The sequence below is a fragment of the Tachypleus tridentatus genome, chromosome 7 (assembly GCF_004210375.1).
Source record: "Tachypleus tridentatus isolate NWPU-2018 chromosome 7, ASM421037v1, whole genome shotgun sequence".
NCBI classification, from domain to species: Eukaryota; Metazoa; Arthropoda; class Merostomata; order Xiphosura; family Limulidae; genus Tachypleus; species Tachypleus tridentatus.
In genome coordinates this window covers 61,584,020-61,639,086 of record NC_134831.1, presented here as the reverse complement: position 1 = coordinate 61,639,086, position 55,067 = coordinate 61,584,020, and the positions used below count along the sequence as shown (strand labels likewise).

Here is a 55,067-nt window from a genome sequence, read left to right as displayed (position 1 = left end):
GACTAAAAGGGTTCATTTATCACTTTATGGATATAAAGTGCTGACCTCAGAATAGCCAAAAGTTTCCATATGTTAATTTAATATGTTATTATTTCCTCGACTGTGAGTTCAACCTGAGACCAACTAGGCCAACGCTCTAGTGGTTGCTAGTTATGCACTTTCCAACAGCTTAAACTACCACATGATGATCCACATACACAAAATTCACGTTCAGAATAAACTGTGCACAGAGAGGATAGAAAATTAAGCAAATAAAAAATCATTGTTCACGGAGTTCAGTTACCAAAACTTGTCGATCTTCTTCTGTATTGCTTGGCTGATAGGGTCAAAAGACAAAAACTAAAATAAATCAAGAGAGAGAGAACCCTGGAAATACCCGAAGTAGATATACTGACCAGACAAAGGCAGTCAAGTTTCCCACAAGTCTATCAGATATTTCAATCAAGGGTTCAAATGCAACCTCAAGCCAAACAAGTCTACAGATTTCTTTATTACTTATTTAAATATGCTACATTTCAAAACGTCCACACAAAACACATACATACTAGCATAAAATTGAGAACAAAATGTTGCCATATGTAACCGTTGTCTTGAGACATTCAGTCACTGAGAATATCATAACACAATGCAGAAATCGCATATATTTGTTTGTTTGATTCGAATTTCACGTAAAGCTACTCTAGGGCTATCTGCGCTATTGGTCCGTAATTTAGAAGTATAAGACCAGAGGGAAGGCAGCAAGTCATCACCGTCCACCGCCAACTCTTGGGCTACTATTTTTACCAACGAATAGTGAGATTGACTGTAACATTATAACGCCCCCACGGCTGAAAGGGCGTGCATGTTTGGTGCAACGGGGATTCGAACCCGCGATTCTCTGATTACGAGTTGAACGCCTTAACCACCTGGCCCTGCTGGGCCAAACTGCATGTAAGTTAACAAAAATATTACGTGAATATACTTGAATACAAATTATTCTATTTTAGTAATGGAAGAATAAAATTCGTTAATGCTTTACTCAATATACCATTATTACAACAGCGGCCAAGAACCTATTTTGTATACAAACAATCTTGTTAGAAAAATAGAAATCACATTTGCCTGTATTTTTCAAATTTTAAATTGTATCCTTTTGCCCTATTATTTTCAGAACATCGTAAAAATCAGGGGCATTTTCTTATCAGTATTCTTGGTAATATTTCAAACTTCAATAAGATCACCTCTTACCTTTCTTTTTTCCAAGAGAAATATAAGTTAAGAAATCTTAATTATTCTCATGAGATAAGCCTTCCATCCCCCAAAATCATCCTAATAGCCCGCTTCAGAACCTTTTTCAGTAAATCATAATCCTTTCTTAAATAAAGAGATTACAAACAATATTCTAAGTGAGACCTAAACCACATCAGTTCTTGAAGGAGACAAATATAATATTTCCACGTATCCCAATTTTCGTTCCTAGATGTTGACTTCCTTCTAGGGGATGCAAGATAATTTGTGCGGGAGGACTGCAAAACTACTATACATGATGGTGTGCACATTAGAAAAAACCTGGAAAGAGCCCATGTACGTCTTAGCCTTGATTAGCCTATTCAGCATGTGCCAAATCTCCTCTTTATATATCATAATGGAGATATAGACTTGAAAGTCTCAGCTTACTCCTGGTTGAAGGTTCCTAGACCTTTGTACACTTGGCTGGTATCTCCTTAAAGTGGTAACTGAGAGCCAAAATCTATTCTAATGTGAGTTGATTATAATTACCTCTAGTAGTTTTGATCAAAGGTCCACTTTCCGCCACTTCTGTGTGCCTTTTTTTTATTTCTTTGCTGGTAAAACCTCAGAAACTACACCAGCATAGGATATTCTAGTTCTATTGCTGCCTCTAGTCCCTAAGATTCTTATTTGATAGTGGAAGACATTTGAATGAGCTGTTAGCTCATCTGTGCAATCACTGCTTGAGCCATTAATATCTTTATTGTTATAGAAACCTTGCTAGAACCTGTACTGTATTTGTCTTCTTTGAGCTTGGACTCATCTTGAGGAGCACCTAGAAGCTCTTCTTTAGTTTCAAGACTTAATGATTTCAATGAAGATAAAAATACTTCCTAAACAAATCGCCGAGTCTCTTCTCTTTTCATTCTTCTTCTTTATTAACAGCGTTAATAGTGTTACTGATTTCTGCTGTTGAACAACTTTAAGGTTTGGCTCCCCCAGAGTTGAAAGTATATATACATATAAATATATGAACAATCTGAAGCTTGAACATCCCTGGACGTTTCAGTGGCATCAGAATCTTCTGTGGGTATCACAGATAACTCCTTCTTATAAAATATTAGAACCAAGCAACTATCTAAATCAACAAGTTCTTCCAAGTTATGTGTCAGCCATTAACCAGTAATGCTTCTTCATCAAAGACTCTGACACATTTATTGGCTATGGCAATTTCATATCTCTCACTATAAAGAAACATTCCTAATCAACTGTGAAGCTTCAGAGTTATCGTGGAATTCCACTATTTTACTCTATTTCGCGGAGAAACTGGAAGAGAAGAAGAAAAATTCAGGACCATGGAATACTGGTTCGAGTCTGAAGTCTTAGTAATTCAAAGAAAGACAAGGAGATTGACCATGGCATAATTCTCAGGATAAGTACCAGAATGTCGAGTTCAAGTGCAAAAGTTTGATTAATCAAGTTCTAATTGGTCAAAAGAACAGTGAGTGATTTTGTACTTAAAAATTCTATTTTGTAGTGAAACAACATCATGAAAATATTTGATAAAAATGTTTGCTTATTTAAAATATCTCACTCAACTTAATTGAGGATATTTCTATCACAACCAAATAAAACATTGAGTGCTCCACGTGTACATATTTGTTATGATATCTAGGCCAACATTTGTGAATATTCATGTATTCCTACTACTTTCATCCACTCACAGGTATTTCAACTTGATCAAGTTAAAATATCTTTATAGTACACTTATGGGAAACAGGGGATAGAACTGTGTTCTTGAATTACAAGTCTTTTTACTACTACCGACTTTTCTCCGGAAAATCCACAAACTAGTTCGAGTTTCACTGTGTCGGTATTTGGGTATTGATGTTAAATACCCAGGAGGGTCAGGTACATTAGACCTCTTCCTCCCTCCCGAACGTTGATAGCGTCTGTCTGTAGGGATTTTATTTTTATAGCTTTGGGCCATAGTAAAAGTATAACATCGTACTCAGGCCCACTTCAGGGCTCAGTCCATGCATGGACGAACAAGAAGTTTTTTTTTGTCCTTTTATTATTTCTCTTGTATTTTTTTTCTTCTTTTTGTTTTTTTATTTTTTTGTATTTTCATATATATATATATATATATATTTGTATTTTTCTCCTTTTTCTTCATAGAGAGAATGCCACTACTACTTGTAGTAAAAAAAAGTAATAATAATGTTTATTGTTTTTGGAATTTCGCACAAAGCTACTCGAGAACTATCTGTGCTAGCCATCCCTAATTTAGCAGTGCAAGACTAGAGGGAAGGCAGCTAGTCATCACCACCCACCGCCAACTCTTGGGCTACTCTTTTACCAACGAATAGTGGTATTGATCGTAATATTATACGCCCCCACGGCTGGGAGGGCGAGCATGTTTAGCGCGACGCGGGCGCGAACCCGCGACCCTCGGATTACGAGTCGCACGCCTTACGCGCTTGGCCATGCCAGGCCAAGTATGTGATCAGACTCGCACAGCTAGAAACAGGTTTTCTATAGCTGTGATGGACAGAGCATCGATAGCCCATTGTGTAGCTTTGGACGTAATTCTAAATAAACAACACAAAACTGCCCGCTTAATAAACAAAGATGGTGATATTTCATTTGTGGTTTAGGACAAAATAGACTGCAATACAATTATTGCCCTAACAAGATTACGCTTTTTCACTAAATGTAAATATGTTCAGGCAGAAGTAGCGCATTCTCTTAGTAAATCGTATGTAAATATTCACTTACTCTTTTGTTCATTGCTGAAATGTCAGTTATCTGAATCATTTGAAAACAATAATTAATACACACCGTAGAGTGTCTTTCGGCTAGAAAAACAACTTGCAAAACACACTGTTTGTTTTTGACAATTTAGCGATTTTCCACATTTCGTAGTTCAATTGTTTGTTTGTATTGAATTTCGCGAAAAAGATACACGAGGGTTATTTGTGCCAGCTGTCCTTAATGTAGCAGTGTACGAGTAAAGAGAACATAGTTAGTCCTTACAATCCATCACTAACTCTTTTACCCACAAATAGTGGAACTAACCGTACCATTACATTGTTATCGAAGCTGAAAGAGCGAGTACGTTTTGTGTGACTGGGATTCGAACCCATGACCCTCAGATCAGGAGACGGGTGCCCTAACCACCTGGACGTGTAGTTCAAATTGGTAAGTCAAACTATCACATATTTTCAGTGAACGTGCTCTACCGGATTCTTACTTCACATACCAAATTCCAACGCAATCTATTATGAAGGACCTTAGATATAACATCTCCAATTCTGATTTTCTTTTCTCTTTTCACCAAATGTACAGAAACTTCATTTGATACAAAAACATAGCTTCTGTGGAATTTTTTTAAAAAAACGGTACACTAAGAGACCTCTGGAATCTACAATTAAGTCCCATTTGGTATAAAAGTGAACCCCAAGTGCCAAGTTATTTAACAAAAACGGCTTAAATTTAACGAAAATTTTTGCGCACGCCTACGCAAAAAGTCACGTGAGCTATCGGTCTAACATTTCACCACAGATTCACCCGAGAGTAAAAATGGACCGTTTTTAGTTTTTGACATTCGGATCAAAAACGGCTAATTTGGAGCAGCAAAACTGCAAGGCAAAAGCACGTGCAGATACAACTATTGATTTCACCAAGCAAACTAGACTAGGAATTTCCAGGTTAGTTTTCAAAAATCATACGAGCGGACGATTATTACTGATTATTCACTGCCAACGTTTCAGCACAAACTTATTAAATTTTATGAAATTATCCAAATTAGAGAGCGATTAGCGTCAAGTTGCATTAGCTTTAGCAATAAGCATAAATGATGATGCTTGATACAGCTGTACCATTTGGATGGAATTGACAATAAAACTGTTAATCTAAATTCTATTGTGCTACTATAAAGAAAATTATTAATATTGTTTTAGAGAGGAAAACTACCACCATACATTTTAAAGTAAAGATTTGTTCCGAATAATAAGGGGCCCGGCATCGCTAGGTGGGTTAAGGCGTTCGACTCGTAATCCGAGGGTCGCGAATTCGAATCCTGATCGCATCAAACATGCTCACCCTTTCAGCCGTGGGGGCGTTATAATGTTTTGGTCAATCCCACTATTTGTTGGTAAAAGAGTAGCCCAAGAGTTGGCGGTGGGTGGTGATGACTAGCTGCCTTCCCTCTAGTCTTACACTGCAAAATTAGGGACGGCTAGCGCAGATAGCCCTTGAGTAGCTTTGCGCGAAATTCAAAACAACACTGAATAATAAGATCACGTTCCTAAGGCCAATACTGGTTACTGTCGAGTGTCGCTTTTTTTATTTTTTATTTGGTGTGGTTTGTTGGTGTGTATTGACAAAAAATCCTGATGTGAAAAAGACGTTTGGCCAAAAAAGGATTGAACGTGCAACTTAAAGGAATGAAATCAAAATTGGTGGTCAAACTACTAGCTACACTTACAGCATTTACATTAATTTGACAGCAAATATTCATTCATTAGTTAGCTAGGACGAGTTGTTCTTTTTTAACCAACTGTCAACCCTCAAACTGAACAAAAGACGCGACTTGGCTAACTAATGAATGAATATTTGCTATAATATTCTTATCAAAACTATAAGTGTACCTACAAGTTTGGCCGTTAATTTTTATTTAGTACCTTTAAGTTGCACGTTGAAGTGTTTTCTTTAGTCACACCTTTTCTTTTCACACCTAGGATTTGTTCGTTTAATTTAAGCACGAAGCTACACAACAGACTATCTGTGCTCTGCCCACCATGGGTGTCGAAATTCGGTTTCTAGCGTTGTAACTAACGCAGACATATTGCTATCCCACTAGGGGGTACACATCTACGATGTTTTTGATTATATAGTAATGTAACAGGGTGATGCCAATTTTAACGTTGTAATATACATAGTGTGATTGCTGTATTATAAACGCTTTAAACAGATTCAACTAAGATTATTGGCCTGATGATGGGTTGTACTGCAGGATAACCAATGTGAATTGTTGTTATTAAAAACAGCAATAAACGTGTAATTAATGTTTTATATTGAAAACATGCAACAGATTAATCAGGTATTTTTAAAAATGCAAGTAACGTAATAATTAGATATATCAGAGGAATTAAAAAACGTGAATTGAAACATATATATAATACAGATCTCCAAAATGTCAACGTGAACGTTTATAATATATATATATATATATATAATAAAAACATTTGCAAAACTTATGCTAATACAAACAACATTTGTAGTCCATTTAATAATCAACAATTTCTTTTCTAAATCAGAAAAAAAAAAAATCCAAAAATTTTATTAGGATATTCCAAATCAAGAACAACAGAAAACAAGATACTCTGTTACACTTGGAAGCACATCCTTTGTAATGAAGATATATTGTTTACTTGTCTTTGAATGTTTGTACAAAGCTCTTTAAAAACCATTTGCATCAACTACCTCTAATTTTGAAATTATCAAATAGAGTGGAGTGAGCACTACCAGCTCTTGGACTGTTCTTATCTAACTGATCAGCAGGATTTCACCATCACACTTAACATGCACAGCCTTAAAATGTTTTTTTTTCTCTCTATTTTAACAGTAATAAGACTCATATGATGGATCGGGAGTCATAGGTTTTAAATAACAAGATGTAAAAAGTCAAAGACAAAGAAACTTTTATTATGTATTTCATTGTAGCAAATGTTTTTTTTAATTTGAAATTATACTTATGTTTACATTTCTGCTACTTTTAAGTTTCAATAAGCGTTATTTACTTATTCTTTTATTCTAATGTATTTATGAAGTTTTTTTATGTGCTTATATTCATCTCTTTGTACTATTTTGTTCCTACAATTTAATCTCCAGCTACTTTGCTATTTGTATAATTTTTGTTCATTTATACCTATTACCTAATAACCAATTTGATCAGACTGTTTCACTGTCATTAATAACACTTTTCTTCAGGTATTTTTATGTTTTGTCAAATTTCAATTCTGAACTTTATAAACATTGCTGAAGTAGATCAAAGACTAAATAGAAGTCATGGAAATCTTCCAATAATCTCTCATTATGTAATACAAAGTCCTTATTTTACAACTACTTTGAAAAATTTTACCAAAAATGAGTTAATTATATCAAGTTAAGGTAAAAGGTAATAGCATCGCAGTACATGTATAGAAAAAGTACATTTCTTGACAAACTCTTTATCTGTATAACACACAGATATAAATATGTCAGTTAAAAATACCTTCACTAACTTGGAATTCAAAGGAAAATAAAAAAAAACCATTTATAATGCATCACAGTCCTAATACCTTTGGGTCAACATGTACATAAAGTAAAAGACTGAAAGTATTATACGATAAAATGTGAAGAATTACTTAATCATGGCAGGAAAGTATTAGATTACTAAATTTTGCAATGAATGAAAGGTTACTTTTAATACATTTTACTACTGCCACATTAGTCATTTCAAAGTTTATATTTAATTATCATAAATTTTAATAACTGTAGAGAAAATGTTAATTGAAGCATGACACTTTATTATTAAGGTGCAATAGGAAAAAAATTATAACAAATGTGACAGATAAACCTATTGCATACAATACAATGTTTCTTTTATTTCTAACTTTACAGAATGTACACTCCCATATTGATAAATACTATCTTTATTCTTAAAGTAACTACACTGTTAATGTTTAACACAATCATTATCAATCTGAGGATTCTTATCGTCACTCAGTGCATCATTATTTAACTTCCCCATTCTAAATTCATAGTTCTTGAGTTTAGAGTCCTGTTGACAGATATAGTCATAAGCTTTAGCAATCTGACCAACTTCTTCTACACTCAGGTGAAATGTCCTGGCATCTGGGTCAATATCAGCAAGACGTATAGTTTCTTTAACTAGATCAACCCGATTTCCTGGATAAAGTTTTCTATTGAAATAAAGAAAACCTTTTATAATATTAGTACCTGAAATATTTTTATATTCTAAAAATAACCATGCGTGCCATTTTTCCGCTGAAACGCAGATTTCCGCAGTTTTCAAACGGCCAACGATCACCCATGAGATTCGTGTAAATTCGAGGAGAAAATATGAGCGATTTGGGGGCTGGGTAGGTGGTTTTTGAGGAGAAATCGTATTTTTTCAATGATTGTAGAAAAAAAAATCTGACCGCCATCTTAGAGGCAGTCTCGTTTCGTCTCGTTGCAAGCCTCGTGGTCTGGTATCGTGTGCATACCAGACGATAAAATATTCTCTACGCTCCAAAGAAACAACAGCAATTGAAATGTTTAAAGGAAAGATGTTCATTTTGATCCTGTAGACAAAAGAATGTGTAAGGACATTAGATCAGCAGCTTCAAAGTATACCTCAAAGTTGAGGGAGAATCAGAAGAAAAGGGCAGAAAGGCTTGAGGCCTATGGTTCTGTGAAATCTGGCCCAGCCACCTTGGCTAAAGAAAAAGTCCAGAAAGCTGCAGAGGCACAGAGAGCTGCCCATTCAGAGAAGAAGAGAAAAAAAGCTCGGAAGAGAGCACTGGAAACCCTTGTCTCGAAAAAGAGGAAAGTAGCCAAGATTGATTAAAGGAAATTAAGTGATTTGAAATTTGACTAATTTATGCAGCAGAGCAGAAGTTGATATCAGTGACTGAAAAACATTTTATTTTTATCTGAAGCATACAGTGCCAGTGGTTTATTTTAAAGCATATCATAAATTTTATTTTGAAGCAATGTCAAAGCTTTCCTTGATTTGCTGTTTCAGTTTGTATTGTGAAAGAATGAAAAATATACTGATATTGAGGTACCAGTAATTTACTGACAAGATTGTATAGATGAACAAGTTTTACTGTAGGTAGTCATGTAGAGTAATTTTAAGTAATTTGAAATTTTAATGGAATACATGCAGCAGAGCAGTAGTTGTTGATGTCAGTGACTGTACAAAATTTAATTTCTGAGGCATATCACTGATATCAGTAGTTTAATATTGAACCATATCAGTAGTTGAATTTTTAAGCAATGTCATAGCTTTCCTTCATATGCTGTTTTAGTTTGTATTGTCAATTTGTGAAAGAATGGAAAATTCACTGACATTAAGGTACCAGTAGTATAATGACAAGATTGCATAGATGAACAATTTGAACTGTAGGTAGTCATGATTAGTCAGAGTAATTTTATGTGATTTGAAAATTGTATGGAATATATGCAGCAGAGAAGTAGTTATTGGAAATGACAGTAAAACATTTAATTGGCAGCATACCAGTAGTTGATGATGATGCTCATCTCATGAATCATTACAGTGTAATATATTATCTGTCATTACCATTGTGGTTTAAACAGCATTTAGGAACAACTAACTGTTGAACAGAACTTCAACAAATCATGCACAATGAGCAACTGTAACTTGTAGTAGTAATTCTGCTTGTCTTGCAAGCTTCTACACATTTCAACACACTAAAAAATCAATTTATAAAAATACTAACAAAATCTCTAAAAACACACACAGTTAATAAATTCTTGAATTTAAATTAAGTTATCCAATGTTTTTGTTAGTCCAGACAGCAGGTGGTGTTCTGTCAACATGGAATGTGGTGAACAAGAATACAGGTTGAGAGTTCCAAGACTGTTAGACCCAACATGGCCAGGTGGATAAGGCACTTGACTCGTAATTCGAGGGTTGGGGGTTCAAATACCCATCATGCTCCCCCTTTCAGCTGTGGGGGCATTATAAAGTGATGGTGAGTGGCGATGATTAGCTGCCTTCCCTCTAGTCTTACATTGCTACATTAGGGACAAGTAGCACAGATAGCACTTGTGTGGCGTTGTGCAAAACTCAAACCAAACCAAGATTGTTTTTCTTTATAAAAATGTTACAAAAAAGGAAACCTGAGGAAAAATGAAAATGTGCTTTACTGAGTATTAATAAATGAATTATATTTACAGTTACATTTACACTAGCTGAAGTAGTTACATTGTTTAAAGAAATACCTCTTTCATATTTTTACAAATTTATAAGGTATAGTTCCTGAGGTAATTAGGATCAATGGTGGAGAAAACCAATTTACATCAATAAAAAAAATACTAGAGCCAGAAAAAGAGTATTTATGTCTGTCTTTACAACTAAATTTATAAGTTTATTTTTGAATAAATCACTTTACTTATCCCAAAAGCAGAGTTTTTCATAAAATTGTGAAGAAATTATGTTTCATATAACAAGATCTTCATAAAGCAAGAATAACCATGGAAACATAAAGATAAACATATTCACTTACTGAATGCCTCGCTTGCAATATTTTTGCCGACTGTGGAAAAGACATCTTGCTACTTTCTCCATCACTTCAAATGGCAGGTTAACCAGAGGTTGTTTGAGAGGTGTAAGAACTACAACACCAACATTTACTTTGGGCTTAGGCAGGAAGGCTTGACCTAAAAAAACGAATTACATTAACTATTACCTAATACAGTGCAACTCAAGCATTTTTGCTCATTTAAAATGGTTCACAGATGCAAACATACATTCTTTCTCTACACATATTGAGAGAGCATACTACAGTTGGCATCAACCTCATGTATACTGTTTTTATTAGACTTTAGTTGTACATTATTTTATCCAAATAAATATTTAACCCTATTTCAAATTTCCTACATTTGTATTTTACTACATTAGGGTCTCTCTCTTTATTGCACATACATATATGAAATAAATGGCTCTGGCACTACTGATTACATTAACTGTTAACAAGCAATTAAAACAACAATGAATTTAATATAATGTAAGCATCAGAGATTTTGATACAGATTCCACCATCGTTAGCCCTAGTTGTCATCTTAATGTTAACACACACACACACACACAAATGTAAGATTTTTAGGATAAACCATTAATCTTTAAACACTTTTTATTTCAAACCATATTTTAATTCTTTGTAACTGGTCCATTTTGTTAATTTGTAAATCTGTATAATATATTGATATTCAAGTTTGAAAGAAATCTGTTGTTTGTGAACAGGAATTAACATCCATCTGTATGTCTTGCATCTGTTTAAACGAAGTGTGAATTGAATCTTATGAGTGTGTTGTTAAGTAATAAAAATCAAGGCCTGTATGGTTTCATCCAGTGTTAAAACAGTATTACTGAAGAAACATTTAGTATAAACTATGTGAATCATTAGCTTACTGAACTGTTAAAAAAAATCTATTAATTGCAGACTCAAGTTTTTCATTGATTTTGTGTAAAGTTAGACTGGCACAAAAGTTGCTGAAATCAAACATTTTCATGGATTTTAGCTGTGAAAGATTTTAAGGTTTTTTTGTATTCCCTGGAAGTTTTGATAATAATATATACATTAATATCTGTTTGCTTTGTATAATTTTAAAATATTTCTTCAAAATGTTCTTTAATGTACTTAAGACGTTTACCTAAGAAAATGAATAACTTCTGTTTGCTTTTCAGCCCCAGCTATGAATTTGTATTTACAGGTTGATTTTTGTAGCTTAGAAATCCAAACTGACTTAGGAATTATATTATTTTTAATATTTTTTATCAACTGTAAATTATGTTAAAATTGTATTTTATTTATTGATTATGTCACTTATACTGGTTTTATTATAAATATAAACAAAAGTATGTAAACATTGCAATGTTTGAATATTGTATCCAAGATTCTTCAAAAAAACACAAGCATTGGGAAATCCAGTAAACATGGATTTCATATAATTTCATATGTCTGGCCACAGCTGTGAAGTCACTAGCCCAAAACTCTGTCTCATAAAAGTTGCAATGCCAAACATCAAGAAAGTGGAAATTAAGTCAGTTTCAAATACATTTTGTTGAAAGTAAAGTACGTGAGCATCTTATGTCTTAAAAACAAAACAATAACAAACAAACAAGCAAAACATGTTGTTATTACATCCATTCAAAGAAAGTGATGTGGTTATCTACCATTATAAATATTCTCTATTATAGCTTTAATCAGATGTGGATAGGATGGCAAAAAAGTGAAAGTTTTATTAGCTTAAATTTGTAAATGATACAATTACTCAGTGTTGACTTATTCAGTTATTTATAAGTTAATAAAAGTAATCTATATTAAAGTATTTATTACACACTGATTTTAAGTTGCATTTTTCTTCTAGTGAATATCATAGCCATAATTCAAGTGTTTTTGTGTCAGGTATATTTAAATATTTAGGTGTAGGAAACCTAATATCATAATTCTTGGCTAATTCATATACACTGATAACTAGTTCTAACCTTCTGTATTCTCTAATTATAAAAGTGCTGATAGATCTCTAACAAACCTGGTATAGTAAATTTGTGTTCAACTTTACACAAATTCTGACACATGACTGATAAACGACATCTCTGATCTGAAAACTCTGGAGCTATCATTCTTTCTGCAACTTCCTCCTGAAATGTAAGAGTCATTTTCGTTCTTCCATAGGTGAATGGACCTTCTCTGTTTGATATCTGTCGCAATAACTTAATAATTAGAGGTGTAGAAACATTGAATGGGAGATTTCCTATGATGTGAAGTGGGGGTGGTTCATCATTCCAATCTCTTGCAAGTTCCCTTGGGGGAAAATTTTTTTTCATTAAATAATACATGATAACCTTTTAAATATAAATTTCACTTATATTTATATGTGTCAATAAAACCATAACAAAAGTTCCATAAGTGATTTGCTTGTGAACACCCTTAAATATCATTCATCATAATAAAACCTACATTATAGAGGTGTCTATCAATAACACACAACTATACAAAAGTTACCATGACATAAAAAGTTTACAGAATAAGCTTTGTGTGTAATTTGAAACTTTATAGAATAGGACAAACATTTATTAATCCACTAAACTTAGAAAAAAATCAATAATAGTTTTCTCATTAGCTTTTTATTCTTCCTGGTAACTAATTTTTTATTTCTTTTTTAACTAAAATGTATCATTTTTAATTTCAATATTACAGTGATCATAGAAAATGTAGCACATAAACTGGATAAATGTTCTTTCCTTAACATATTTTTTATGAAGCTTTAATAATAATATAATCAAATTTCAAATATGTGAAGTATTTTGTGACAAAAGTGATAAATTTAGATAAACAAATACATATTAGATACCAGCAAAATGAGAACAATTTAAAAGACTCACTCTTGGGTTTTAAAACAAACAAGGGGTATTTAGATTTATGGCTTCAACATGCTCCTGTGGTTCACATTTAGCAAGTTCATTTTTCTTGAATTTATATGTTAAATAATTATGCAAAACTTTCATTTGAATTGATACAGATATTGAAACTTAACTTTTGGAAAATGATTGCTTGCTACAAGTACACTAAATGGAAAATTGATGATATGATAAACAGTACGACAAACAGCTAGAATCCTGTATAATTAACATGGTACAAACAGACAAGTTTTAAAAAATGACCTTCTTGAAACTATAGTACCAAAAAGAGAATACCCATGTAACATGTCATCAAATGAGAGGGTTGGCCTAGTTGGGTATCACTCAGTAAAATACTCTTTACTCAATAAAGGTGTTAAAATAAAGGATACTGAGAAAAGAGCCCTCTGGAAGGTGCTAAAGTCAAGCATAGGTGGAGAGCTATTGCCGTTAGTATTATATACACACCTAGTACATTGCTGATTTTTACACTCAAGACTCTTCTACAAATTTCAAGAAAAGGCAGGACTTGCACAATATACAGTACAGAATATGTCACATGCAAAAAGAAAACAATACAGAAAGAAGCACAGCCACTAAAATAAATGTACAATGGTAAATCCATCACAATCTTAACACTTTGTTATCCACCATTTGATCTGGATTTTGGGAGAGAGAGAGAGAGAAGTATTCCCTATGAGCCAACAACAGATATATTGTTTCTATAATAAATATACATAGAAATAATAGTGATTACAAGATCTGAAAGTGAAATAAATAAGTAATAACAACTCATCTACAAAGATCCTCTAGGAGGATTGGAGAAGGGAAACTGAATGGAAGTGAAAACAACAACAGGTAAATAAAACTGTAATTTCACGTAAGTAATGCGATAATAGTGTAGGGAGTAATTCCCAACATCAGCTACAAGATCCCACTCAAGTGATGTCAATGGTTAGAGGCAGGTGAAGTTGTAATCACCAACTGAAGAATAAACTAGTCAAATGAGAGTATAATTCAACTGGTGAAAGACGATGATGATAAGTTACCAGAGAAAGAGGATGCTATGACTAGAAAAGGCAATGATGACTCTCTTGAAAGGGGCAGAATGAACAAGGTAACAATGAACAATGTGTACAAAACAAAGGAGATAACTGAGCTCAGAATAACCATACAGGGAAGGAAGGTTCATCAGAGACAAAACCAATCACCCTCACAAAATGCTAAATTTATGGGGAGCAAAATAGGTGTCAGAGAATAATATGAACCTGTCCTTGTGGTAATGAAGGTGAGAGGCATGCCAAGTAAAAATATCATAGTAATGGTTTCGACATGTGAGAAAGAGAAGGTAAAATGTTTCAAAAAAAGATGGTATTGAGAAAATATGACAATGGTTTTCAAGAGGAAAAGGACAACCAATAAAAAATCTTGAAAATGTCTATATGAATCAGAGAAATAAACAGATAATAACTAGATGGTCAGGTAAAAAAAAAACATTCTGTAAATAGAAGAAATGGGAAGAAGTCAAAGAAATGAACAGACATAAAAATTATTGAAACAATCCAGACTCAACAGCATCTATGCCATAGTTGGAGAGTAAGGGATTGTGGATCAAAAGAATGGAAGCTAATTGTTGAGAAAAGTAAAAAAGGCAGAAATGAAATGAATGACTCTCAAAGATGAAGCAAATTCATAGAAAGAACCAAATTGCTTAAGGAAAATATAATTTACCACCAGGATTGAAGTTCTTGAGACATGATAGATATTCATTAGTCAGAACCCAGTAAAAGAATTGTATACTTACAAAAAGAAAAATGAACTCAAGAGAAGAAAGAGACCTCAAAAAGAGACCAATCCTCACACACAGGAAAATAAGGAAATACAAAAGCCTTGAAATCAGAAACTCCATGTCTCCAAAACATAAAGAATGCAAAACCCATCTCACATACAAATTGAAAAAAATCCCAAAGGAAGGAAATTAAAGACTGAATTGAAGATTGGTTGGTTGGTTGATTTAGTGTTTTATAGCACAAAGCAGCTAGGCTATCTGTGTCAAACATCCGGTAAAATGTCAAAAGTAAATGTAGTAAAATTCATAATAGGAAATTAAGTTAAAACATCACAAAGTTTAAAAAAATCATAATTAGCTTAAAACCAATGTTTACATCTAGTCCACAATGCTAAGAGAAAAACTACAGTAATTCAAGTTGTAAAGGGCTTTCTGTAGTGTAACTGTAATTATCATAACTTGCCAGGAAGGCTAACAGGTAAGTACAAAAACCACTGTCAGTCTCCTGAAGTGGGCCTTTCCAGTCCTGGTTTTGAGTTATTTAATGTTATGACCTTGAATAAAGGATTGTAGTCCATGTATGGGACAGGCACAGCAGTGATAGTGCCAAAGCAGATAGACTTAGCTGCAGTGTTGGCGAGCTCGTTCCTGCAAATACCAACGTGGCTCGGTATCCAGAAAAACTGGATAGAAGTAGATGTTAAAGAGAAATGGGCCAGTCGGATTTGAATATCGGCAAGAACAGGGTGTGAAACAATGTGAAGCGATTCCAGGACCAGTAGAGAACTAAGCAAGACAGTACAAATAGTGCAGTTTGAGTACTGCTTAGCTTCAATGTGATCCAGGACAAGAGAAATGGCGTACAGTACAGCAGTAAACACAGAAGCTGTAGAGGGGATTCTGTGTGCAACCACCGAAACACAACAAATCATGGCAGAGCTCACACAGTCACCTGATTTCGAACCATCTGTATAAATGGGAATAGAAGGATGGTTCAAAAGATGTTCAGCAAATAACAGACAGTATTTCCAATCAAGAGAGTCTGCTTTTCTCAAATGACTTAAAGATAGGTCACAATTGGGAACTGTAACAAGCCATGGTGGGATGGGCTGACCAGTGGATACAGCAATGTTATCCAAGGACAGACCCAATTCATCCAACTACACCTGGATACCAAGCTGCTGCTCAATATACTTCATGTTCGACGACTGACATGAGATGTGAAAGTCGTCAACATAGAGCCCGTTTTCAATGGTGAGAGGGTGTTGTTCAGTGATGGCATTAATTTTTATACTGAAAAGTGTGACACTCAGAATACAGCCCTGAGGGACTCCAAGTTCCTGTACAAAAGAATGGGAAAGTGTCAAACCCACACAAACAGTCCTGCCTGTTAAAAATTTTTTAATAAAAATGGGCAAATGGCCACATAACCCATATATTTGGAGGTCTTGCAAAATGCCATACCTCCATGTTGTATCATAAGCCTTCTCAATGTCAAAGAATATTGATACAAGATGTTATCATTTGAGAAAGGCTTCTCTGATTGAGGTTAAGTCAAATCAGGTGGTTCATGGTGGAGTGCTGTTGTCAGAACCCACACTGGGTGGGTGAGAGGAGGTTGTTTGATTCAAAAACCAAATAAGAGAAGAATTAACCATCCTCTCTCAGGTCTTATAGAGATAGCTTGTCAAAGCAATTGGATGGTAGTTGAAAGGAATCTTGGGATACTTCCCAGGCTTAAAGAAAGGTAGGACAATAGCCTGGTGCCAGGCATCGGGAAAAACATTCTCCAGTCAGATCTGGTTAAAAACAATCAGAAGAATAGCAAGAGAAGCAGGAGATAGATGGCAGAGCATGTCATAGTGTATATCATCAGGTCCAACAGATGTACTGCCAGTCCAATGAACCAGTTCAAGTTCCACCAGTGTAAAGGGACAATTATAGTCACAAAGACAATCAGTTCAAAAGGAAAGAGGTGATTGCTTTGCCCAAGTCTTGATGGCTAAGAATTCCATCTTTGCGAGTGGATATACACCTCACTGCAGAAACTCCTTGGGTGGAGAAACCAGCAAAAATTTCTGACTTTTGGATGTTTTTCAAATCCCTCTCAACAACAATTTCTCATGATGAATTCAAAGTATCATGAGGTGTAACCTCAATAGGTATATCCTCAATGGCCTTTGAATGCAAGAGGAGTTCACTGTGTTGAGATGTGGATGTTTCCACCAATATGTCATCAGATCAAAGCTTCTTTACTGACTTTGGAGAGCCAGCAAGTCTCTCTAGTCCTTTCTGAATGAAAAAGGGAGACATTTGCCCTAAAGGTTTGTCTGAAAGTGAATGCAATATAAGAAAATGAGGTACAACAGATGGTACAGATGGTGAGGATTGCTGCTCAGAATCTTCAAGATGTGGTCATTTACCTATAGACTGTTTTTTCACTATTTTATTAAGATTTTTAATTGGAGTATCCATAATAAAGAAAGGGAAATTTTGATGCCCACTGAACCCACCCACCATGGAGCCCTATCAGGGGTCACACTACAATGTCAAATAAGGACACTGCAGCAATGTCAGGGTTTTGTGAGCACTATACCCAAACACCAAACATCAGATACAATGTCCACAACACCTGTTGAGAACATTCAACACTGGTACTTGGTTGACCATAGCCCGAGAGGACCAGCTGATTGACACTGGAAACATCGGAGAATGTTTGGAATGTATGATCATACTCTGCAATTAAGATAACCTGCCTTGATGGTGGCAAGCGAATGTGGTGACGTAAATACAGGAATTCAAAGTGAAATTGGTGTGTTAGGGTTGGACTTCTCAACCACCAGGATCCTCTCCTCCCCTTCATGGGTTGCCATGCACGGCAAACACATAGGTGGATGTTTAGATTCCAGAGAACATCCAACACTGATACTTGGTTGATCCCCACCCAAGCAGACCAGCCAACTGACCCAAGAAACAAAGAAAATTAAGTGGGATTCAACAGATGAAGCATTAAGGGAAAAAGGTTGAAGCAGGTATGTCAAATTTGTACTGGTAAAACTAACAGGGTCATGATGAACTGTTTCAAAAAGAATTTGAAATGTTGATTAACAGCACAAAAGTTGAGAAGGTTGAAGAAGAAAAATATATAAAAAAAAAGACATTAAGCTGGAAGATGAGACTAAAGTGATTAAGTCATCAAAGTAACCAAAGATGCAAAAAGAAACAACTGGATGAAGAAAGCACAATAAAAGACATACACCTGCATAAGTCAAGCAATAAAAGACAAAAACAGGATTACCTCATTCTTGTTGAAAAGAAGGGACCAGAAACAAAAGTTGGCATGAAAACAATCAGTAAGTTTCCTCTAACGATGGAGCATGTTCAGAAGAAGTAACAGAAGCAGGAATTCAAGAGATTACAGAGGAACCAGCCACCTTCTGCACAATGGCAGTAACATTATTGACCATAAGAATTCCTCCAGTTATAAATACATTATTAAACAACTCCTTTTGAGAGCATCAAAACCTTGGGAGATGTCAGAAATGTAGAAACCTTAATTCTTAATTCACACGATTAAGTAAAAGTTGGCCTGATATGTTGTTGGTACAAAGCCAAGATCACTGATATAATGATAATCCTGTACAGCACTCAACTAAATCTATATGTTAGGTGAAAACAACAGGAAATACTAATATCAAAGACACCTTAAGCGGACAGTGGAATTCATGTCCAAAATTTACAAATTTTATTTAAATAAAAAATCAAACTGAAGAAAATTCAAAGCAAAAGCCCAACTGAAATTTTTAAAATTTCATCTTTCTTTTTCATAATAAAGAAAATTAAAGGAAAAGTACACTATAAATAGTAATGAAACTTATTATAATAAAAATCACATCTGAATACATTAATATCAAGAAAAAGAATGAATGTTTGCTATAAAGGATTAATGTGCAACAAGACCTCTACTACAAGTGGAGAGCTAACGTTTAATGATAAAATTATAATTACACTATAGGCTGGTGCAGTCCACATTAATACACATAGGAGTAAAAATTTCATTCAAAGCTTGTTTCATGCTAAAAAGGTTTGTGAGTAGTACACAAGGAAATAGTATTTTCTTTTGCAGAGATGTGAGTAAACTACTGTGAAAAAAACAAAAAACAGGCATGTCCACTGTTTCTGAAACCAGCTTTGCATTCACAGAGATAAGCTCGTTTTTTGTTTTTTTCACTGTGTACAGAAATTATGAAACTAAAGTACATAACTTTATATTCACAAGAGACTCAACTAAAACTAGCTATAGTTCAATTACAATTTTTATGTCCTCCGGGTTACCAGAAGGTTTTGAACCTATGGTTTATTAGTTCTGAAACTTCTTCTGTACTGCTTTGAACAAGGAAAATAACTTAGTACAAAATTCACACAGAAATGTGTATAGTATGTATAATGCCACTAAAAATGAACTATAATACTATCTTTACCTGTCAAACAAGTGTCCTATGTTATACTCCAGAACATCTCCAATTATAATTTGCAGTCTTCCATTTGTTGCACTAGCTAATAACTGAAAATCAAAACGTATTCTATTAAACATCGATTGTTCACAACACCCAGAATACCATACCATCTAATTTCATTATTTCAAAAGTTTCTTTTAAAAACATAAAATTGACTAAAATATATTATATTACATTTTCAAAAGAAATATCAGTTTTACTCATAAAAATGTGTTTATAAATGTATACAACTGAAACTTAAACATCAAACCCTACAATCTACTTTATAGTTATAGTAAATATTTTGTATGAATAAAGGTGATGAATAGAGAAATTCAGTATCATTTTTTCATTACTTTTCTCTATGTGCTAATTAGAACTAAGTTATTAGTGGTATTTAATGAATGGGCTCATTAGTCAATTATATTCCACTGACTGATTAGTACACCACGGTCCCTAAAACATATACAAGATTGAAAAAAACTATGTGCTACCATTTTAACTTTTTTCTACCATTACATTAATCTATCATGGTACTGACCTTCCTATTTTATTTCAAGTTCAGTGTCTTTTAAGTAAATTTTAAATTATCCATGATTTCATATGATAAATTACTTTTTTGTCTTAAAACATATTTTCTCCAAATGCATATTTTATGCATTTTTGCATATTTCCTACTTGTCAAATGAGTCCTAATGTTGACTAAATATCACCAGACAATCTAACTGTTTGTTTTTTAAATATAAAGAATTACACACTGGCTCCTGATAAGTCAAATAAACTGGTAATTAAATAATGAAAACTTTTTCTTTCATGATAAAAATAATGTTTTTACTTAAAGCATGTCAATATTGTAATTACAAATAATTAAGAAACCAGTAAGACAATTCAAGTACATTGTTTGAAAAGGATAATCACAAAAATGATATTCAATAGACTTGAGCCTTCACAATATTTTGTAGTTACCTACCAAACTCACTGAACAGAAAACTTGTCTGACTTGATAACAACTTTACTTGGTGAACATAATTCTGTCACTGTGTTACTTTCAATAACATTTTCTTTGTCACTCATTCAACATGTCTCTAAACTGTATAAGCTGATTTACCATGAATTAACTAATGTCTCATCATTGAAGAAAATTTCTGTAGCTTTCAAATTGATATAATTTACCTTGCCAAGGTTTTCATAATTCACAATGAAAGAAACTTAAACTTTCACAGAATTATGTATAAAAAACAAATAAAAACTCTTAAAACTATATATTTACTCTATTGATATATGACTGGATAGCTAGAGCAAGAATTATACTGCTACATGTAGCCATTTTAGAATGAGTTTTATCAGTAAATGTTTGAACCATTTGATGTGATATCAAAGCATGGTGTCAACTAAGACCTGTAGATAAACTGCCAGAAACACCTGAAAATCAAGAAGTGGATAATATATTCTTGGATGGAGATAAGTTCTTAGTGAATATAATTACTCTTTAGAATTGGCAGAAATAATACAAAACTGACAAGTAGGTTGTTTTGTTTACAGGTACAACACTTAGCAGCTGTGCAGGAATGTAATTATTACATTTTTTTCTTCACGAATTGCATTAAGTAAGTGTGAAAATATGAAACAATATTCACTTTAAAATATTTTAGCCAAAATTGTTTAAATATGTAAAATTAATAAATAAAATCACCATAAAAGTTTGTGTCACAAATATATGAAAAGTTAGAGGAATCCTTCCTTAAGCTACAATAACTTAGAAAAGCAGTCACTATGTTCATCAGAAACTGTTGTAGATATAACAACATACCACTAAAATCTTCAGTAAATAAAATTAGTTACAAAACTTGTTACATAATTGTGAATAACTCAATTGGGTTATAATTCAATGATGTCAAAGTTTAAATCTTTATTTCTAGTAACATAACAGATGAAAAGAAAACAGTTAAAACCTAACATTTAAAATTAACAACAAGAGTCATATCTAGAAACAAATTTTCAAGTCCACATCTAAATTCATACTTTAGTGTTAATAAACAGGATATCTATTTTCATTTTTTTAATCTGTTATTTGTACAGTCATATCACTTTCATCTTTGCCTATTTTATACATCAGCAATACAAAAACATCCAAACAATTAAAAGACTAATTTTGGAATAAGTGTATGTTTTCAAAGCTCCAGATACTCTAAATAATACTATCTTTGACAAAAACAAATATCTAAAGTTTGGAGCACATATACATTGTTAGTACCTGGATAAAAAACAAACAAACTATGTAACATTGACAATTTAAAATTCTACAAAAAAAAAAAAAAGGTACTAAAACTATATGGACTGAAGAAGAGACAGTTCTTGGGATATCACTACAAACAACTATTTCTGAGATACCCAAATCCTTCATCTTCCACTTGACTGGAAGATCCATATTTATATCTGATTAAAAAGGTAATTTATATCACTTTTTTTTTCAGCAGTGGAATGATCCTTAATCTGAATTACATATATAAAACTTTTAGATATTAGAAAAACCCAATATTGTACATTTCATCAGATTTATCATATGGTTCTAGTTTTTACTTGCAAATTTTATCACAACCTTTAAATATACAGTTCTTAATATCCTTCAATAAGTTATGAATAAAACATTTTTCAAAGTAACTATTTCCTTTATTTTATGCATCAACTGTACAAAAAGAAAGGCACAGTAAAAAACAAAGTAAAAATAAATACAGTAAATTAATTTAAAATAACAGATAAACAGGTAATTTTTAAAAAGTTTATTACTTGTTTTCACAGCTAAAATCAATAAATTCAGATCCTATTTCAGAGAAACTGGTCATCTTTCCCTGAATTATATAAAGATGGAAACAAAGCATTAGCCCGATACATAAACTGTAGACAAGTGAAAAGTATCATAGAATAGCTTCATAAATTCATTTTACTTTTTTTTTTCCTGTTTGAACTTTGCTCTGCTGATCATCCTATTTATCATTTATTAATGGAAAACAGTCTGGAAATATGGTATCCTTAGTGTGATTGCTTAAGATTAGTACATGAATGTAAAGGGTTAAATTTAACCTTGATGTGATAGGTAGGGAGATGACCTAAAAGGATTGTGTGTTTGTCTGTCAATTTAAAAGTTTATTTATTTGTTATGAACACACAAGTAAAAGGAAATTTTCTAGTCTGTTAATTATCTATTTAATAAATTTTAGAACATCACAATGCTATACAAGAAAATTTATTTCTTAAATGCATTTATATGTAATTTTCACACTTTCTTGTACACTTAATTACAGAGCTATGTTTGAGTTTTATTAGTGCTTTTCACCACACACCTATTAGTATTACAATTTTATTAAAAAATATAAAAATGACCATTGCATAACAATGTGAAAACTATTTTACAATGTTCTGATAAAAACAGCTTGTAAGAACTATTAGATGTATTTAAAATGGAAAATATAACTAAACAAATACAATAAATATGGCACCTCAAAGGTCCATTTTACCATTATATATAGCTGTTATTTTATATCTTTAATTATCTATGTGTTAAGTCTTATCATGACAAAGGTATGTACATATTTTAACAATGATCCAGTATTTAAAACAAAGTATCATAATAACCTCATTTTTAGAAATAAAAATGCACGTGTTCAAGAAGTAGACAAATAACTTATTTTTTTAGGTTTTAAGCAACTGTTTATTATGTACTCAAATTCTCAAAGTTCACAAATCTGTTTAGACCTATGATAACTACTCACTTCTAAAGAAGGTAAAAATCTTCTATCTTTTTCAATAACTGTAACTTTACTTGCTCCTCGTTCTAAAATAGACCTTGTGATATTTCCTGGTCCTGGTCCTACTTCACAAACATGAAAACCAGATATATTTCCAGCCATTTTTACAATCTTATCACTTAACTTTAGGTCCAGCAAAAAGTTCTGAGAAAGCTGCCTTAGTGCTCGTAGCTTATATAAACGAATAATGTCTTTAATTGTTGGAAGTGGTGGCAATCGACAACTGTCCTTCACTTCTTGAATGTTTCTCTTGGTAACAATTGCTGCTGCTCTAACTACTGTAGTACAAGGTTGCATTGTGGCTAACGCTATTATCAAAATTCACACTGTAAGTCCATCAGTGACGATCACTGAAAATTGTACATGTAAATTTTAAATCAATTACATAAACTACTTCACAATTTTATTTAAAAAATGAAGTAGTCTCTATTATAAAAATAAAAGATGGCAATATTAATAAGTTCATATCATTCCCAAATAAAATTAGTTTCACTTAGCAATGAAAGATAACATAAAAACAAAAGTTACATGACAGTCTTTATTCAAAAAGGTTAAATAACAGTAAAAACATTTAATATTACCAATTTAATATATCTGGCAGTGCAACAGGTCATGCCAAATTTCACTTAGAGTTTATGCCAGTCATATTCAGCATGAACATCTTAAATGTTAGGTGGTCAAACCATGACACTGTTAAAACACTGGGATACACCAACTCAGTCTAGACCTCAGAAGTCTAATATTCAATGTAAATAGTGGTAAATTCTGATAACAATATATCCCTTACTGAACATATTGCTGAAGCAGACCAGTAGGGTGTCATTTGTGCATTTTTCACAGCAATTTAAAACCATATATTACTACTAGTTACATTTTCTATTTTTCAGCTATAATTACTACAACAGCCAAAAAAGTAACTACTACTTTAAAAAGACTTGAACTTTTAAGCAAAAAAAAAAGTAAATTAAAATTAGAGCATTTATCAAAACTCTGAATGATCTCTCTGGGACAATGAAATATAAAACAAAATGTATGATCACCACAGTCTTATAGAGTGATAGTGCCCACAAAACCTTACTTTTAGCATTAGTTTATGAACTAAAAACTTATCTGAACCTCCAATAAATTATGTTCTAATGAATCCCTTGAGATTTTTCATTCTAGTAATTTCTACAATTTTGAATTTTCCTTTTAATCTAACCATCAATATTGAAAACTGTAAATAAATACATTTGACTTCAGACAATGGAAATTCAAAAGGCTTTTAACCTTGCATTTATCTCAACTACTTCATATTTGTGTAAGTGTAGTTTAATTAGCAATTAACTCATGAGATTTTACCTTTATCATCTACTCTAGGCACTTAAGCACTGATTTAGTGTATGCGTTTTCTTATAGCAAAGCCACATTGAGCTATCTGCTGAGCCCACCGAGGAGAATCGAAACCCTGATTTTAGCATTATAACTGATTTAGTGATTTACCCAGGTAAATATCCAGTACATTAGCGAAAATGATTTATGACTAAAATACACATCTGAATCACGATGTTGAAAAAATAAATTAATATGATATAATACTAAATGTAATAGAGAAATGTAATAGTAGTAACACTGATGGTGTGAAAAAAAATGATGTTCTTTCGCTACTGCTTTCACTTGAGAGTTAACTTTAGCAAAGACAGGCCAAAATAATGAAAAATCATTGACTTACGGGTCGTCTCAACAAAGAATCACCTGTATAATTTGTAAATTAGTAAATATCCTAATAAGATTTCGAAAATAGTAATCGAATTTGATTTTTTGAGATAATGCTAAACACACATAACTTTTAATACGGTAAGTTTAAAATACTGGCAACATTACGTAACTTTTATAACTCCTATGATATTCGTAAGTAATTTATTTAAATAATATCTTCATTATCTTACCCTATTATTTATTAATATTTATTTTTCAAATACTACTCAGCAAACCCTTCATGTTCAGCTTCTTTGCTTATTAAGCACCATCTATCGATGTAGATTAGTTAAATTAAACAAAGTTTATTTAATAATATTTACAATAAAAGTATAGTTTCATACAAAGATAAATAAATAAATTATGAAATAGTTTATAAATTAGTCTAATACTCAAATACACCAAAAAAAAAAGATTAAATAATCTAAAATTAATTCGCTAATAAAAAATGAAAAATTGATATTTAAATATCAAATTTGAAAAATCATCCTTCTCTGATGAGTAGCTACAAATTTAAAGTTTTAGTGTATAATAAATATTTTATTTTGTATATGAATAAGTATGGCAATTTTCAATTTGCTCTTATAGAATATATATATATCTATAGAAACATATATAAAGATAATAAAAAGACTAAAAATTTGAGACTTAAGTCAAGCGCTGACAAAATTTGCATTTTTTTACTGGAAATATTATATATTATAAGTCGTTAAAACATTAAATATGACAAATATGAGAAATCATTTTGTATCAATTAAAGCCCCCATTGGTTCTGAGGTAAGTCTGATGATATATATACCCTGAAAGTGTAGTGGGCACTTCACAGATAAACCATTGTGTAGTTATGTGCTTAATAACAAACTAATAAAGTAACATACTAATTAGACTCAACACGCACATGGTGATGGGTATCAGTTATGTGAAAATATTACAGTTGCAATATGTCAGTATCTATGTATGTAAGAAAACTTTGCACCATCTACTGAATAGTATGGCCAAGCGTGTTAAGGCGTGCGACTCGTAATCTGAGGGTCGCGGGTTCGCATCCCCGTCGCGCCAAACATGCTCGCCCTTTCAGCCGTGGGGGCGTTATAATGTGCGGTCAATCCCATAATTCGTTGGTAAAAGAGTAGCCCAAAAGTTGGCGGAGGGTGGTGATGATTAGCTGCATTCCATCTAGTCTTACACTGCTAAATTAGGGACGGCTAGCACAGATAGCCCTCGAGTAGCTTTGTGCGAAATTTCAAAACAAACTACTGAATAGTACCGAAAACAAAATTCCATAAACATCTCACACTTTGAGTATTTATCATTCAAACAATTAGAAAAATAACTGTTATATATGTGACAACCCTTGCTTTATGATAGAACATTATTTTAAATAAAAGCATGAGGGTTTGATTATATCCTTATTGACGTAATTTTAAATGCAGTACTGAGAAATTGACGTTCTTACAAAACTATTATTTTACCAAAAAAATGTACCACTTTTAATCCATAAAAACGTTACAGTTTATATCAGTAAAAGCTATCAAAATTTTGAGCTCTTTACATTGAATTACTTTGATACAATGAGTTGCGTATTGCTAAAAAGGATAATTCGTAGGGCGGCGTTTCTGCCAGTATAAAGAATGCAGAGACCATTTTGAGTCTAAGAGTAAACTTATTTCCCCGCGAAGTCTGATAGATTTTTATTACGGAGGACTTGTACAGGCTAATTACAGATAAAATATGATTTTAAATAAAGTACTTAATTAAGTTAAAAGACAAAACAATCTGGACACTTGATGTAAAATCTAAGCAATATTTATCCAAGTTGCAAAGTAAAAACGCAATGTGCATACTTGCGTAGACATTGCAGAAACACCTTTTCATCGGAACAGTGATGACGTAAAAAATGTTATCTCTCCAGATAACTTTACATTGATTGATTTGCGTCTTTAATTAGGTGTTCTGATAAATCTGAAGCTGTGTATCAAAGATAAACCCTTAGAGTTGCACATAAAAGAGAGGCATCATCAAGTGAGTGGTTGTTCCCTTAGAATATACACTCAGTGGCTTTTTATTAGGTACACCTATTCTTTCAGGCAAATAACCAAGCAGCGAATCATAGCTGCAACTCAATATATAAAGCATGCAGGTATGGTCAAGAGGCTTGTTGTTCCACCAAACATTAGAATGGAGAAGATGCATTATCTAAGCGACTTTGACCATGGAATGATTGTTGGTGCTAGACGTGGTAGTTCCAACATCTCAGAAACTGCTGACCTCCTGAAATTTTCATGCACTACAGTCTCTAGGTTTTACAGAAAATGGTGCGAGAAACAAAAAAAAAGCATCTTGAGCGACAGTTCTGTGGACGAAAACACTTTATTAATGAGAGAAATCAAAGAAGAATGGCCAGACTCGTTCAAACTGAGAAGAAGGTCACAAATACTCAAATAACTACTCTTTACAACAGTAGTGTGCAGAAAAGCATCTCTGAACACATAACGCATCAAACCTTAAAGTGAGTGGGCTACTAAAACAGAAAATCACACTGGGTTCCATTCTTGTCATCTAAAAATAGTGTAGTTTTGCGCGAAATTAAAAAAACAAGCTATTCTGAAACAAATTAATTTTATATACTTCACTTTTCCATTTGTTTGTTTTTTGAATTTTTTGATAACGGGGGTTATCTGCGCTAGCCGTCCCTAATTTAGCAGTGTAAAACTAGAGGGAAGGTAGCTAGTCATCACCACCCACCGCCGACTCTTGGGCTACTCTTTTACCAACGAATAGTGGGATTGAACGTCCCATGATAACGTCCCACGGCTGAGGGGACGAGCATGTTTGGTGTGACAGGGATTCGAATTCGCGACCCTCAGATTACAAGTCGAACGCCCTAACTCACCTGGGTATGTCGGCCCTCATTTTTTTATCTTTATACATTTTTTACTATGTATACGTGTATGTGTTAAATGTTTGTTATCAGGCCAAAACACTAGAACATTGTAAAACACACTCTTTACTCAATAACAAGATTCTAGCTGTAAATAACTTGTCTTTTTTTAAACTTGAAGTTACTTGAAGTCATAACTCCCATAATACAGTAAAACCTGACTCTAAGCCGGAAATATTTTGCAGCATTGTCTTTCATCTACCTCATATATCAAGAAGTAGGATTTGAACCTGAGTAAGGCGGAAAAAATGTTTTGATTAAATATTAATTTCTTATCTAATTAATAATTTGTTTAAATCTTAATAAATTCTCGGACATTTTATTACAGTAAGTATTGGTTAAATATGTTCTGTTCTTTTTTCTGCCGTCATTATTCCGGAGGTCACTATTCGAAAGAACCGTTGACTGTACGTTTGATCGCAATTGCTGATGGAAAACCAGAGAAATCATGGATAATAGGTAAAAGTGTAAATCCGCGCTGTTTAAATAACTTAAGGAAAAATCAACTTCCCGTGGAATGCAAAGCAAATAATAAAGCGTGGTTGACAAGTGCTATATTTGAGGAATTTTTGAACAAATTAAACAAAAGAATGGAACAAGAAAATAGGAATACTCTACTTTTCCTAGATAATGCAACTTGCCACCCAAAAGCTCAATTTTCAAATGTTCGTTTAGTCTTTCTACCTCCATGTAGAACATCAGTTCTATAGCCACTAGATAATGGAATTATACAGTGCATAAAACTGAAATACATAAAATTAATGTTTCAGCGTATTATTGCAAACATGGACGACTGTAAGGGAACATCTGAAATAACCATGAAAACTGACGTGTTAGATGCAATTGCATTTTTAAGTCATTCAGTCAAATGCATAATAAAGTGCTCTCAAAACTGTGAATTTATTCTTGATTTGTGGCAGAGTTTGTGGAGAAGTTGTTTGTTATGATGGTTTTAGTGAAATCCTAATTCTGATTAAGAAGATTGATGCAGATGATTCTGTGAACACAGAAAGTTTTGTGAATGTTGACAAGATGTTTTAACAGAAACTGATGAAATTGATTTAAAATCGATAAGAGTCGCAAGATGGTAACAGTTTGAGAGATTCAGAAGATGAACAAAATGGAAAAGATACCGAGGAAACAGAAATTGCTACTTCACCGTAAGTGTTAAGTTATATTAACGCTATCAAATTGTACGCAAACATGAAGGGGGAAAATGAACTTCATGAAAAGGCCGTAGAATTAGCGTTTTCTTTTAACCGCATGAGAAAGCCCATTAAAAAATCGAAACAGATGAAATTGGACATTTTCTTCGAACTAATTTGATTAAGATTTTGTGTACTTATGTATATTTTGAATGTTTGTTTTTGCTCTTATTCTAATAAATATAGCATAAACAGTATAATAACTTTATTCAGAAACGTCTTACTTCCCTTTAGTCAAGCAAGTATAACGTTCTGCTCAAAAATTGGACATAATTAAGGAAATGCATGTTCACTGTCCAAGCCGGAAATTTTACTCGGTTCCATGCAATTCCGCCTTGGGCAGGTTTCACTGTGTCTAAAAACCTTTTCGAGACTGTGTTTTATGAGCCCCTTAATGTGGTTAAAGTGGTCTTTAGTTTTATCCTAACAATCATCTGGTAATACATACCTAAGAAAGCAATTTTTAAATGAAAAAATATAAAGTTCGGTTTGTATTTTATAATAATTAAGTGTCTATTCAATAGTTGGCTAGTTAAACAGCCATAAGATTTAACTAACTCTGCTTTGTCTTGTTAAACTTTAAAAATAACTTGAGTTCAATGATAATTTACTTTTATAATGAAGAGTCAAAAGTTCATTTGTTTTAGCGAAAAGTTACACAATAGACTACCTGCGTTCTGTTTATCAGAGGGAAGCGAATCTCTGATTTTATGGTCGCAAGTCCTTAAACTTACTGCTGTCACATTGAGTTGGGAACATGTCTACAGGCACAGCATCATCTGAGCACAGTCAGAATGTAACGAATCAAAATATATTATTTAAGTTTATAAAGTGTGAGAAATAGCTAATAAGTAACAATAAGTTAGTATTGCAGCTGTAGGAATTTTTCATATTTAATTTACGAATATCAAATGCACAACAAGCGATAAATAACGGTTTATTCTGAAACGAAAATTCTTAATGGAGAAAAATTGTCATTAAAATCCATATAATTAGTTCTCTGCTAGTCGTAGTTGAAGTAATTTAAATGTCACTTTTGGTTTTTCTTCCAGTAAATAAAGTTCGATATGTTATTGTTTGTTTGTTTGTGAATTTCGCGCAAAGCTACACGAGGGCTATCTGCGCTAGCCGTCCCTAATTTAGCAGTGTTAGACTAGAGGGAAGGCAGCTAATCATCACCATCCACCGCCAACTCTTGGGCTACTCTCTTACAAACGAATAGTGGTATTGGCCATCACATTATAACGTTTCACGGCTGAAAGGGCGAGCATGTTTGGTGGGACGGGGATTCGAACCCGCGACCCTCGGATTACAAGTCGAACGCCTTAACTACCTGTCCATGCCGGACCTCAATTTGTTTTTGTAGGTCGGCTCAAGAGCACCTTTCTAAGTAATTATGTTTTTGTGTATTTCCAGTTAGTAACCAGCACAATTATCCTCAGAAATGTTCCATCAGTAGATGACACTGATGGTATTTTTAATGAATTATAAAGTTTTTACTGAGATCACTTACTGAAATACATGAATAATTCCACACACAGAAACATGCAATTTTAAATAAACAACATCAATTCAATGTTATACATTCAGTATAAGTTTTATTGTTCTGAATTTTTGTTAAATTTAAGAGAATAATTAATCAATTAGAACCGAGTCGTTTCTATTTTATTTACATATTTAAATAACTTGTATAATTTTCACTTTAAATGTTTATTGTTGTGAAACAGAGAGAAAACAAACTAAACAATTTTATCACAACCTGCTTTTCTGTAAAAAAATCGGTAAGTGAAAGTTTCAGAAGAAGAATTATGAGTTTTAGTTTTCATGAATAAGAAAATTAGAAGGTAACTTTCTAACGAACGTTCCAAGTGTTTGCATCTTCTAACAAGCTCTGCGTTTGAAATTTATGTTATCGATAGCAATTACTCCATCTCCATAGTAAGGATCCAAAGCACCAAAAATGAAGAACTGAAAAATAACACAAGTTACATTAAAAATCAGTTACCACGCAGCATATTTAACTATGAAAATTAGTATCCAACATAAACGTAATTAAGTACGAAATTTTGTTATCAAACGCATAATAAAACTATATATATATATATATATTGATGTTCGAAAATAAACTTCTTTCAATTACAAACTCAAAATCAGAGGCGTCGTTAGGCCACAACACGCAAGGCCTGTGAACTGCGCCCCCAGTTGGTGTCTTGAGAAAATCAGAATAGAGAACCATAATCAATATTATACTAAAACGCAGAACATTCCCGTGTCTATGTTGTTGTTGTTGTTGTTTTGAATTAAGCACAAAGCTACACGATGGGCTGTCTGTGCTCTGTCACCACGGGTATCGAAACGCGGTTTTTAGCGCTGTAAGTCCGCAGACATACCGCTGAGCCATTGGGGGGCCCCGTGTCTATATGTCTGAACTCTAAATCTTCTAAGTGCTTAGCGACACCTCTGCTGAAAATGCATTTTCAATCAAACACGTAAAAAACAGTACGCAGAACTAAGAAGGGGGGTACTTCAGCATGTATTTGGAATATATAATCAAAATGACAATACAGTCAAACCAATCACGCTCACCTTAGACAGATTTTGTTTTACAGACAGCAATATATGCATATATTTAGTTCACACTTTCTATATATGCATATATTTAGTTCACACTTTCTACTATTTTTTTAACATTTTCCTGTACTTTACCAATATACAAGAATAACTGGAACTGAAACATAGAACACGGGTCATGTTTTATCGAAATGATATACAGTTACCTTTAAAAACATACAGTGGTAATACTTACTCTTATTTCTTCACGACCTGCCTTGAGATTGAAGTCACGAGTCACCCATGAATCAGAGGTCTCAGTGTACTTGCCAATGGATTCCGTTGTCGAGTCTTGACGAGAAATTTCAACATTACGTACTGCTGGTCCTGACATGTATATATCCAAAGACATACATATACTCTGTTTACCATATGCCGCAAAATACGGTGTAATTAAACGAGAGTCAGTGTAAGAACCACTTGATGTCACACTAAGTTCCATGAAGTAGCCTGAAACATGAAGAGAAAGTGTATAATAACGTTTGTACAAACATTGTTCAAGATATTTCAGCCAATTACACAGAAAAGATGAAGCAAGACCTTTCGACTTACAACGTGTTTGAATGTTATTACCAGAGCTTTAAAGTTTTACGCTATGGAAACTAACATTGTAATAAATAGGATAAAAATAACTGAAACTATGGATGCTTCTTTCATATTCCTCTCAATTTATTACTATGGATTTTAAACCAGGAATGCATATAAAACATTTCAGGCACGTTTTTCGCCATCTTTTCTTCCCCTATAAGTCACTCCCAAGGCCTTTCGTGTAAACACTCAATCTGTCAGCTGAGGAACAAAAGGTTATCTGAAACACGACCGATATAATCAGTATAACATTAGAATTATGAGTACACTGGATTCCAACGCTTCGCCAGTTTTCTGATAATGTTTATTTCTTGTTAAGCGCAAGTCCCATATACACAACGAACTATCATTTCTATATACAGTGTGGGTATAGAACTCGAATTTTTAACATTAAGCCCTCCACTGAGTCACAGAAGGACAGCTTTCGACGTTCAATTAATAACGTTGAGATTCTTATATGCGTACTGATGGATTATAATGTTGATGTTAAAGTAAGAAATATGTTACAAGAAACTCGAAAAATATATTTAAGTTTGTTTGTTTTTGAATTTCGCGCAAAGCTACACGAGGTCTATCTGCGATAGCCGTCCCTAATTTAGTAGTGTAAGACTAGAGGGAAGGCAGCTATTCATCACCACCCACCGCCAACTCTTGGGCTACTCTTTTACCAACGAATAGTGGGATTGGCCGTCACATTATAATTCTCCCACAGCTAAAAGGACGTGTTTGGTATGACGGGGATTCGAACCCGCGACCCTCAGATTACGAGTCGAACGCCTTAACCCACCTGGCTATGTATATTTAAGTACTTTTAAAATTAATGGTTATGACTGAATTATAAACCAAAGATAGATCATTAATTTTTAAGCTTATAATTTTAAACTGCTAACAAAAGCTGAACGCGATTATTTACTAGTTTGCTGATCAAAATGACCATAGAGTAGAACTTAAGTTAATAAATCAGAAGTTAAAAGGGAAATGTAAATTTTTCAATAGAAAAGTACTGAGATCAAAATAAGGGGTTTGTTAAAACCATTTTAACAAGATCACTTAGTAGTACAAAATAGCTATGCTGTCTAACAACCAAATATATGAATTAAATAACTTTCAATCAGGTAAATACCACATGCAACTACTAGTTATAGAAGAGTGAAGTTATTCATTATCAAATCTTACAAAGGAAATTTCATCTAAAACGCACTGCTGGCCAAAATCTTAAGGCTAATAGATATAAGGACAAAATATGTATTTTGCGTTCTTAGACTCAACCACGTATTTGAGTAGAGCTTTGAAAGATGACAATAAAAAAGGGGGGGGAACTTGTTAGCATTTAATAGGGAAAATGTGAACACTATGAAATTAGCCTAAATACTAGCTGGCCAAAAGTTTAAGACTATATCAAAAAGAAGTCCTAAACAGGGTAGGAAATGCCCAACAAAAGGTCTCAGTAGTGTACGGCCGTCATTGCGAATAACTTCAAACTTTTGCTTTGGCGTGGTCGATATAAGTGTTTGCAGAAGGCTGGCTGGAATGTTATTCCAAGTGGTGAAGATGGCTTCACGAAGATCATGCACTGTTTGGAATTGACGTCCATTTCTATAGACCTTTCTTGCCATCCATCCCCAAACATTTTCAATGGGTTTCAGTTCGGGCGAACACGCCTGGATGGTCCAAAAGAATCACGTTATTCGCCATGAAAAAGTCCTTTGTCCTGCGGGCATTGTTGTCCTGTTGAAAGATCCAGTCATTGCCACACAAGCGAGGGCCTTCAGTCAATAAGAATGATGTCTCCAACATGCCAATGTAGCCAGCTGCTGTTTGACGTCCCTGTATAACCTGAAGCTCCATTGTTCCATGGAAGGAGAAAGCATTCAGGATCATGATCGAATCTCCTCCACCATGTCGTGTAGAAAATGTCTCCGGTGGGATATCCTTATCGTGCCAGTAATGTTAGAAACCATTTGGATCATCCAGGTTAATTTTTTCTCGTCAGAGAACAAAACCTTCTTCCACTTTTCTACGTCCCATGTTTGGTGCTTCTCAGCAGAGTTTACCTGAGTTGTTTCGTGCTGTGGAAGGAGGCGTAGCCTTTGAAGACGTTTATGATTTTCAAAGCCTTTCTCTCGTAGATGCCGTCTTATTGTTCTTCCTTCTTCGTGTCGACCTTCATCGGTCATCGTCATCGTTTGTGAACCCGACAATAACCGAAGAAGGTCAAACCGTTGTTCGCTCCTCTACGTAAAATATTTTCTTAACCCACATGAGCCGTTTTTTACATATATATTTTTCTCTACAAGTGGGTTTTCTCAACATCATTGAGCTAGTTTGTTTGTTTGTTTTTGAAATTCGCGCAAAGCTACACGAGGGCTATTTGCTCTCGCTATTCCTCATTTAGCAATGTAAGACTATAGGGAAGACAGCTAGTCATCACCACCCACCGTTTAATTCTTGGGCTACCCTTTTACCAACGAATAGTGGGATTGGCGTCACATTATAATGCCCCCACAGCTGAATGGGCGAGCATGTTTGATGGTACGGGGATTCGAACCCGCGACCCTCGGATTAGGAGTCGAGTACCTTAACCACCCGGACATGCCGGGCCAATTACAATTGGAATTATTTCGATCCTACATGACGATTATAATAATACACATTTAAAAGTTCAGATATCGTAACCAACGTCTTTAAATGCAACATTTAAATTTGCTTGTTCTCATTTTGTCACTTTGTAGAAGGTGTGTTTGGTATCAAAATTAAACATTTTAATGTGAAGCTCACAGAAATATCCAGCATTGCTAATCATATTTCTCCTCCTGTGGAATACAATGAAATTTGAAAAAGTTTTCGCACGAACACAAAGAAGTGATTTAGGGTACAGAACAAAACAGAAAAATCATTTATATGTTAAAGCTTGATTTAAACCATGTGTATGAAAGTAATAACACTGCTTGTTTCAGTATGTAAGTATTTGGCACAGCATGGCCAGGTGGTTAAGGCACTCGATTCATAATCTAAGCGTCACGGGTTCGAATTCTCGTCACATCAAACATTCTCGCTATTTCAGCCGAGGGGGCGTTCTAATGTTACGGTTAATCCCACTATGTGTTGGTAAAAAAGTAGCCCAAGAGTTGGCGGTGGGTAGTGATGACTACACTGCAAAATTAGAATCAGATAGCCCTCGTGTAGCTTTGCGTGAAGTTCAAAACAAACCAAATCAAATGTAAGTATTTCAATAACAAAAATACAAAATTTGTCCAAGTTACCCGTTCGTCCGCCAAGAGTATCGTATTTTCTCTGAAATTCACCACGCATGCCCTCTTGATTTTTCACTCCGCAATCATTGCTTTCAAAGTCACAGAGGAAGTCTGGGGCTTCTGATGGCGTTGGACGTACCTCACCTAGGCGTCGTGCAAAAAAAAAAATTCTATTAAATTTAAAATCTCTTATTATTTGCAATCTTGTATTTACTTGTACACTATATTATGTCATCAAGAATGATGCCAGCATGGCTAACAAATAGAAAAAGAAAGCATTGGTATTTATAACAGTTTTATATCATTTATTTTAAAATAATATCACTTATATGTAAACAATAATATTTTTACAAATACTTCATGAAATTTTATTCTGAGATATACTTCAGTTTTTATGAAGCTAATACTGTAGAACGTTGTATTTCGTACTCGAGAGTCATTTCATATACGTCTGGCAAATGGCAGAATATTTATCTACAAAATAGTTTACATAATGTGAAAACAAAATTATTCACAATATAGAATCAAAATGAACACAACTAGTAGTATTCACTAAGTTAACTAAACATAAAAAAGCATAACCACAGATCTATATGAATGGAGAACTACTCCAGACTGCTACATCAGCAAAATTCTTAGGACTTACGTTTGACTCAAAACTGACGTGGATAAACCACATAAAGAATATTAGAACAAAAATTTGGCGAAGAACAAACTATGCTAGGAGTCTAACTGGCAAACACAGTGGAGCGACGGCAGACAACATCATAAAAATATATAAAACATACATTAGACCCGTCATTGACTATGCAGCCCTTGCATGGATAAATGTAAGCAAAAAACAACTTCAAACAATACACGATACACTACTCACAATAGCTTATAAAGTACCCAGAACAACATCATCTGAATTCATGCATAAATACGCACACATGGAAACAATAGCTGATAGACTCCTACGTAGTACAATAGATTATTTTCACAAAAACTGGAGAAAAAATGAACTAGTAAGCGAACTGGACAAGTACTGTTTACATGATGAGGATAGACCTAAGCACCTTTCCACAGTGAATGTATATTTCCTAAATATATAAAATACCACCTAAAAACTAGAGTCCACATTAGATTAGGGATTAATTACAAAACACCGAAAGGGTTTTTTTTTATGTAAACGTTTTATAGTTAATACCTAACTGATGAAAGTGCAAATAATCTATGGAACTATAAAAGAAACGATTTATTTGCACCAAGTGTATGTATAGATTGTGCATGGACATTGCCCTGAAAGGGGCCTGAGTAAGTGCGAGTTACTCTGGCCCTCGTGTACCATATACAAATACACTTGACAGTTGTAAAACCAAAATTTGGAGGAAGAGGTTAACGAAAGCTGACCCTCCTGGGTGGATAAACATCTATACCCAAGTACCCATACAGAGAGAGAGAGGGGGATTCTAAACTTACCTGGACAAAACCTGTAAATAACATAAAAACTAAAATTTGGCGAAGAATAAACTATGATAAGAATCTAACTGGTAAAAACTATGGAACAACACCTGAAAACATCAGTAAAATATACAAAACATATATAAGACCAGTAGTAGACTATGCAGCTCCTGTATGGATTGATGTAAGTAAAAAACAACTGCAAACCAAACTACAATCATAATAAAATACATTAATTACGACAACATATACAATACCCAAAACATTTCCTCAAAGTTTATGCATAAATACTCAAATACACAAATAATAACAGATAGACTTCTACATAGTACAATAAAATACTTCGATAAAAATTGGAGAAAGAATGAACTGTTATGTGAACTAGACAGGTATTGCATAAATGATGAAAAGAGTCCTAAACATCTCACCCCAATTAATTTACAGGGTGGCCCGTAAATCCCTACCCATCCATATGTTATTATGTTATATTCAATTACGCATGTATTATAAATCTTTCTTTTATTTTCAGAGAAATATGGCCGATGTAAGCCCATTTACACTTGAAAATGTCTCACAGAACATGGCGTCGCATAAAATTATGCAGCGAGAATGAGGGACAGCACACAGATACACTGGATACATAAGATATATGGATGGGTAGGGACTTAGAGCCATTCTGTATATATTAGATCACAAAGCTAAAATTAAGTAAAAATAATAATAATAATAAAATAAATAAAAAACAAAAAAATAATGATAAAAAATACATATACAAACATACATATATGTATAACAATAATAATAAATAATATAAAAATAATAAATTAGTGCTAAAATGAAACAGGCCACCTATGATCTAGACTTAGTGAATCTGAAAGTATAATATACATGTACATTGCCCTGAGTAATGTTCATCACTCTGGCCCTCATGTATTAACTTTAAATATATTAAGCAGTCCACCCTAACAATGAAAAAGAAAGTGGAAGAAGTTTAATGTACCTGACCCTCCCGAGTATACAAAATTTATATACCCAAACAACTAGAGAGAGAGAGAGGGATTCGAGATCTTAATGTTTGAAGATCTTTATATATATATATACACACACACACACACTTACCAAAACATTCATAAAGGCGATTCACTCTTTTAACGTCACTCTGACTGAAACCAGGTTTTTTCCACACTGCACCAATAACCACACCCGGTTTTTTAGGTTTAATCGTAGGAGAGACATTATCTTTAGAAAACGCAAACTCTCCGTATAACATAACGGATTTGTAGTCAAATCGTTCGTTAAGGTAGTTATTTTCCCATGGGTTCATTTTATCGAAGTTGTACTTCATACCTAGAAGAAAATTGTACTTACTTACTCCTAACAATGTGAATAAATATCGATATATCTATACATACAATATTCCAGAAGTTTTTGAAAGAAATATACATGTACAATGTTGATCATTTATAAACGTATCACTTCATGTGTCAACTGTACACGAACCTAACAGTTCGAACGCATTAGTCGCAAAAAATATTTAAAATAAATATTATTTGCAATCGGAACTATTTCAAACATCTTTATAAAAAAATTGTGTTCATATTTACATTTTAAAAGTAAAAAGTCGAAACTCTTTTAACTATTTTTATAATAATAAAATAAGCAAAACAGACTTTAGTTTTATATAAGTATAGATTAAAGTATTGTCGCTGTTCTAGAAATTATGAAGAAATTAGGTGTATAAATTCGAACTTTGTAAAATGTATTAACTCTCATTTTGTGACACTGAAGAGAGAAAAATTCAATTTTTAAAGCGTAAAAGTTATTCTCACTCATTTGAAATTAAACATAAAGCTACACAATGGGATATCTGTGCTTTGCCCACCACGGGTATCGAAACTGTGCCACCGGGGAACAGTTAAACCCCACCCAAAATTCGAGTGTAGTTATGGGTAGTCTATTATATATGAAAATATTCTCTTCAAAAGTAATTAAAAAAACAACAAAATATGAAATGGTATGATGTCCTTGAAAATTTAGTCAACGTAAGATAAACCATGAATTTAATGTTCAATCTGAGTCTCATAGCATGGAAATTGCAATAAAAGATTAAGAAAGTAATATAAAAAATGATAATAACAGAATATATTTAGTCGATTCAACAAGACAAACAAGAATACAATGTTTTCTTATTGACTCTCTACTGACAAAATAACTCGTCAAAATAAAACAGCTCAACCTGCAGCTGCAATTTAGAAGTTTTGGTATTTAAAAAAAAAAATACCTCGGATTACATGAAACACCCGTACTAAAGTCCGATATTCATGGTTTTACTGCAGTAAGAAAACAGGATATAATTTTGAAAGCAAAGGAAAGAAATGTAATTCTAGAATGTGACGTGATAAGTGTTAAATCACCACAAAAATAACGAAAAGAGAAACAATTTGGACGAACCACATAAAAACGTAAGCATGTTCTACATATAACTCACGATTGGTTCACTCTTCCTCATATTGTAAATAACCATAAATTATCATTTCTTTCTCAGTTTAATTCTAACAAAGAAGATCTACCTATCGATATCGCTCTTGTTATTCAGTTCCTCATTTTTGTCTTCAGATAGAAACACGGTAGATAAAAAGTAATACATTAATGTTTAAGGCACAGTTCTTGCAATTACGATTTAAGCTGCAATTTTACGTGTTGTTAAAATAAGTTAAAATAACGAAAGCTTAATTTTCATTGAATTACAAAGCATGAAAAAATATACTTGAAACAGTGTTCCTTTTAGTTACCAATCTTTAAGCTATATGCATTTTGTAAAATTTACTTCTTAACTATGATGAAGGGTCAAAAATGTTGTGTAAGATCTTATTTTAAATTATTGATCTAAATTAATTACTTTACTTAACGTTTATTTGGCTTAGAAATTCTTAAAGATTTAAAACTGTCAATTACTGTGATATTTCGCATTTAAATATTGGATTTTTTAAATTGTTCATAGAAGGTCTTCCCTAAAAGAAGGTTCACAACTATTAAACGTTTTTTTTTTTTTCCATTTCGTAATGGTACAATAGGTATACAAACAACAGATAAATAATGGTTTTTCTTTACTTTGTTACATCACAATTTAACGCACGTTTGATGCTGGATAAGTTTTGTAAAATGGTTAAATTAATACTTACAAGTAAGCTACAGTTACGACAGAAAGTTTCGTACCCCTGCGTCCCGAGTAGTTTTTTCCTCATAACATAAAAAGTATCACGATTAGGATAATGAAAGTATAGTGTATTATAAATATTATATTAACACACATCTATATACATTTTTTATGTAAATTGAACGAAAAATAAACGGTTTATAAACAAATATTCAAACATAGGAGGGGCAGAAAGTGTTCGTGCGTCTACTTTAATGGTCAGTTGTGTAGCCTTCCAGGTGAATTACTTGGCACAATCTCTCCTTATAGCTCTCCAGGATCGTTTGACAGTACTCGACTGGCATTTTCTTCCATTCTTCTTTACAGAAGGCCTCCAACGCTTGCAAGTTTTTCGGATGACGCCTGGTCTTCAACTCATGCCAAACGTTTTCAATTGGGTTGAGATCGGGTGACTGTAAACACCACTCCAGAACGCTTAAATGGTTCATTTGCAACCAGAATTGCATATATTTCGATGTGTGCTTAGGGTCATTGTCGTGCTGGAAGATCCAACGACGCCCAAGCCGCAAGTTTCGAGCATCATTTTTGATATAAGTGCTTAATATATCCGCGTACTCATCTTTTTTCATGATTCCGTCGACCCCATAGCATGATCGAGCCACCTCCGTGTGTAACTGTAGGGACGGTGTTCTTTGGAAGATTTCGTTCCGCTCTTCTGACCAAAGAGCCCCCGCTAGTACAGCGGTATGTCTCCAGAATTACAACGCTAAAATCAGGGGTTAGATTCCCCTCGGTGGGCTGAGCAGATAGCCCGATGTGGCTTTGCTATAAGAAAAACAAACAAACAAACTGACCAAAGAATATTCTTTCAATAGGTAAAAGGTTTATCTACATGCTTTCTTGCATACCTCAATCGTGCTTCTAAATGAACAGGCTTTAAATATGGAGTTCTACGAGGACGGCATGCTTTGAATTCAGAAGAGCATAACATGTTCGTAACTGTAAAGGTGCTCACTTCAACCAGCGGTATGTCTCCGGATTTACAACGCTAAAATCAGGGGTTCGATTCCCCTCGGTGGGCTGAGCAGATAGCCTTTGTGGCTTTGCTAAAAGAAAAACACACACAAAACACACTCACTTCAACCCTACTTTCCCTTACCAGTTTCTGTATGTCATTACGTGTTAAACGAGGGTTCCTAGTAACTTTTTCGAGAACCTTCCTCTTGGTTCTCTCTGGAATTTTGGTGTGAAGTCCGGAACCAGGAAGGTCAGCAGTTGATCCTGTAAGCTTAAACTTGGCAATTATGCTTTGAACAGTAGATTTCGGCACATTAAGTTGTGTAGCAATACCGGAAAGAAACACACGAGACTTGTATTTTACAATAATTCAAGTTTTTAAATCATTGGACAGTTGCTTTCTTTTCGCCATGATCACCAAGCAGATAATGACGGAGACGGCGCTAAATTGCCGTAAGTAAATTTTTTGCTGGCGAAATTCCAATAATTCTGAACCCAGTGTTTTGTTCTGGAATGGTATAATGTAGTTTATTCGCCAAACTAAACGAAATTTTTACGGGAATATCAGTTTTTTCACACGTTCTGAACTGTACGAACACTTTGTACTCCTCCTATTTTTAGTTATTTGTTTATAAACATTTTATTTGTCGTTTAATTTACATAAAAATTAGATGTGTGCTAGTATAATACTGATAACATATTATACGTCTATTAGCCTAATCGTGATACTCTTTAAGTTATGAGGAAAAAACTACTCGGGACGCAAGGGTACGATCACTTTTTATGTCGTAACTGTAAGTTGGGATTTAACGAACTTTGTTCAGTGGTTCAAGAATTAACGCAACATTAATTTGTCCGTAAATGTCGGACAACCGGTTATCGGGTTTAACATATTTAAAACTGTATCATTTAAGTACTTTTTATTTTAAAAAAAGTGTTTGTCTGTAATCTAGTTTTTATTTAAGTTTCAGAATGTTAAAAATACGTTTAAAGTTACAACTGTTTCCTCTTATTGTTAGCAATATAACTGCTTTACATCTCCTCTGATCTACTGAAATGAGGCCCAGCATGGCTAAGCGTGTTAAGGCGTGCGACTCGTAATCTGAGGGTCGCGGGTTCGCATCCCCGTCGCGCCAAACATGCTCGCCATTTCAGCCGTGGGGGCGTTATAATGTGCGGTCAATCCCATAATTCGTTGGTAAAAGAGTAGCCCAAAAGTTGGCGGTGGATGGTGATGACTAGCTGCCTTCCCTCTAGTCTTACACTGCTAAATTAGGGACAGCTAGCACAGATAGCCCTCGAGTAGCTTTGTGCGAAATACAAAATCAAACAAAATACTGAAATGATAAATTTCTATAACTAAAAGACAAACTCTCGTTTTAAAGAATAACTGATTATTTTTACGATTTTTATGTCGTAATAAAGTTAGGTACTTAACAGTTTGTTTCCAGTATACATGTTATAGTTTCATACTTTCAAAAATTAAAAAAAATGAAAATAAAATATCGAAACAAAAAATGAAACAATTTCACCACTCTTACTATCGAGTATATTCTCCCAGATTATCTCGATGTAATCATCTCTATCAGGCCTGTTTTGTTCATGCCAGAATCCAACAGCATGACCGAGTTCGTGTACAACTAGACCTTTCCATTGGCATCCGTATCCCAACGACAGTGATTGCATTCCACCTTGTCGACCAACCATGGACCAGCAACTACAAATATATAACTTTTATAACGACTGACTTGAAGCAGATTCAGTTATTGCGTTCAACTGGGTCAGCAACAGATTTACGGATCTAGAAGTCTATAATCCGAGGTTCGATTTATTGAATGAATACTACTTACCCATCGTAACGATCAATCCTTACATAATCGTTTACTCCATCAGTTCTTTCTTTGAATCGAATACATGTTTTATCGTGGTATTCTTCCATACCTTCGAGAATTTCTTTCCGGATGTTTTCTAATTTATTAAAACATAAAACAGAAATACATTTAGGGGGTTTTAAAAGTCATGTAATTCAATGATGCATGTAGAAAGATATCACCAAAATTTAAAGTCTTATAACAATAATTATTTAAAATGATGTGAAAAATATGACAACTTTTTCATTTTATTTAGAATTATAGTCGAGATAAATGTTCTTTTGTTAACAATCTCCTAGTTACAAAACATTCTTTCTCATTATAATTAAGGCAGCTTTTCATGATATATTGTATGGACATATGATTAAGCTTGTGGGCTGATAACTGGGAAAAATTTAAGTTTCGATACTCTTACAGCACAAATAGCTTGTCGTCCTATTGAATAACTATGCGTTCAAAAACAAAGATAAAGTAAAATGAATGAACCGAGAGTTTTTAAAATCACTGTCACATTTCATGGTAATTTCTTTAACGAACTTATATTTATACGTTGTAATCCTATTCATATTGTCCCCCGAGGGATCAGCATTAAATTTACGAAAATACAATGCTACCAGCCGGGGTTCAATTCTCCGCGGTAAACAAAGTGCAATTAGCCCATTGTTTAGATCTGCACTAAGAAAACAACAACAATCTGTTCAGATCAATGATTCAGGGGTATACAAAATAGCATAGTTTAGTCCTCTGGTTTCACTATAAAATATCTTTAAAATGCAAGACGACATGAAAGCACAAAAGAAGAAACAAGGCCTCATAATGGTCCCTGTGATTTAGGCTTCTGAAAATATAAATGGCTTCCTTTGATTTGTAAATTGTGTCTTTGACCAATTTGAAAAATCCGAAAAGGATACTAGTGTGGGTGTGTAAAATGGATGATGCGCTACTTTTAACATATAATTAGGTTTGAGAGTATGAGATTGTGATGAGTAATAAAAACTAATCGAGTATTCGCGCGTCCAATGCTTGGTATTGTTAGAGTACAAAATTATAGCTGATAAAACTGAAACAAATAAGTATAATGAAAGAACTCAAAGTTTTAAAAATACAAATAGAGTTATTTATATATTTAATCCCGACAGCTATATAATGTTTTAATTATACAAGGAGTATTGAAACAAGAAAGTCAAAACTAGGAAAAATTGAGTTGCTTAAAAAAATTCATTACTATTTTGGATCAGACTAACATAATTACATTGATTTGACAAAGTACGAATATACATTTTTTTTTAATTTGAAGTAATTCGGTATTTGTAGTTTCGACTTTATTTTTTCAGTACTTTTTGTGGCAATATTTTTTATTTTACTATAAATAGTTACGTTACGTTTGTACAACGTTTAATTATTTTTATGATATTTGTGAAATAAATTTATATTTCAATACTTCATCCTGGGGTTGAATTAAGCAGGCTCAACATGGCCACGTGGGTTAAGACGTTCAACACGTAATCTGAGGGTCGTGGGTTCGAATCTTCGTATTATCAAACATTCTCGCCCTTTCAGCCGTGGAGGCATTATAATGTAACGATCAATCTCATTATTTGTTGGTGAAAGGAAAGCCCAAGAATAGCTGCCTTCTCTTTAGTCTCATACTACTAAATTAGGGATGGCTAGCGCAGATAGCCCTCAGGTAGCTTTATGCGAAATTAAAAAAAATTGAATTATGCAAAGTGTTTGTATTGCCCAACACTACACAGTGTATTAATATTGATAATACTTACCAGCAGTTGGCGCTATTTCGTAATACACAATTCCTCCAGGCCACAAAAGTGTGTTGTCAACTATGCCATTTCTATCCTTTAAAAAGTCAACATAAATATTTATCTATTTATTAATTTTCAAATTTAATGTTTCTGCACAATATACTTTATTTTTTTTAATTCTTAGCATTGGTATAAAAAACAAAACATGTGCTAAACCTATTTATCAACATCCACATAAGATGTCAATTCAAAAGTCCCTTAAAAGAAAATATGCACACATTAGTGCTTGAAAGCATTGTGTTAGAAATCTTTTGACATATTTAGAGAGTAAAATGCATCTCTATAATATTTTTCATATCTAAAATCTACTTCCATAACTTAATGATACTTTTTCTTGTTGAAAAAGAATCTTCATGCGGTATTCTAATATTTGTGATGAATATTTACATTTTAATAGAATCAATGTGTATTATCATTATTTTATTAGAGCGGATCCTAAGATACCGGACAATCATTAAATATAAACACTAATAATATCAGATAATAATATTGTAATAAATTTATATAAATGTATTTTCCTACGCACGTGCAACATCTGGAAAGAGCTTCTAGGGAATTTCATGAGATTTTATTTTATATAGTTTTACTTTATCATTATTTGATGTTGTTACTGAAGCTCGCATTAAATTTAACAGTAACAACTTATTTTTTAAAGGATCAAATTTCCTTTTTTTTCGATTGTATTACAAAGAAGCACAAATATTTGTTTGTATAGAGCACACTTTTTAAAGTCCTCTTAATAACTATACTTTATAATTGTGATGAAAAATGTATTTTCACGTTCAAATTTCGCTTATTTCTCCAAACTTCTTATTAGTGTTGCAAGTGATATTTTTCATATTTTTCAAACCTGTAGACTGTTTAATAAGATGCTTTCTGAATTTCTTGTTGGCATGGCCAAGCGTGTTAAGTCGTTCGACTCGTAATCCGAGGGTCACCGGTTCGAATTCCACTCATACCAAACATGTACGCCCTTTCAGTCGTGGGGTCGTTATAATATGATACTCCATCCTACTATTCGTTGGTAAAAGAATAGCCCAAGAGTTCGCAGTGGGTGGTGATGAGTAGCTGCCTTCCTTCTAGTCTTACACTGCTAACTTAGGCACGGTTAGGGCAGGCAACCCTCAAGTAGTTTTGCGCGAAATTCAAAAAAACAAACAAAAATATTTTGTTGAAATGTTATCGTAAAACTGAAGATGCTCGCATTGGTTTCATTAAACTTATCAACAGACGAAATATTTCTGGTGCTTTAAAGATGAATTTTCAACAAATTTAATAATTGCCTTAGAAACTGTACTTTGGTTAGTTTAAAATTCCTGTGGGGTTGCCATATTTTTAAACACTTTAGTTTTTGAATAAAAAATGAAACAAAATATGCGGATACTCGAACTCAAGTTCTTCTCTTGGCCTGGCATGGCCAAGCGCGTAAGGCGTGCGACTCGTAATCCGAGGGTCGCGGGTTCGCGCCCGCGTCGCGCTAAACATGCTCGCCCTCCCAGCCGTGGGGGCGTTATAATGTGACGGTTAATCCCACTATTCGTTAAGTAAAGAGTAGCCCAAGAGTTGGCGGTGGGTGGTGATGACTAGCTGCCTTCCCTCTAGTCTTACACTGCTAAATTAGGGACGGCTAGCATAGATAGCCCTCGAGTAGCTTTGTGCGAAATTCCAAAAACAGACAAACAAACAGTCAAGTTCTTCTCAGTCGATCGGCTGTTTCCACGACGTTTTACAACTATGACGTAATAGTTGCAAAAAACGCTTTGTTGCGCGCCGACCATTGTGTTCCTTTCAGTGCTAGTGTTTTATGTAAATCTATCAGTGCTTTTTTTAGGATTGCATACTTTGTGAGACTATTTTTTGTCTTGATATTGCTACTTTATGTTTGTTTTATGATAACATGGTTTACTGCGTTGCTTATGGTTGTAAAAACAGTTCAGCATCGGGCAAAAGCTTCTTTTCGTTTAGATGCAAGGAGAAGGAACCAGCAAGGTGGCGATAGCGGGTGCGGATGGTCAATAGGAAGAACTGGACTCCTTCACATCATGCAAAGCTTTGCCAAAATCACTTTGAACGCTCATGTTTTGTGTCGAATCCCACAGTTTTGGATTCCGTGGGTTTCAAGCCAGGCAGGTTGAGACTGACAAAACCATCGGCATTAGACAGGATCGTCCCCACCATCTTTCCTCGTGTAGAACTGAGAACTAATTTCAGCCTGCAGCGTACAGGTTCCACCCCTCTGAAGCCATCCCTTGCCATCACGAAAAGAACAAACTTAAAGGTATGTGGGCCCGGCATGGCCAAGCGTGTTAAGGCGTGCGACTCGTAATCTGAGGGTCGCGAGTTCGCATCCCCGTCGCGCCAAACATGCTTGCCCTTTCAGTCGTGGGGGCGTTATAATGTGACGGTCAATCTCATAATTCGTTGGTAAAAGAGTAGCCCAACAGTTGGCGGTGGGTGGTGATGACTAGCTGCCTTCCCTCTAGTCTTACACTACTAAATTAGGGACGGCTAGCACAGATAGCCCTCGAGTAGCTTTGTGCGAAATTCAAAAACAAACATAAAGGTATGTGTGCAGTATAAAGCGAGAAACAATAGCTAGTATAATATAATAATTTAAAACAGTACAAGTTTTTGAAGAATGAAACTAGACACACACATTTTACATTCATGAGCGTGTATTGCATTTGTGCCACCTGAAAGTCAATGAAACCTTGATTTCCTAGTCTAGACAGTGGACAAATCTATCCCAAATAGAGTATATTCCAAGTTTAAAAGCTGGTAGATCATTCTGTAGATGTTTTTGTATCATTTTTAAATATGGAAAAGTTTGACGAATTTCATTTTTCAAATTTAACATTTCAAGATAAATTAACTATTCATTATGCTACATCTAGTTTGATTTTATAGACATATTTATGACGTATAATTGAAATTCATTTTGTTACAAGTCATAAATACCCGGTACAATGATTGTGGAAGGGCCGAGTATTAGTTACCATAGTCGGCAAAGTAAGGCGTGCGACTCGTAATTCGAGGGTCGCGGGTTCGCGCCCGCATCGCGCTAAACATGCTCGCCCTCCCAGCCGTGGGGGTGTATAATGTGACGGTCAATCCCACTATTCGTTGGTAAAAGAGTAGCCCAAGAGTTGGCGGTGGGTGGTGATGACTAGCTGCCTTCCCTCTAGTCTTACACTGCTAAATTAGGGACGGCTAGCACAGATAGCCCTCGAGTAGCTTTGTGCGAAATTCCCAAACAAACCAAAACCAAACCAAGTCGGCAAAGTATAAACAAATAAAACCCAGTCTGCGATACCAATAATTTATAAACACCAGACAGGTTTCGAGATGCTTAAAATTGCATGTGAAATAATACAGACCATATTTGTTGTCGTGACTTAGGCTTACCCTTCTTCCAGTGGAGGTATGACTGACTCGCAACAGGCCTGGGCGCTATCAGTATTACTCACAGTTCCACTACTCTCGCTCATGGAACTGTCCTCATCACTAAAACTTGTCAGATCTGTGTCAAAAGTAACTTTTCTAGGTTCGTTCAGGGTAGGTTCGAATTGATATGGCGCTACTCAACACTGTTCAGAACACAAAGTCAAAACAGACTCCGTCTCTGTTTCTCCGTGTGCACTGGCCATGTTTATTTAGATTCAACGCGCTGGCGTTGGCGGTTTGTTTGGCAGCTATTACGTCACAGTACTTTTCCTAGCAGCAAATGTAAAAACTAAAACGTTCGGATTGCCGCTCGGAAAGGCCTCTTTCTGCACCAAGTTCTATGTTTCATTTATTAGCACATATTTTTATAAAAAAATGTGAACCTGCAAAATTAATCAGTATTAGTAGTTCTTTTGACTGTAAAGTTTTCTTTTTTTCTGTAAAATTCACCTTTAAATAAAACGAATTTTAATATTTAATTTGTAAACAATTGACTCTTGGATTTTTGGGTATTTGAGAAATGTTGTTAAGCTTTCATACTTTATCAAAATGTAAACGGAATCAACAATTTGGAAAACAAGACTTACTGCATGTGGACTAATTCCTGCTATGTCACCTTCGAAGAGATCTGCAAAATAAAAAGTTTGCTGAAATGTTTTATGTTTCTATGTCTTGTTCGGCTTGGAAATATACGGTGAACAACTATATCTAATAAATAATAATGATAAAGGCTGCCACATTAAAACTTTTATCCATAATATTTTAACTTATTTTTGGTCCGTTAATCATGTGAACTAAACTCTTAAGAAAATATGAGTGGGCTTGCTAACAGCCGTAATACAAAACGTAAAAAACAAAATGTTTCAAAAATGGTTTAACTTGAACAAAAACACTGTTATCAATAATCCAAGTTTTCGATGAGAATTTTTTAATTTAACATCTAATTTCTTTTTGAAACGATATAGTATCTATAGCCATTAACACAATATCTGATGAACAAAATTTGTTTACTTAACTAATCTTGAAGTAATGGAGGATATTAGTTTCCATTTAACCATAAATTATCTTTATTTAAAAAGATATATTGTACTTGATATTTTCATTTCAGATAAAACTTGCTTGAAAGTAAAAACATTTTGCTATTTGAAATATTTACAAAACACCTACTAGAGTGGTACAGTGGAAGATCTCCAAGGTTTTCAAGAGGTCCTACGAAACGAAAAGAACACATATGCATGTACTCATATTTTCAAAATGTCAAATATATTTGCTTGTACATAGTATTCATATTATTATTATAATAAATTACAGTAGTCATTTTCCTACATAAAAATATATTTAGTATAATATGGGCTACCTTAAGTAGCCCTTGCCTTGTTTAGTATTTAAGGAGCTAGAAGTTCTCTTTTATGTAATATTAATATGACAAGGAAATATTAAAAAGTCAATCCTACAGATGATACTTATATTAGGATAAATAGAAGGTGTAATATTTGTTCTCTATATTAAATTCATATTAATATAGCAAACAGTTGTGATACTTTTTCTGTGTATTAAATTAGGCTTAGTATAACAAACAGCCGCAATAGTCATTCTGTATATTCAATTAGGCTTGGTATAACTAAGAGCTGTAACAGTCGTTTCTTATATTAAATATGTCTTGCTATAACAAGTATCTATAGTTACATTAGTGTGACAAAACGCTATCAAATATCACTTACGCTATGCCATATTCGTAATACTGATTTCAATTTAACAATGAAATGTAATATATATGTAAAAACGGCTGGTTTGGGTTGAGAACATTTTTATGTAGAGGAGCGAACAACGTTTCGATCTCCTTCTGTCATCGTCAGGTTTTTGTGAACCAGCCGTTTTTACATATATTTTTCTATACAAGTGGGTTTTCGTCATCACTGAATGAAATGAAATGTTTTTTTCCAAAACATTCGACCTTTTTATGATATATGCCAAAGTATGCATTTGAAATACCTAAACTGAAATTAATATCAATAAGGTGCCATTACATTGAGTTAGCCAATCGTATACTGAAGTTGAATACGCTATTAAAATAAAAATTTGAAGTCTCATCGCGACGTTACAGTCCATGTTGCCCGCCTGCTCAACTTGTATTTGATGTCCGTGCACCTTGGCATTTTCTTTGCAGCGTAAAAGGTTCCGTTGTAAGGTCAAAGAATAAGCCTTCTCCCTGCGTGCTTTCCATAAGTTATCTGGTTTATGAGAAAAGCTGATTTCGTAGCGCCTTCTTCAATAAGTCCGATCGTACAGAAATCTATAGGCACTGCGTACGACGAATTGACTGGTATTACTTTGCAAAGAATAGCATTAATACTGTTTTCATTCTCCAGCTGATTGAGGTATGCTACGGTTGAACAACTCTGTCGTGGAAGCAACATGTGTACATGTCAGTTGTTTCATTTATACAAATTCTCCAATGTTACAATACACTTCACTATATTTACCTTAAGTGACGTATGATTTGTTGCAAGTCACTTTCTAAATGATCGTTGTTCCCCAAGTTTATTCATATTCTTTTGTTTTCCATTAAGAATAAGAGACAACACCGTCTTTATTACAATGGAGCCCCTCACTAACGACTTCAAAAATGCCTCGACAAAAAGGTCGTTGATGAGGGGGAGTCGTTAGTGAGGGGTGGATACCCAATTCGTTACCAAAATTTAAATTATGTACGTTTTTATAATAGGCAATCGGTCTCTGTTTATTTTAAGGGTATGGAGTATTTAAAAACGAAATAAAAAATGCGGTAATATGTAATGCAAAATATATTTTCACTAGTTTTTTCTACTTTACCTTGATTTTATGAGGCTATTAAATGTTTAAACACAAGTCTATTCACCATTCTGTACACAAAAAATGTTCAAATGCAGGTTTAAAATACGATCCTAAAATACATTTCTTAAAAAAATCACTGCAAAATGTTACACGCAAAAGTGTTCAAATACTGACTGGATATACGATCGTAAACTAAAGAAATCACTAATGTTCATGCAGACTTAAAATACGATCATAAAAGACATTTTCTTAAATCACTAATGCTCATGCAGACTTAAAATGCGATGATAAAATACATTTTTATAAAGAAATCACTGTAAAAGAAATGCTACACACGCACAAAAATGATCAAATACAGACTTAAAATACGATAAGAAACTACATTTCCTTAAAGAAATCACTAATTTTTGTTTGTTTTTACTTCGAAAATTGTACAGTTTCAATGTCTTTGCTCACTGCTACCATGCAATCTACAATGTCCATTTTGCTGTGTTTGAGACCAAACTGTAAAAGTTTTTCTGTATATGACATTGCAGTGGCACAGTCAATTGGCTCGAAAGACTCTACGAATCTATCTAACCAACCATTGCTAGCAGAGAAGCCTTCATTGCCAAGCTGAGACGCCAATATTAATGCTTTTTCTTGAATTAGTTTCCCGGTAATTGGTAGATTCCTGGATCTTGTATTCACAAACCACTGCCACACCTTTTCATCCAACTCGTCGTATAGGCATCTTCTCTTGTTCTGCTTTTTTTCTGGATTTTCGCCTGTTTCCCACTTTTTCAAAATTTTTTTCTTTCTCTTTAATGATTGTCTGAATTTGAGTTTTACCAACTCCAAGATCCGTGGCGATTTTTATTGCAGTTTCCCCTTTGTCGTGTCGTTTAATGACGGAAACTCTCTCTTCTAAGTTAAGCAACTTTCTCTTCGACGTTCTGGTGAAAAATGAGTCTGTGTTATGAGGAATCTTCATATTATGCACACTAATCCTGTCTGTTAAATAATCCGATTTAGTGTTCCTAATTCATTATGTACTATAGAATAAGCGCACTGAGCGCATTGAGAATAAGATTAATTTACCAATGAAAATTAATCTTCTTTTAGATTCGACGCACTGGAAATAGATTTATTGTTGAAGTAGATTACGTAATACTGTTTAACTACGGAATAATTAAACTCATTTGTAATATGCCATAAATGAGAAGGCAGACCGCTATGTAACTTCACAGAATATGCCACATAATAATGTCACTTAGTCGTTAGTGAGAGGTAAAATAATTAAAATTGTTCAATTTGGTAGGTCGTTAGTCTCGTTTGAGGGGAAGTCGTCCACAAGGAGTTAATTTAATGCAAACAGGGTACCGTCAAAAATTTTCCGGTCGTATGACAGGGGAAGTCGTTAGTAAGGGGGGTCGTTAGTGAGGGGCTCCACTGTATCTGAGTGTGTGAATCTTTAACGTCGGAAGAGACTGGTACATACGCTTCCCAAGATTGATAAATTTGCCATGCCATCACACAACCTAGTAACGCCAAACAATGTCAAAATGGTGCTCACCAAGAATTTATTACGACTTTGGTTGCCATGTGACTTGTGAGTTTATCTATTCGAAAATCATTTTATTTATACGTTATTAAATATCGGTATAATCTACAAAAGTGGAAATAATAACCGCACACTCAAGCATAAATTAGATATCACTGTGTTAAAAGGTATTTATGTTCTAATGAAATAATGGTATCGTATTTTTCTTCTGTTGGTGAATGTGACAACAATAGAGAATATTCGTGTAGTTCACCAGTAAAATGAAGTTAGAAACAATAAGTCAACAAATGTCAAAGAAAATACTTACTATCCACGGGTGTTCCCAATGCAAAAGCATTCACAGACAATACTAGCAGGATTATCATCTTGTAGTTTCTACAAAAGTTAGTTATTTCTGTTGCTTATATATCGTAAAACGCTAATACCTAGTTAAGAACATGAGAACAAAACAGACGGAACCTGGGAATAAAACATATGGAAACGTCCTGTTTGTGATTATCACAAAGCATTTATCCATTAGTATCTGGATAAATAGCTTGGTGCAGCTGGGGATAAAACCTTGAAGAAACGTGTTTGTTCTCACTGTATCCAATTTGATATTTGATTGATTGATTGACAGTCACAATTATCATTCGGCTTCTATATTAATTGTAGAATAACAAGCAGTAACAGAAGTTATTCCCTATATTAAAATCTTCTTAGCGTGACGAGGACCTACGTTTGTCGTTATCGATATTAAATTCATCTTAAGATGAAAACAGCTAAATAGTGGTCCTTCTCATATTAAATACGGCCCGGCATGGCCAGGTGAGTTAAAACGTTCGACTCATATTCCGAGTTTCGCGGTTTCGAATCCCTGTCGCACCAAACATTCTCGCCTTTTCAGTCGTCGGGGCGTTATAATGTTATGGTCAAGCCCACTATTCATTAGTAAAAGAGTAGCTGAAGAGTTGGCATGGGTGGTAATGACTAACTGCATTCCATCTAGTCTTACACTGCTAAATTAGGAACTGCTAGCGCAGATAGCCATTGATTGGCTTTGCGCGAAATTCTAAAACAAACATATTAAATGCATTTTAGTATAGCATACAATATGGTAGTCCTTCCCATATTAAATTAGACTTAGTATAAAACGAAGCTTTATTTGTACGTCGTTTCGTATATTAAAATCATTATAGTTTTAACAAACTGTTATTACAGTATTCATTCCTAATATTAAATCCATGTTAGTATGAAATATAGCTATAATATTGTTTCCTTGCATGACATTTCTCTTAGCTTTTCAAGAATTTGAAGATGTTTGTTACGTTAAATTTATCTTTGCATAACATGGAGTCACAGTCATCTGATTGCCGTGGTGTTATAAAATAACACTATGTAACAAAATTTTTACTTTTTCTTGTTCCTGGGCAGAAAGTGTTATTTCCCAATTGCTTATGCCTAAAGTAAATGGAAAAGACCTATTTTTCTCTTCAAACTTTGCTTTTATGACCTGGGTAATGAAATTTTCAAATTTAACCATTTTCCAGAACATTTCAGGTAGATTCAGTGCTGAGAAGCTGATAGAGAATTTTCTTGAACATACAAGAATTTTCAAGAACTTTCTAGAATGTTGTAGAACTTTCAAGAATTCTCAAGAACCTTTTAGAATTGTCTAGAACTTTCCACAGTAATATATATATATACACAGGGCCTCACCATTCACCACTTCAGTTTAGTTCTAGCTGCCTAAGTGAACGCATAGACCTATCTGATTTTATCAGAGATGTCATCAAGAAGCTCCAATCATTCTCCAGACGCATTCTGCTATGTATGTGGCCAATTTATCAAGACAAAAGCGAAAAAGTACTCTGTAACAGCATCTGATAAAGTATGTGAAGCTTACAAGGCATATTTCGGCATGCCTATCGGGGATCAAGACAAACCCTGGGTACCTCATTTTACTTGCAAGCAATGAAAAAACAAACAAACTCTAGAATGTAAGACGGACACTTTTTGCTTGCTTGAATAGTAAGATTTTATATTGTACAAATTTTAGACCTTTTAAAATTTAAATATTTTTTTAAATTTCCAATAGTATAGAAAAAATATCACATATAAAATATTTTGCATCAATTTCTTACA

General features: G+C 33.8%; 2 protein-coding genes across 4 annotated transcripts; both read right to left on the bottom strand.

The window, feature by feature from the left end:
* Positions 1–6,513: 6,513 nt before the first annotated feature.
* Positions 6,514–25,530, bottom strand: mtTFB1 (mitochondrial transcription factor B1). Of its 3 annotated transcripts, none has more exons than XM_076512028.1 (6): positions 25,428–25,530; positions 23,464–23,849; positions 19,679–19,761; positions 12,541–12,812; positions 10,512–10,665; positions 6,514–8,177 (listed from the first exon to the last, which is right to left on the bottom strand). In XM_076512028.1, exons 2-6 carry the CDS (start codon positions 23,794–23,796, stop codon positions 7,931–7,933), a joined length of 1,089 nt encoding a protein of 362 aa, XP_076368143.1. In that variant the 5' UTR covers positions 23,797–23,849; positions 25,428–25,530; the 3' UTR covers positions 6,514–7,930. The 3 variants fall into 3 exon arrangements, with proteins under 3 accessions (XP_076368143.1, XP_076368144.1, XP_076368145.1); XM_076512029.1 differs by having other exon boundaries at positions 25,211–25,507; XM_076512030.1 differs by having other exon boundaries at positions 23,464–23,807; positions 25,428–25,506.
* A 5,432-nt stretch (positions 25,531–30,962) lies between these two features.
* Positions 30,963–53,389, bottom strand: LOC143255795 (astacin-like metalloprotease toxin 1). Its single transcript, XM_076512020.1, has 10 exons — positions 53,251–53,389; positions 49,754–49,795; positions 49,174–49,214; positions 45,101–45,176; positions 43,302–43,419; positions 42,993–43,168; positions 38,397–38,624; positions 35,844–35,978; positions 32,189–32,442; positions 30,963–31,350 (listed from the first exon to the last, which is right to left on the bottom strand). Exons 1-10 carry the CDS (start codon positions 53,306–53,308, stop codon positions 31,264–31,266), a joined length of 1,215 nt encoding a protein of 404 aa, XP_076368135.1. The 5' UTR covers positions 53,309–53,389; the 3' UTR covers positions 30,963–31,263.
* Between the last annotated feature and the right edge of the window lie 1,678 nt (positions 53,390–55,067).

Bases quoted from the DNA above. Each gene is read 5' to 3' on its own strand.
- LOC143255795 (XM_076512020.1), bottom strand. From the start codon at position 53,308: ATGATAATCCTGCTAGTATTGTCTGTGAATGCTTTTGCATTGGGAACA. The intron at 32,443-35,843 runs GTAACTTGGACA...TTCATGTTTCAG, and splicing joins TACTCTTGGCGGACGAACGG to GCTACTTCATGGAACTTAGT. The intron at 31,351-32,188 runs GTAAGTATTACC...GTTATTTTTCAG, and splicing joins CAGGTCGTGAAGAAATAAGA to TTCTTCATTTTTGGTGCTTT.
- mtTFB1 (XM_076512028.1), bottom strand. From the start codon at position 23,796: ATGCAACCTTGTACTACAGTAGTTAGAGCAGCAGCAATTGTTACCAAG. The intron at 10,666-12,540 runs GTTTGTTAGAGA...TCGTTTTTTTAG, and splicing joins ACACAAATTTACTATACCAG to GTCAAGCCTTCCTGCCTAAG. The intron at 8,178-10,511 runs GTAAGTGAATAT...TTATTTCAATAG, and splicing joins TATTGCAAGCGAGGCATTCA to AAAACTTTATCCAGGAAATC.